This window comes from Schistocerca americana, chromosome 8, assembly GCF_021461395.2.
Source record: "Schistocerca americana isolate TAMUIC-IGC-003095 chromosome 8, iqSchAmer2.1, whole genome shotgun sequence".
Classification (NCBI taxonomy): domain Eukaryota; kingdom Metazoa; phylum Arthropoda; class Insecta; order Orthoptera; family Acrididae; genus Schistocerca; species Schistocerca americana.
This window is the reverse complement of record NC_060126.1, coordinates 207,353,402-207,425,490: the sequence shown is the minus strand read 5'-3', so window position 1 is coordinate 207,425,490 and position 72,089 is coordinate 207,353,402.

The window sequence follows — 72,089 nt, the reverse complement described above, 5'->3', positions numbered from 1 at the left end:
CGGGCCGCGACAAGGGGCCCTAGACCGCGCGGCTACCCCGCGCGGCCTATTAACATTCTACATCTTTATTCTTCAGGTCTTCATATTTGTTTCTCAAAATAATCACCCTATCAACGAACACATTTCTCCGAACGAGAGACCACTTTGTTGATAACGTTACTGTCGAATGTATGACTGTTGACGGAGCCACAACCTCAGTTCTGCCTGCACCACTTCGTCAGTATGAAAGCGAAGTCCTCGAAGAAGTTCTTTAAGTTTTGGAAACAGATGAAAATCTTTTGGGAATGGTCGTTGACAGTGAACCCAAGTGGTCGCACTATTGCAGACGTTGCAGCGCTCGAGTGTGTTCCGGCACTGTCATGCCGAAGTCGAGGGCGCTCCATGTGTGGAGGTACTCTCTGAGGTCGAGACTCGATTATAGCGCGCAGTCTCTCGCGTACCGACGTAGTTGCATTAAGCACCACGATGCTACAAGCTACAATTCGGAGCACTCTAGCAGCAGAGGGCTGCAAACATGTAGCCATGAAGAATAAAGATGTAGAACGTTAATAACGTTTGTTTTATGTAAAAAGCTTTAAGAGTTTACACAAAAAAGTCGGAGGCATTTCTTTTCAGCAATCTCTCTTAGTAACTACGAATCCTAAAAAAAATGAAAAAATATATTGGTCCGCAATTTTGTAAACCACCTGAACGCCAACATGATGTGTCCAAACAACTGCTCCCATTTCACGTTCTCCCACGCACATAACCTTCTTTAATCTCAAACCCATCCCATCCTGTCCAACATTACCAGTGCTACCGCACGCGTTCCCCACGATAAGCACAGTCAAGTCTTGTCGAATTGGTCAGGTCCTGGAGATACTCACATGAAAACACACTTCTCCATTCCACACACCCTCGACAGCTCATCACCTACATTCAAACTTCATATTCCTTGGCACTTATGCCATTCCAGTAATTTGTAACCAAAATTGATTACCAAACCACTGAAGACAATTTCCAGAAAAGTAGATTACCATAACAATACATCATCATTAGAGTCATTCATCACTATAATCAGACTTTAACTAATGAAATCCAGACCCGTACCAGTCCTGATCATGTAAGGTGGCATGATCTATGCCCCTTACATGAAGTCATTAAAGATCACCGAACTCACATTGAGCAAACAGTAGGGCTGAACAAAAATGACTGACAAGGCACAATGCATCTTCTAGAGGATATAGTATGGACATATTGTAATAATTAATATTGGCTGATGATTTTAAAGTAATTCACACGACATGAAAACTTTGTGGAAATGCGTCGATTTACTGGAGGCTAGTTTATCCCAGGGAAGTATTCTGCGTTGACTGCGGCCGGGTGGTGGTGCGCGGTTTGGGGAGCGGCGAAGGGAAGCGACAATAGGCAGCTTAGGGCGGCTCAAGCTCTAAGAAAGTGGTAACGGGGCGCGGCCTTCAGGTGTCTTAAGATGAGTGACAGTGAGGGGGTGGTTGAACCCATGCTGGTGTACTGGGAAGCAGACGGAGAACTTGTATGCCTGTCATTAAATATCCGTCGTCCCATTTTCAGTGAAACATGCGAGAAAGCCGCGCAAAGCTACAGTGGAGCGGTCAACAGAGGCCGAAATATGCATGTTCGTGACTATAGCAACTTCACGCTGAATTCACGGTCCGCAGAGTCTGAAGTAAATCATGTGAAGAGCGACAGAATGAAATACGCCGGCCTCCTATGGGAATGTAGATCCAAGGAATTTGAAGTACTCTCCTGGGAGTCAGAATTTCGGAAAAATTGGTGTTTTATGCAGATTCTAACCTTGATGGGTGGCCTGGGAGGAGCTAAATAGCAGAAGTTGAGAGGAAGGGAAATTTTGTGGGAATTTGTTCACTTCCCAGAGCAGGCACTGGTCGGCGCTGGGAAGCGACACATAATTAACGCGACTTGTGCTGCAATTGGCGTAGGTGATTTTGCTGGAGGGGAAACCGAGGCGAAGACTGGACTGGCAGAAGTCTCCGCATAGGTTTTTTCTGTTCCCAGCTTGCCTAGAGTGTGGACGTCGCGCTCTTTACATCAATGTGCAGCCCTTTTTAATTAAAAGGGATCAATTCTGAATCAATTAATGTCAACATTGCCACCGCAGTTCAATCAGGAGTCACAGGGCCTTATTACTTTCTTTGCGGCAGTTTTGCACTCTCTGTTGATCTATTAGTCAATAAGCTGGGGTGAACACATGCCAAAACCAGATAACTGATGGGTGGGGTGTTTCAATCATATTTAGCTTTTTTCTTACCTTCTAGCTGTTATGATGGAAATGGCGCATCTCTGTTTTGCTAGAGTTTAGTCTTAATTGATTTAACCTGTAGTAATTTGTGAGGATCTCGAGACCATTGCTTAGGCTATTCTAAATTTCATTATGATATTTTGCATGGCATTCGGTTGCCGTATCATCTGTGTAAGTAAAAGTTTTTGTCTTTTTCCCAGCAGGTTAGTTATTCGTGCATACACTAGAGGCTTTCAATAAGTAATGCAACACATTTTTCCTGAAAGCAGGTTGGTTTTATTCAGGATCCCAATACACCATATTTAGTCTTTTGGTCGTAAAACAGTATTTTTCAACATAATCTCCGTTGAATGCGACTGCCTTTCGCCGCCTTACTGGGAGGGTTGGTATGCCCGCATGGAATAATTCTGGTCGACGTCGGAGCCATCCTTCATTGCGCCAAACGGATGCGAGACCCGGGTTGTAAGGTGGATGAGGAAGGACTGTCCAGTAGAGTTTCCTGAGATCCTCTCAGGTGCACAGGCTTGTGTGAGGCCCTGAGTCGTGGCAGAGAACGAGAAGTTCGTTTTCATTTTTGTGGCGGTGAACACGCTGAAGTCGTTTCTTCAGTTTCCTAGGGGGAGCTCAATGCATTTCCGAGTTGATCGTTGCGCCACGAGTGATGACATCAAGCAGAATAACGCCTTCAAAGTATGTGAAGACCGTCGCCATTATTTTATCAGCTGAGGTTGCGACTTTGAACTTTTTCTTCGGATGAAAGGTGATGTGGCGCCAGTCCATTTGTTTCCTGTTCGAAATGTTGAACCCATGTTTCATTGCCGGTGACGATGTTCGACAAAAAATTGTCACGATCAGGGTGCAAGCAGTTCCGCACAGAAGGTCCTTCGGTGTTGTTTACGGCCTTCTGTTAGGCGTCGAGGAACCCAGCAGGCACATAGCTTTGAGTATCCCAACTGGTCGAAGAGTGTGTCAGCACTACCAACAGAGACGTCAAGTTGTGCAGTGAGCTGTTTGTTTGTGATCCGTCGATCACGTTGTATGAGAGTGTCCGCACGTTCCAGCATTGCAGGAGTCACAGCTGAGTGCGACCGGCCGGCACTCGGGAGATCGGACAGGTTTGCGCGACCTTATTGCGTTGATGATAGAAAACTCGCCCACCGACTCACCGTGATTTTGTTCACTACCAAGTCTCCGTAGAGATTCTGCAGAGGGCTATGGATTTCTGCGGTGCTCTGGTTTTCCGCCAAAAGAAACTCAATGACAGATTTCTGCTTGGAACGCACCACCGTTACAAACGCCCCGTTTTGAAGGCTGCGTATAGTACCGTCACCTATCAGAACTTCATAAAACTATACGGACTGAAACCTGAATATTCCACAATGTCTCACATTAAATACCGCATTTTTCAAACAAAATTGGCCAAGAAAAACAGTGTTACATTACTTACTGAATTCCCCTCGTGTTACACAGCAATGGCGACAGCACACTACCTTGCAGCAAGCCCGTCTGGTTTCTCCATTTGTATCTCTTGTGTCTGAAAACCAAAACAAAAATCCGAACTGTGAATTGCATACTAGACAAATTAACATTTGCAAAGTGTTGCCATCAATTCGACGGTCGCCGAATATGGATGTTCGGTTATGGAAAGATCTAAACACGCCAAAAAAATTGATATGGTCCTTAATGATACCTGCAGAAAAGTAACTAGTTGTCAGAAAGCAACTAGAGTACGTGATCTGTATTCACTATCGGATATTGCTCCAACATATATCGGAAGATCATTACTGCTCTCAAATGAGTAGAACATACAGATAAATGCCAAGCGTCACCCGCTATACAATCTCAACACCTGCCGGGACCACTTGAATCAAGGCAAAGTTTTATAATTTCAATGCATCCGGATGAGGTGTTTACAGAGTCACTCTAGCAACAACAACGTCCAAACATCCTTAACAAAATGGACGTTCTAACCTCAAATTCTCATCTGGAGGGAAGACAACGGAGAACCGTGAGCCGATTTCGTACTGGCATAAGGTGGTCAAAACAACTTGCGAGCAAATGGAGTTACGTGGTCAACGATAAGCGTGAACGTAGTGAAATTCAAGACTGTAGAGCACTTACTGAATGCCTGTTCGTGAACGCTACCAGGTTGTGGACTCAGAATGATTTTATGAAATTCAGTGAGATTGTTGCTGAATAAACTCAGATGGCAAAAGCCGTGAAGATACCTCGTAATATCGTGTCGGACCTCCTCTCGCCTCATGCAGTGCAGCAATGTGACGTGGCATGCATGGACTCAGCAGGTCGTTGGAAGTTCCCTGCAGAAACACTGAGACGTGCTGGCCTTACAGCCATATATTATTGCTGGAGTTGTTGCCGTTGTGTGGCCAAATCACGCGCTGTTTTTCGAACGAATCGGGAACAATTTGGCCCAGTGACATGGTGCATTGTCATCCATAAAAATTCCATCGTTGTTTGGGAACATGAAGACCATGAACTGCTGCAAGTGGCTTCCATGTAGCTGAACATATCCATTTCCATTAAATGAACGGTTCAGTTTGACCAGAGGACCAAGTCAATTTTATATAAAAACAGCCCACACCAGCAGTCACCACCAGATTGCACAACGCCTTGCTGACAAATTGGGTCCATGGCTTCGTGGGGTCTGCACCACACCCGAACCTTTTACTAACTGAAATCAGGGACTAATCTGAACATGCCACGGTTTTCCACATGTCTAGGGTCCAACCGGCACATACGAGCCAAGGAGAGGCGCTACAGGCCATGACGTGCCGTTAGTAAAGATCGTCTTACAATGACCTCAGTGGCATTGTAGCGAGAAGTAAGTACTTCTCCGGTCGCGATATCACTAACCTGGTGTGTTGCTGCTTCGGTAGTCCCTCGTCGCACAGTAGTAACGGTCAGGCGCCAGGTTCCATGTAGGTCGTGATCCTGCTGAATTGGTGTGTTTAGGGATGCCAGTTGTTAATTGTTAACAACGTTTGTACTATACTCTTTTTAATAAAGAAAATACTTTGGCACACACGTCACAAAATTGTCAATACGACGGCTCTGGGATACGCCGTTATATTCAACCCTTTACAACACATTAATACAGTTCTCCCTTACCATACTCTTGATATACAGTGCCCACGACACATGGCGTTCTGATAACTAATACCTTCACTTTATATTTTGTTTAACAGCTGAAATATTTACTCGCAACCGGTCTTTTAGAGCCGCCCAGGTTACTCGACCGTGCGTTTTGAGTGGCGCCTTGCTGCTAACTCGCCCTGTCTTCCCGAAGGACATGAAAAACCACCCAACCTTTCTCCCTCAGCCAATAAGGGCACTTCACTAATTTCCTGTATATATATATATATATATATATATATATATATATATATATATATATATATATATATCCAAACTTACAGCCAATGGGCGTTCAAATCGCTGTTACTAGGCGGATCTGACGTCACGATGGCGGACATTGTGACGGACGTTTGTCTCGGAACAGTGTCTCAGATTGTAAGATCCTACTCCCGAATAGTCGGATCTTGTCCATACTAATGTTGCACAACATTGCCTCTTATGATGTTATCATTAATGCTCCAAGCTGACGCATAATTGTCAGATGTACATGTAGCCTGGCTGCTACATAGCATTCCCGATCGCATACATGTACGTAATCTTGGCCCAAACACATAAAGGGAATGCACGTATGCTTTACAATCTGCTATGATAACCCATTAGCTCCAGATTCCGCCTCACGGTCCAAACGGATACGGTCGTTGTACGTCCCACATAGATTTCTGCGGTTATTTCACACGATGTTGTTGTTTGTTAGCACTGACAAATCTACGCAAACGCCGCTGCTCAGGGTCGTTCAGCGGATACCGTCGGCCAGTGCGTTGTTCGTAGGGAGAGGTAGTGCCTGAAATTTAGTACTCTCGGCACACTCTCGCGATTTTGGATAGTGCAATATTGAATTCCCTAACGATTTCAGAAATGAAATGTCCCATGCATTCAGCTCCAACTACAATTCCGCGTTCAAAGTCTGTTAATTCCCGTCCTGCGGCCATACGTCGGACACCTTTTCACATGAATCACCTGGGCACATATAAAGGTTCCACCGATGCGCTGCCCTTTCACGCCTTGCGTTCGCGATACTACCGCCATTTGTGTTTGTGCATCTCGCTATCCCATGACTTTTTGACGCCTCGGGAACACTGATTTCTGATCTGAATAGCATTTTAGTGTCTCTACAAATGTTACATTCATAATTTTGCTATTTGAAGGGTATGTTTTAGATATACATGCAAAAATGAATACAAATCTCTCGGTGTACATGCTGCATCAATTCAGGATGAAACTCCAAGTTTTCAAATGGTTCAAATGGCTCTGAGCACTATGGGACTTAACATCGAAGTTCATCAGTCCCCTAGAACTTACAACTACTTAAACCAAACTAACCTAAGGACATCACACACATCCATGGCCGAGGCAGGATTCGAACCTGCGACCGTAGCGGTCACGCGGTTTCAGGCTGAAGCGCCTTGAACCGCTCTGCCACAACGGCCGGCTCCAAGCTTTCGACCATTACCTCCATGGCCGTCGTCAGGGCTAAAACTGACTATCGTAAACTAGCGAGGCTCCCACTTTTATATGCAAAGGACGGCTTCTGATTGGCTGGAATACGTCACAGCAACAGCGATATAGCCCGTAGTGAAGTGGGGCCCTCTACTTCCATACATGTAGTTTCTATATCCCTCGCTGCTTGCAGCGCCATCCCTTGAATCATACCACTGTTACTATGACATATCCCAGCCAATCAGAAACCGTCCTTTGCATATAAGAGTGGGAGCCTCGCTGGTTTACGACATTCAATTTTAGTCCTGACGATGACCGTGGAAGTAGTGGTCGAAAGCTTGGAGTTTTTATACTGAATTGACGCGGCATGTACACCGAGAGATTTTTATTCAAGAAATACGTCGCGAAAGACTTCGTAGCCATACATGCAAAAATGTTTGTAAGATACGTGTGAGTGCGGAGACGCACACCTTCTGGCCTCCCCCACGAAAGTGGAGGACCCTAGCATCACGTAGGCAGGGTTCATGTCCACGTTGGACTTCTCTCGGTGCTGTGAACTGGAAAGCTGCAGTGTCTGGAGGTAATGTAGGTGGTGCCAGCAGGTGGATGGCAGCCACCGGCCTCACTGTAGGAGGCAATGCATCACTGTAGGAGGCACCTGCAGGCACGTCAATGAAGCTTCGGTGTCCCCTCCAATGAGAGAAGCCACTGCAGCTTGTGGGGACCAGTCCACTGGCGAAGGAGCCAGAGACCACATTGGGAGGGTGGCCAGACATGGTCCGGATGGCATGCTGTCCACAGTGAACCGCGATGATGGCAGGTGAGGCACCCACATGGTGGTTAGCACAGGGGCGTCTGTACCACCCTAGGGCAAAGCCAATCATAGTGGTGCACCACGAGCACTCATCAGCACGCACTGTGTTCACACGGTATGTTACAGATAATTTACATATATACACTTTTTATTTGATACGTTTTGTTCTGTTGTTATATTTTAAGAGGTAGTTTATACACAATTATATCTACCAACAAAATCTACATTGCTTTTTCACTTTAATGTTTATGTTTTTCAGTCTGGTGTATATGAAATCGGTACGACTGAAGAAGGGGGCATTTAGCTGCTGCCAGCTCGCCGCGACAGGGAAAGGAAAACAACAGCCTAGAGGCCCAGACGCTCGCGCCAATGTTCCCCCTGAGTGCGCCGCATCCAGCGTCAGCTCGCGGGTGGCCGGCCGCCTGCTCCTCGTCTGCAAACACCGACACCGGCGCCTCCCGCGTGTTTGCCGTGCCGGCGACCTCGCCGCTTTGTGTGCAGTCACGGATGTTCAACTCTCATTAGCATCACATTACCTGTTGACCACCGCTTTGTGTCCACTTCTCTCCGGTATCTTTTTTGGCAGCGAGAAGAGCGATACGTGAACAGCCTGAGAGCAGGCTGAACGCGGCTCCAACTGAAGTGCAGCGGCGTTTAATTAGTCGTCATTTCTGGAGAATAGCGGCGACTTGGGCTCCGCGTTGACCTGGCTGCGAGGTTCTGACAGCCGCTTTGTGACGCCACTCTGTGTCTGACGCGGCTGGGTGAGTACCATGTGGCACTCCAAAAACGCGGTAGCTGATGCCTGACGAATACAGGGGTCGAACAAAAAAATGGTACACCGCGAGTTACACTGCGGTATTTGACGATGAACGGTAGCTGTGCAATGTCCTGCCGGCCGCTGTGACCGAGCAGTTCTAGGCGCTTCAGTCCGGAACCGCGCTGCTGCTACGGTCACAGGTTCGAATCCTCCCTCGGGCACGGATGTGTGTGTTGTCCTTAGGTTAGTTAGGTTTAAGTAGTTCTAAGTTCTAGGGGACTGCTGACCTCAGATGTTAAGTCCAATAGTGCATAGAGCCATTTGAACCATTTTTTTTGCAATGTCCTCAGTATGTAGCAAGTGTCCGTAACCAAGTTAACCAAAGTGTTTGGTGTTTCAAGAGGCACCGCATCGACGATATATACTGCATAAAGGGAAAACTGTAAAAGATAATCCACTGAGTCACAGTGCGGACGCAATTGTGCGTTGAGTGAACGTGAGAGACATTCATTGAAGAGAATTGCGACGAAAAATAAGAGAACGTCAGCTACAAAAGTCACTGATGAACTCAATGTCGCACTAGCAAATCCTGTCAGCAGCAAAACAACACGAAGAGAGCTCCATAAGCTGGAAATTTCAGGTCGAGATGGAATTCTAAAACCACTCATCAGTGATATAAACACCCATAACTGCAAAACGTGGCGCCGAAGCCATCAAACCTGGACTATAGAGCAATGAAAGAAAGTCATGTTGTCGGATTAGTCTTGTTTCGCACTGTTTCCAACTTCTGGTCGATTTTAAGTCCTAAGATGAAGAACCTAATCACGTGGGAAGACGGGGTCGAGAAACTGAGACAAAGGCATCGACAAATAATCGGGGAAATGAAGAGACTGGGCGAGAGTAGTGGAATGGAGGAGATGGATAGAGCGATGCTACCCCGAAGCTTGAAAGAGTAAGGGTATAATACGTGTCAAACTCTGAACGTTTCGCGACTACTCAGGCACTTGATCATCCGTTCCACCCGTACCAGCCACTACGTGCCCCATTCCATGAGCATGTGCAACGATCGACAAATGACTGTGCGTGTATCTTCGCAATCTTCTCAATCATCCTTGCTTTAATCTGAAGAACCCTAAGCAATAGCCGGCCGGGGTGGCCGTGCGGTTCTAGGCGCTACAGTTCGGAACCGCGCGACCGCTACGGTCGCAGGTTCGAATCCTGCCTCGGGCATGGATGTGTGTGATGTCCTTAGGTTACTTAGGTTTAAGTAGTTCTAAGTTCTAGGGGACTGATGACCTCAGCAGTTAAGTCCCATAGTGCTCAGAGCCATTTTTGCAAGTAAGGGCAAGACGTCGATACCCATTGTGGCAGCAGTAACTGATCTAACAACTGCGCCAGACTCTTGTTGTCTGCCGGCCGGTGTGGCCGTGCGCTTCTAGGCGCTTCAGTCTGGAACCGCGGGACCGCTACGGTCGCAGGTTCGAATCCTGCCTTGGGCATGGATGCGTGTGATGTCCTTAGGTTACTTAGGTTTAAGTAGTTCTAAGTTCTAGGGGGCTGATGACCTCAGATGTTAAGTCCCATAGTGCTCAGAGCCATTTGAACCATTTTGAACCTAAGCGATAATTTACACCTACATCTATATTTATGCTCTGCGAACGACTTTGATAGACATGACGTAGGGCACTTCTAATTGTTATTAGGGTTCCTTTGCGTTCCATTCACGTGTTGCTATATTTAGCCCTATCTTCTTATGTTGTTGCGTTCGTTTAAGATTAGTATGGTTTAAGATTTTACTAATCCTCTTCGTTTTCTTTATTTATTTGCTTTTGGTTTTTGTTATTCAGTATGTTTGTAATTTTGGTGTTTTCAGTCAAAATAATAAAATTTTTGGTTCATATTTCACTTCCAGTGCCTAGCGTAGAGGCACATTGGTAATGTGATTCATGCTGGCGTTTCACTGCAGGCAGGAGAGTGTGTTGTTTTTATGTAATAAACGTTATGCCTTATTCAGCGATAAATTTTAATCATTTCTGATTATTCGTAAGTCTACCAGGAGCTATGTTATATGGTTTCATCAAGTTGATTTAAGTATTCAACTGCTGATTCCTCTGATGCTCGAAGGTTGATTAATAACTATGACCTTATCAAGTTTCATAGGCTCGCTGACTTTAATAACTGCTCGTGGTTAACGTTCTTCTGATTTATCTTATCAAATAGTACTTATGAACGTTCAGGTGAGGAAGATTATTAATTAACAGGTATATAGTTAATATTATAACTACTATAGTTCTTTGACAATTTCTTTTAAGATAATCAAATATGGCAGCTCCTCTTACTTTACACTGTAGTTTTGAATTAAACTTATGTCTAAGACATTGTCCTTGAAAGTTTTAAATTGGCTCTTTCCTTACGAACAGACCCACAAATATACATGGGAGTGTCCTTCCATAAATATTATGTCAATAATAGACAGTATGTTCAAAAAAAAATTCCAACGTAAGATCTAATGATTTTAGAGTCCACATGGGTGCAAAATGTGGCTCAGACCACTTCCTGTTACGTGCAAAGATGATACTAACATCCAAGGGCCAAGGATAAATTAAAGAGGAAAACATTCCCACGAGGTCAGCGGATACTATGAAATACTACTTAGGTAACTTAGAACAAGAGTAAGTACAAATCCTTTATAAATTAATATTGTCACACAAACCAACGCACCTACAAGAAGGAAAGGTGGAACATTTGTACCAAGAATTAAAAATGCACACATGGAACAAACAACATTTGAAGCACTGGGTCAGCAAGAAGAAAAAGAGAGCGGCCCCTACAATGGTATTCTCACAGCACTGAAGAAAAAGTAATCCTAAAGAAGATGTTCTATATTAATTGGTTTAGAACGCGGGACAAACATGATACAGTCTTGTACGTCAGAAAGAATGGAGAAGTAAAAAAGGACGGCTGCAAAAGGAAAAATGAAATCTGGGAGGATAAATGGGAAGAAGTCGGTCAATGGATGGGGGAACAAAAGTGGTGGCAACATGGTAAATGATTGCAGGGCTGAGGAAAGAAATAAAAGAAAATAGCAAGTCTGTCAATTATCGGTCTGGTAGAATGAGAGAAGCATTTTAAAGGCCTATTAACACAAGAAAGGGCAGAGTACAAGGAAATGAATTGGGTGTAGTGCTAGGGAAAATAACTACCAAAGTGCTACAAAAGGCGGCTCCACAAGTGAAAACTATGAAATCATGTGGACCTAGAAATTGACCAGTATAGTTAGTGAGGTACGAGCTAAGCGTCCTGTATGAATATATAAGCAAGCGATTTAATAAATATATGTGGCCTTGGACGACATTCCAGTAGAGTAGAACTTAGCCTATCTAAACCCCATACATGCAATGATGTGACAAAGGTCGTCGCATATCTTCTAATATCGTGTCAGATATCCTCTAATATCGCCGACCCGACGTGGTATGGACTCAACAAGCCGTTGGTTGTACATTGAAGAAATATCGAGCAATGCTGCATCTACAGCTGTCCATAATTGCGAGAGTGCTGCAGGTGCAAGATCTTCTGCGCGAACTAAAATTCTCGATTATGTTCAAAAATGGTTCAAATGGCTCTAAGCACTATGGGACTTAACATCTGAGGTCATCAGTCCCCTAGACTCAGAACTACTTAAACCTAACCTACCTAAGGACATCACACACTTCCATGCCCGAGGCATGATTCGAACCTGCGACCGTATCAGCCGCGTGGTTCCGGACTGAAGCGCCTAGAACCGCTCAGTCACAACGGCCGGTCTCTCGATTCTGTCCCGTAAATGCCCGATGGGATACATGCCACTTGATCTGGGTGGCCAAATCATTCGCTCGAACTGTCCACAATGTTCTTCAAACCAATCACGAACAACTGTGGCCGGTGACATGGCGCAGTATCATCCACAAACAAATACATCATTGTTTGGGAACATGAAGTCCATAAATGGCTGAAAATGGTCTCCGAGTAGCCGAACAGAGCCATTTACAGTCAACGACCGGTTACGTTTTACCAGAGGGCGTAATCCATTGCATGTAAACATGGCCTACACCATTACAGAGACAATAGTAGACTGCACAGTGCCTTTTTGACAACTTGGGTCCATGGCTTCGTGGTGTCTGCGCAATACTTGAACTCTACCATCAGCTTCTACCAACTGAAATCGGCACTTACTGACCAGTCCAGGATTTTCCAATCGTATAGGGTCCAACCGACATGGTCACGAGCCCAGCTGAGGCGGTGTCGTGTTGTTTGCAAAGGCACTCACGTCGGTCGTCTGCTGCCACAGCCCATTAACGACAACTCAAATGGGGATCCCTGGAGGAAAGACAGCATCCTTGTCACAAAACATTTTGAGAAAGAGAACAGGCATTTGGGACAGAATGCAGACCGATTCTGTTGCCATCAACATACATCACGCGTAAGGACCAGAAAGACAGGATAAGACTAAGGAGGACTCATTGCGTTTACGAGTGGAATGGGAAAGGGAATTACATTGTGCGGTACAAGAAACCCTTCGTCAGGCACCGCATGGTGGCTTGCGGAGTATTTACGTAAATGTAAAAAGATAAAAGAGAAAGAGTTATTCTCTTTTGTCCATAGAGCATGTACAGCTTAAGGTCGTTTTAACAACTTGAGCTTATACAAAATGTCTGGGTCTATATGACTCGCTGCTAAACGCAGTGTAGCTGAAATGTAACTAGACTTCCACTGAAGTATACAGATTGATACATGACTGACTGCTGTGTTCGTCCCTGCATCCTGCGTTACCCTTTATCCATTACCTAAAACGGCTAGCTTCTTGATGTATGAAGCTGTGTTTAATTATGAGTGCAAGTGCGATCGTAACTTTCTTGGTTCTGGTGGTAGAAACATTGGAACCTTCATAAATTGTAGCTTTCAGAGCTGGTTCATGGCGTGGCGGGAGAGGAGATAACTTGTCCTGCTCCTTTTATGCCTCGCGATTGGTTGGCCAGACCAAAGCGCGGACAGTGGAATATTCAAACAAACTCTCGTTCGACATTTTGTCCGGTAAACTGGTGGGAGATAGAGTAAGGGACGCTGGCATTTCTAGCATCCACACAACTCGGCATAGTGTTGAGCGTCGCGCAGCCACCCCCATTCTGGACGTTTTAGAAAATACATTGAGATGCCAGAAGTCACGGGATAGCGATATTGGCAAATACATATGGCGATAGCATCGAGTACAGAAGGTATAAAAGGGCAATGCATTGACAGAGCTGTCTCCTGTACTCAGGTGATTCATGTGAAAAGGTTTTCGACGTGATTACGACCACACGACGAGAATTAGCAGACTTCGATCGCGGAATAGTAGTGGGGGGTAGTCGCATGGGAGATTCCATTTCGGAAATTGTTAGGGAATTCAATACTCCGAGATCCGCAGTGTCAAGAGGGTGCAAATTTAAGGCATCACCTCTCACCACGGAAACGCAGTAACCTAGGGCCTTCACTTAACGACCGAGAGCAGCAGCCTTGGCGTAGAGTTGTCAATACTAACGGACAAGCGACATTACGTGAAATATCCGCAGAAATCAATGTGAGATGCACGACGACCGTAGCCCTTATTGGTCTATGGCAGCAGACGACCGACGCTTTGCTAACAGCAGATCGTGGCCTGCGGCGCCTCTCCTGGGAACGTTACTATATCGTGTGAACCCTAGAATACTGGAAAACCGTAACCTGGTTAGTCCCAGCTTAAGTTGGTAAGAGCTGATGGTGGGGTTCGAGAGTGACACAGACCCCACAAAGCAATGCACCCAATACGTCAACAAGGCGCTGTGCAAGCTTGTGGTGGCTCCATAATGGTGTGGGCTGTGTACACGTGAAATGAACTCGGTCCTCTGGTGCAACTGAACCGATCATTAACTGGAAGTGGTTAAGCTGGGCTACTTGGAGACCATTTGCAGCCATTCGTGGGCTTCATGTTCCCATACAACGATGGAATTTTTACGGATGACAGTTTATTAGGCTGGCTACTGAAATGTGAAAAAAAAAAAATTGTCTGAGAATCCCAGGTAGGGGAAGAAGATATCATAAGAAGCCATAATAAGCTGCTGAGAAATTAACGGTGAACCTTGGGGGGGGGGGGGGGGGCGGAGAGTGTTGAGAATCCCAAGTAAAGACTTTTCTTTCCTCTCGGCTATAGTTAAATCGCAGTCTTCATACATCGATAATTTATGTGGACTAACATTAAAATAATTAATACACTTTAAAGTATTTAGTAGTTTAAAATTTGTGATTTATAAAGCCCAATATAATAAAATTCCAATGTTAAGTTAAAAACACAGAATTCTATGGTATTTCACAAAATTCCTTCAGATTTTTCCAGATAAAATGTAATTTTCTGACAATTCCAGAAGCACCACCACCCTGTTAATTGAGAAATCAACTCCTAGCATTAACCATAAAGTTAATGTGAATCTTGCCTATTAAATGATTGGGCCGGCCGCGGTGGTCTAGCGGTTCAGGCGCTCAGTCCGGAACCGTGCGACTGCTACGGTCGCAGGTTCGAATCCTGCCTCGGGCATGGATGTGTGTGATGTCCCTAGGTTGGTTAGGTTTAAGTAGTTCTAAGTTCTAGGGGACTGATGACCAGAGATGTTAAGTCTCATAGTGCTCAGAGCCATTTATTAAATGATTGTTGACGTTCAAGGAGACAATGCCTCGTTTTCGTAAATGTCCTTTTCGTGGAGCGTTGTTCGCTAGCCTTTTCGCCTACATAAAGTCGATTGCTCCTACCCCCTTTCTGTGATTAATGAGAATAACTGTTCTTGACTGAGAAATGTTGTTGTAAATCAGTGAAATTCATCCTCTGATTCGTCGTACTGAAGCCTTTAGTTAGATTTCGTTGCCATTTTCAGAATAAGTCATACGATCGGTTACCATTATGTTTCATTGCTGACTTCATACGACATAGTACTCAGTAGAATGTATCAACAAAGGGGAACTGCCAGCTTTTAATGGGAAGCACAGTAGTTCCACCAAGTTTGATGTTTGGACTGTGGTAGGGAAGATGAATGGTCGACTTTAGTTAATTCTGAGAATTTTGACAAAGTGTGGTTCATCTGTAAGGGAAACACTATGTAGGACGTTAGTGCGACCTGTACTTGAGTACTGCTCGAGTGTTTGGGACCCGCACCAGGTTGGGTAAAGGAACACATCGAAGCAATTCAGAGGCGGGCTGCTACATTTGTTACCGATAGTTTCAAGCAACACACAAATATTGCGGAGATGCTTCGGGAACTCAAATGGGAATCCCTGGAGGGAAAGCGATGTCTTTCCCGAGGAATACTACCGAGAAAATTTAGAGAAGCGGCATTTGGTTCTGATTACAGACCGATTCTACTGCTGCTAACACTGATTTCGCTTAAGCACCACGAGAAATATGGACTCCTACGGAGCCATATTGATATTCGTTTTTCCGTCGCTGTATTTGCGAGTGGAGCAGGAAAGGAAATGACTAGTAGTGTTCAGGGTACCCTCCACCGCGCACCGCAAGCGGACTTGCGAAGTGTCTATGGAGATGTACAAGTTCATTTGACATGACTAAATATGTATCCCGTATTTAGTATACTGGTATACTGGTAAATTGAATCACTTTCATACATTTTATAGAGACGGGTGTACGTGTATATTCCACATGTCATTTGACATGACTAAATATGTATCCCGTATTTAGTATACTGGTATACTGGTAAATTGAATCAGTTAGACCATGCGGCCCTCCGCGCTGTGCTTAAAGCCCATGGTCTCCGGACAAATTTGTCGACTACATCCAGGGCTGCTATGCGGACAGCGCGACGGTAATTGCGGAGGGGTGGCGGCGAGTCCCCGGCCGTGCGGCCAGCGAGAGGTGTTCGGCAGGGGGATCCTTTGTCACCTCTCCTTTTCAACTTTGCCATCGATTATGTTCTAGACCAGCTGCCCTCTCACATAGGTGTCATGGTGCTGGGCCGCCAGGTCAACGCGGCGGCCTTCGCAGACGACATCCTGCTCTTCGCCTCTACGAGGGGGGGCCTACAGTCCCTCACCAACGAGCAGTGGCAGCCCTCGACCAACTGGGGCTGCGGGTGAACCCGCGGAAGTGTCTCACCCTCGCACTCGTGGCGTCCGGCCGCGAGAAGAAAGTGAAGGTTGACGCTAGCGTCACCTTCACTGCCGGCGACACCACCATGCCGGCGCTTGGAGTGGGTGAGACCTTCCGCTACCTCGGACTGCAGTTTTCCTCCTCCGGGCGGTGCCTCTTCCATCCGAGGCGCCACATAGAGGATCAGCTGTCGACCATTACGCGGGCGCGATTCGCTTTCTAATGGGGCCCCCAATAGGTTGTCACCCGCAGCGGATGGTCCTGCAGCTCCGAGTAGGTGCGCTGGCATGCGCGACAGCGGCATCTCCCATCCGTCGTCAAAGTGATGTTGTGCAGCGTCTTCACGTGTCTTGAATTAGTAGCTGTGTTATGTTGGATATCTTGGGCTTGTTGACTACTACTGGTAGCATTTTCATACTGGCTTCTTCTGAATCCCAGAGCGGTACGCAAGTTGTACGCCATCCTGAAATGTCCAACACATAATACAACCTTGCCAATGCTTGCCACCTAAAATGTAAACAATGATCATATTGACAGGTACACTGCCACCGCTCTTTTTCCTTCGACAACTTGTGAACAAGCCTATATTTTGTTCTACCCTGATTGGGAGACCTCACTGACCGTGAGGCCATTTTCCAGGATGGCCTTCGGCTGTGCGTCTGAGCGGGACTTTGAGGTTTGTATTGACTGAGGTTCTAATAATTATACCATAAAGGCTTGTACCGTCCCTGTCGAAAATCGTAGTATCTGTGAGCACACCTTATTCCATTTGGCATAAAAACAAATTCTCTGTATGCTTCCCTGAATTGACGTATTAAATCGTCCATTACGCGCTTCGTTAAGTACTTCTCCCGGGCCTGTACCATGGCCTAGCCCTGAGCCGCACCCGCATCGGTGCGCTGAAGGCCATGGACAACTGCGTTCGGGCTGCGGTGAGGAGATGGTTCCGCCTCGCAGCAGACACTCCCTTGGGCTACTTTCATGCTCCAATAGCCCACGGGGGTCTCGGCATTCCATCTGCCCGCTGGATGGGGCCAACCCTGATTTGGGGCAGGCTCCTCAGCCTGTTGCAGCTCGAGAACTCCACCACCGGCGCGGACCTGGGGGAGGCACGGCACGAAGTGGCGGCGCTGGAACGACACCTCACGTGGGAGGGCCACCTGCTGCAGTCGGCTGCGAAGGTTGGAGAGATGTGGGCGGCGCCCCTGCACGTTACCTTCGAGGGGGCAGCCCTTTCGTCGTCAGCCAGGACATCGGGACAACACAGCTGGGTTGAGGACACCAGTCGTTTCCTGTCAGGCCGCGACTATGTGGCGTGCATCCGCACGAGGATCAACGCGCTACCATCTAAAGCGCGTAGGAGTCGTGGCCGTGACAAGAAGAAGATGTGTCGTGCGAGGTGCAACGCCGTCGAGACCGCGAACCACGTCGTCCAGGGTTGCGGGCTCACCAGCCGAGCCCGGGTGCGGCGTCACGACGCGGTAGTGAAATACGTCTCGCGCGGGCTGGCTCGACGAGGGTTCGACGTGTCTGTCGAGCCGCACCTCCGAACGCCAGAGGGAGTCCGCAAGCCCGACATCCCAGCGTCGAAGGACGGCGTGGCGCAGGTCATCGATGCGCAAATCGTCGGCGACCACCTCGACACCGACTGGTGTCACCGGCAGAAGGCGGCGAAATATGATGTCCCGTCGGCGCGGCGTGCTATCGGCGCTCTCCGACCGGCAGCCGGCAGCGTGCAATTCAAGAGAGTGACGTTGAATTGGAGGGGCACCTGGGCACCTACATCTGCCCGCCAGCTCCTACAACTGGGTTTCCGCAGACGGGAGCTAAGCGTCATAAGCACGCGGGTGCTGGGTGGAACTGCATGGACCGTCGGCGTATTCGAAAAAATGACGTCTGTTAGGCCGAAGTAGAGGGAGGGCGTGGGCTAGTGAGTCGCATTTCCTTAGGCTAGTTTGCCCTGACTCCTGGGGCTTCAACATCGGGAGCAATACCGTCTTTTATTCTTTAATTTGTAAATTATATTTGTTTGTTTGTACTTGTGTAATAATTTAAGGTATTGGCGGTTACACGACCACCTGTAACCGGCGCCCCTGTATGCTCCTCTCGGGGAGTACGGCGCACTAGTAATAAGAGTGTGTACCTTGTGTTATTCACATGTATCTGGTGAATAAAGACGGCTTCATATGTATCCCGTATTTAGTATACTGGTATACTGGTAAATTGAATCAGTTTCATACATTTTATAGAAACGGGTGTACGTGTATATTCCACATGTCTTCCTAAACCACTGGACCGACAGCAACTAAACATGGTACAAATATCACTTTCTTTCTGGGGATCATCATTGTGGGCGTAAGGACCACTTACCTATCAAAAGGGTGGGGGGTAAAAAATCAGTGAAGCCCATGACAGACGAATAACCGTAGTGTAGTCGTTCACTATTTGAGAATGTGAGGACTTCTTGACTTGGAACAAACTTTACACATAATTTCACATATTTGTGAAACTTTTTCTCTCTGACAGCCCTCCAAAAATGAAGAAAGGATAAAAGTTTATCGCTTACCACATTTTCGCTGTTCACGCAGTGAAACTTCCGAGTGCAGATTTACGTTTTAATTCGTTACTTCGTTACTAATAACTGTATTCATTGTACAGCACACCGTTCAGGAGATACGTCATAAACATTAAGCTGCGTGAAAGTGGAACTGCAGGACGAAATACGCTGGAAATTCGGGGTGAAATACGTGCACAATTAAAGGTGAAATATGTTAAATATATGTGGAACATGTTTGACCTGTGTATATTTGAGGTAAAAAGCCGCAGGTAAAAAGCTCAGTCTAGATCCCCGGTACACATATCAGTTACGATCTGTAAGGAAATAGGGTGGGAGTAAGAGAGAAGACGGATTGGGGGGGGGGGGGGAGGGAGTGAAGGTGGAGATGGACAGGTTGTGAGGGGGAAGAAGAAAATGGTCGCAGATAGGCGGTAGGTGGAGACGGACAGGGAGAAGGGAAGCAGAAAACGGACAGGTAGAGGGGAGAGGAGGAAACGGGTTGAGAAAGGAATGACAAATAAAGGAGAGAGACAGGAGGAAGAAGTGATAGGCAAGAAGAGGGGCTAGGAGGAGATGAACAGGGAGAGATGGAGGAGGAAATGGACAGAGAAACTGGACAGAGAAGAGAAGATGAAAGGAAAGAGGAGGAGATGAAGAGAAAGAGGGGGGAAGAGGATACAGAGTGAGAGAATGGGAAGAGGAGATGGGCTGATAGAAGATTGGAGTAAATACATACTGGAGCAACGACGGGTACTCAGGTAGCGATTAATAAAAACACGAGAGGTCATGTTTTACTGTATTCCTAATCTTACAGTGATCACACTGCAGCGCAGAGTCTAGTGTATTTGGGAAGTCTCGCTGAGTGCCCTGTGGCAGCGTGGGGGGCGATCACGGCGGAAGCTGTGGGGAGGCCGGACCGGCGCTCAGCTGACTCACGGACCTCAGCCAGTGAGATGGGTCCGCCCCCGCAATTAATCTGTGCTCTGCACAAATAAGCCGCTTCCGCGGCAGCGCCGGTGGGAGAGGACCAGCCGCCCCCACTGTGCCGGCAGGCGTTCCGTCAGAATCCAGGAAGCGGCAGCCCTCGTCTCGTGTGCTCTGGGCTGGTTTTGGTGAGGCTGCTGCCGCCGTCTGGATGAAACGGATTTCCGACTTCTCTACCGCCTACCTTGTTATCTTCATCCGCCACTAAAGTCGCTCTTCATCGTCTGTGGCCGTAGATGGGGACTCTAGCATCTCTCTCTTCATTTCGCAACCGGGCTTCGGACCAACTGTCGGTTGACACCTGACGTTAAAATGGAAAGAATCGAAATTTTAAAAAAATTAATGAAAATTATTATTTACGCAGCTCAATCACAGAAGAAAACCGATGTTGCTTGGAAACCATAAAAAGAATTGCAAAAGCAAAAGCGCTTTCATTTGAAGAGGACAATTGTTAGTGAACAAGTTGTTTAATGTAGACAAGAGAAACAAAAAAAAAAAAAAAAAAAAAACAGAGTGTGCTTCTCTGGGCGCTGCTGATGACAGACAGAAAAACATTAATTGTGATAGTAATCTTGCTTCGCAGAGCGATAACTGGGTCCAGCTGGACAGAAAGAAAGTTCAATAGCAATGTTTTGAGAGAAATCTGTAGCCGAATTAGCGTCATTGATACTATTCCAAAAAGGAAAACTAAACTTTTTGGATTCTTATTAGAGACAACAAATACGCTGCAAAAAACATTTTGAGAAAGTAAACGAAGGTGGGGTCAAGAAATAAAATAATATTCGAGAGAATAAAATTTCAAAATCATCAAGAAACGAAGACGACTGCTTTAAACAGATTGTTGAGTTTATGTTGCTTATTTGAAAGTATTAATCGTACAACAGTTTACGTTCAGAGTATGTATCCTTGTGTTGACCTTTATTGTTAAAATCCTCTGCCTTGTGCAGCTGCTGTTGTTAACTTTCTATTTCGACTTTCTCTATTTACTGGAGTGAGTATATCTTGATTTTGCGAAATTTAAAAGGCTAAAATATTCAGTTGTTTCTCTTTCAATTCTTAGTTTGCACTTGTTTAGCCAGTACAAAATGATACACGCAGCTTCTGTTTATACTCACTGTAACGTACAGGGTGTTTCAAGAGATTGATGTTTTACAAGAATGAAAATAGGAACTTGAAGTGAATTTTAACTTATGCATTCGATTACAAAATTTTAGAAAGAACTATCGATCTTACAAAGATGAATCTTTTGCATGCAAGCAAATGCAGCAGTGACAAAATACTTATAATCATGTTCAGAATGAAAATTTTGCTTTCTTTTCACCGGGCTCTATTTTGCCTCCACCGGACGCTGACCAACATCTAGACGATGTTCAAACTCGTCCCACGTTTTTGAAAACATGTCTGGAATTGCTGATTACAAAGTTGGTCTACGGTTTCGCGGTTCACCCAATGTTTTGGGAAGGGAAGGCAGATGAACTCACAGCGTCTTTCGAGTCACCAATCCCCCAAGAACAAGAAATCACATACCATGCGATTAGGCCACCTAGGAGGGCAATAGCGCAAAAGGCGATTCGTCTACCCCATATCCTGTAGGACATGCAGTGCCGTAGTTTCGACGAATATCACGCCGTACCGCTGCAACGTAATTGTGACTTTTGAACGGAGAACGCACAATGCTTTTTATTGCTGTTTTGTTGCCATTTCTATTCGGCTGACATTGGGCAATGACTGAGCGAGTCAGCTAGCTGCACCAGCTGGACTCTCTCCTCGATCGCATGAACCTGCAACTCACAACTGGCTCCAAGCTGAACTTGTACTTTCTATGGGACCCCTCTTGCAAAGTCCTGGAGTCCATAGCTTCCTTCACGTCTGTCACCCATATTCTACGCCAGGAGAGTAAAAAACCGCGGCCCGCGGCCACATGAGGCCCAAATCCAAGTATTAATGCCGCCCAGGACGAAAACACGTATCACACGAGCTGTTAAAAGAGCCATATAATTCCGTTTATGTAAACTGAATACTTTCAATTTGAAACTCCAGCCATACGACGGTATTATCTCATTGGTCCGTCCTCCCCTTTTCTCCTTTTTGTTCTTCACTTATTGTTACTGATAAGTATATTACGTGCGACCCAGAAATACTCCTATGCTCCTATCAGTGTGGCCCAGATAAGATAAAAGGTTAGTCATCCCCATTCTAGGCAATGGTATTTACTTTTTTCTCTCTTGGGTCCATCTAAATATCTTCTTTCGCCATTCATTCATTACGAACAGCCATACCATAGCAACATTCTTTTCAGTAGGTTGCTTTACTGTTCCATTCTACTTCCATAATTTTCTTCATTTCTTCATTTCTGACGTGGTCTAATCCTGAGACTCCAGTACTTCGTCTCCAGTAACCCACTTTCATGGACGCCAGTTGATATTTTTCTCTCTTTATTTTCCTAACTACAGATCCTGTGCTTTCTACTACTGCTTTTGTATATAATCGGTTTGGTCTAATTTGTGGTCTTACTACTCCAAAGGATTGAGTTTAATCGTCAAATATCTCGTTCTATATTTTCTACTGCATTGTTCCCAAATTTTGTGAGACCATTATCCCTGGGTGCAATTAGATATTAGGTACTACTCACCACCCCCACACCGTTATCAACATGAGTTCCTAACTAAACTTTAGAATGAAAAACAGTTTTCTTTAAACGCTTCCATTTTTAAAATCAACGAAATTAAAACGTGTGAATTATACCTACCCCTACCGTTTATGAATCACTTGATTGTAGGCCCTTACTTCTGAAATGGCAGAAGTTGGAAGAAATGGCTCTGAGCACTATGGGACTCAACTGCTGAGGTCACCAGTCCCCTAGAACTTAGAACTACTTAAACCTAACTAACCTATGGACATCACAAACATCCATGCCCGAGGCAGGACTGGAACCTGCGACCGTAGCGGACTTGCGGTTCCAGACTGCAGCGCCTTTAAACGCGCGGCCACTTCGGCCGGCAAATTGGAAGAGTTCAGGCTGACAATGTTTAGTGTTTGACCTGTGCCACTAATAATAATAATAATGACAATAACAATAATAATACTGTGTAGAGCATACAGCAATGTCGTAGCCATTACACAGTTACCGTTGTATTCTCACGTTGTTGCAAAAAAAATAATGGAGCAATTTATGGTCTGTTGCTGGAACTAACTACAATCGTAGCATGCATTTTCGTGGGGTATTTAAGCATCTATGATGCGTACTCGTGTGTCTCAATTTTACTGTCTTTCAACAGGACCGCGCCTACTACTCATCATCAATTTCGTCCAGATACGTGGTAAATGCAGGGAGTGGGTGGAAATGAAAGTGACAGCAGTAGGAACTCCAGATGGTCAACTGTATCGAAAAAGTAGCACTTTTGGCACGGGTCGGGTAATGCATGGGCCGTTTATGTTAGTACAGCTTTCAGACAGCGGCTGACGCATTAGAAAGATTACACAACGGTAATCCGAGGGTCTTGGAGTCCAGTACTTACACGGAAAGATTTTTACTTTTTTGTACTCAATTTTTACTGTTCATCCACTCAAAATAAACCGAAATAATGTTGAATATTGTGTATTTACACAGGAAAAGGAAAGGCAAAGGAAAACTTGGGACCGCAAATACATTTCCACAAAGAGATTATAATGAGCAGATAAGAAATTCGTTTGTAAAACTAAATAATTTTATTATTTTAGAGTTGATAATTTACACGTGCTAGGGTGATATTCATTGTAAAAACAGGAGAAGGCGTAATAACGATCTCGGCATCTTGCACACGTTATAAACGCCGCATTTTTACAATTACATGTTTTTTTAAAAGTTTCTGCATAAAAACAAGCCTGTTCTACATTCAAAAAATGTTCTCTCTCATCACACAGTTTTGGAGGCAGCTACGCAAAATATATCATTTCAGCAGTTATTGGCCAGGTAAGCCGGTGATGTATAATGGAATGTATTTTGACGCATTATTCTTCAAGATCAAAACGGAATTACCGAAATACAAGGTGCTGTAAGCTTCAATTATAATCGCTACTTGAAATGTTATTTGCAGAGCCCTCGCGAACTCTGTAAGTTCTTGGAAATTTATTTGCAGTCCCAAATTTTCCTGTATCTTTCCTTTACATGCCTTTTATGAAAATGCTAATAAGCACAACAGATTCAGCATTACTTCGGTTTATTTGCAGTGTAATTGAAGTAAAAATTGAAAAAGATATTAAAATATTTTCGCTGAAGGACTCGACCCCACGACGCTCGAATTGCCGTTTCGTATTATTCCCGGTGAGCCAAACGCTCTCTGGAAATTATGCTCACCTGAATGGCTGATGCCCCCTCGCCCTAGTCCCGCCAACAATGTTACTTTTTATAAATACTTTGGTATCTGGAAGTGTCACTTCTATCACTTTCATTTCTGGCCAGGCCCTGCATAAGCCACAAATTTGGACGACGTGTTGATGAGTGAGCGCCATCACCTTCTTAGATGCACAATACAAACCACGGAGTCTATTTGTAGTATGTGGTCTATAGGAGGAAGATGATGTTCATACTCTTGTTTCACAAGCTGTAACCTTCACCTAGTGTCACGCGTTAATGCTAGTATATGAAATAAAAAATAATGGGAATATTGGTAACATTTATAACTACTGTTACAGTCTTACGAAATACTAAATATCAAATAAAAATTGTCTCTATCGCGTTTTCAGACTTTTTATTTGTTAGCAACCAGTTTCGGCCCTTTCCTCAGACCATCTTCAGCCTTTTGACCGCCCTTATGGCTGCCGGTGGTGGCAGACGGAGCGAGATCCATAGAAGTTCGCTTGTCACTGCTGAGCGCGCTTGCTAACAAATAAAAATTTGAAAACGCGATCGAGACTGTTTTTATTTGATTTTTAGCTTTTTATACCGATAGTTCTGTTCCAATCACAAAACGCTTTCTCAAATTTTACGAAATGGTGATAATAGTAAAGCTTTTTTAAAAATACTGGTAATTTAGTTTCGCGACCGAAACAAAATTGAATCGTTTTGCTTTTATCTCCCAGAATATTACATTTTACCCCTAACGAGGTAATTACCCCAATCTGAGAACCACTGTTCTACAGTCCTTACATTCGCAGGCGTATTTGCACCCAGGTATTTGAAAGAAGTAATATGGTTCGCATTTTCACGACAGGCCAAGTAACCTTTATTGAATGCTGTACTACGCTTCAGAGTGACACAGGTACATGCCATTATTCTTTCATTGTAGTTAATGAGTCTCCGTAAACAACGATCGTGCCTTCCATCAGTGGCTCGGTTTGTCGAGGGTAGAAAGCCGCTCCTTGGTCAGAGAGTCATTACAGAACAGCTGAATGAGCGTACATAGTTGGAAAATCTTTCCCCCAGATGTTCTTCCAGCTTACCGGAAAGATGGAAATCCCCTGGTGCAAGATCTGGAATTCTCGGCGGATTGATATCATACACTTCTGTGCGGTCTTGGTCAAATAGTTGGCACCATTTCACCACAGCTGGAGGCGACAATGCATTTGGTCCACATACCGCCAGAATTTCACTGTGAATCTGCATGAAATTTGGATGTTTTGCCCATAAGAATCGTAGTGTCCCGCGTTCTTCAGCTTCCTGTTGCCGCGCCATTTCGCTCTCACGCTGTGGTGTAGGGTAGGTGAGAGTAAAGCCCTGTAATTTTCAGTTTTTCTAGTACTGTGATCAATGAGGGGTAGATTTTCCCACGATTTCAAATTGAAAGCTGCGTTGTCATCTCTAACACAATCATATTTCAGCTCAGAATATCGTATCAAAATACCTGATCAGCTGTCTAAATTTCCAGATTATTATTTTATTGAGAAGCCAGATTCAGCGATATACTACGCCATCTTCAGGCCTGCTGGCCGACGTGTAAGGAGATTCTCACCTCGTGTCCAGTCAAAATAGGAGCCAGAATTCAGTGACTAGGTTGAAATGATGATAGAAGGTTCAAATGGCTCTGAGCACTATGGGACTTAACTTCTGAGGTCATCAGACCCCTAGAACTAGTTAAACCTAACTAACCTAAGGACATCACACACATCTATGTCCGAGGCAGGATATGATCGAAGGGATCGCTGTGCAAAAACGTACGCTTACCAGTCACTAAAAACTGGCGCCTGTTTTGACTGATCCGGAGGTGCAAATCTTTCTACACATCGGTCGGGGGACCTCAAGATGGCGTAATATATCGCCGAAATTGGCTGCCCAATAAAATAACAATTTGATAATTTTGATGGCTGAAATGTGTTTTGACTCGAGATTCTGTATTGAACAACCGAGGTCCTGCAACCATTAGTATAAAGATGAAGATGCAGAGATATTCCAGCTCTGTCTGACTACTAATTATACAGAGAAATTTACAATTTAGGTAAAACAAAAATTGGGGAGCATACCTCATTTGTCATAAACGTGGAGAAAATGGGTGACTGCATAATAAAAACACTTGAAACAATCCTTTCTAACATGGTTGTATTGCAGCCAATTTACCCGACACGTAATTGTCCTGAGACGCTTCGTAAATTTGAACATAATACTTAAAAATTTGTGTACGAAAATAATACTTCTTTTCACGAAAGGGAGATTAGTAGGGCAACGAGAAACAATCCAAAAAAATGGTTCAAATGACTCTAAGCACTATGGGACTTAACAGCTGAAGTCATCAGCCCCTTAAACTTAGAACTAATTAAACCTAACTAAGGTAAGAACATCACAGACATCGATGCACGGGGCAGGACTCGAACCTGCGACCGTAGCAGCCACGTGGTTCTGTACTGAAGCGCCTAGAACCGCTCGGTCACAACGACCAGCAGAAACAGTTCAGTTACTGAGGCTAAGCACCTAGCAAGTAGTCTACTTTCTTAGGTTCTCTGGTTATTTTGTCAAGTTCCAGACTCCCAAGCTCTTCTTCTTCTTCTTCTTCGGCTACGAAATAGTAAGTCCATGTCTGCATCTGCGTTACTGTCATCGTACGAGAAATCTGAACCTGGCTCTAATGACTAATAAACTGACTGTTTCATCTGTTTTGTACCTTTTTGTGGCAGTGATGTAATGAAATGTAGCTTACGTTTTTCATCTACAGAACACCTTTTTCTTTTTTTGGTACGTCTTTCCTTATCAGCAGCAAGCTTTTATTTTCCTATGAATTCTCATCCCATTCGTTCTTTATTAGGTGTAGACATTAGAAGCACAAGTTTCAACGCTTTGCCAGAGTTTCCTCTAAATCTTTATTTTAGACAGCGGAATTATATCTTCAGTGGAGATAATGTGACGCATTGTGTTTTGAATGTCACCTTTCACGTTGATTGTCATTGAAAACTTGTCGTCACTTATTTGGACTCCGAGATTTTACCCCAAAACACTAGAGGTGATTTGCCCCATTTCACGATTTTCTGACAAATGCGTCGTTGGTTTTGGGGACCAACTGGAGCAATTATTTCTACATGAAAGTGAAACTTAAATGTGTATCATCGAGTAATTCGTTGAGTCTTCTTTTCAAACCCAATATTATATAATGTTGAAGTAAGACATCAGAAAAATTACATACCAGTATTAAAAAACGCACCTCTGAAGCCTTGAAAAAAATGTCATGGAACAGTAATTTTCAATAAGACAGAGTTGCTACCTGGTAGTCAGCTTCCGAATCGATGACAGTCAGTTCAAAAACTCGGTGCGGTTTTTTACCTAGCGCGGGACTTTACCCCCACTTATCTGTACTGCAATCATAAATGTGTCGGCATGAAACCGGGAACATGAACTCTCTGCTGACAATACGCCACTCTTGCTACGTAATGACGTTGAACATGGGAAGACATGTGTGGCTTAACTTTCTGAAGTTCCATCGAAATACAAAAATTCCCAGCTTTTAGATACGCTGTCGTCACAACCCGCTGTCATGTACTCAGTCCGGGAAAAACGGGTGAAACTTAAGCTCCTATTGGATTTTCTAACTAGTGACTCGTTAATTGTGACACGAGCCTGTGATTAATGAAGTCGGCTTCTTCTCGGACGCTGAAGCACTCGCCCGCTGTTGGCCCGGCTGGGTTCTGATTTGATAGGACGGCAAATGAGTCTCGCTGCGGCCGCCTCGTCAGCTCGCGGGTCTCGGTGTTTAATTAGCGCCGCTGCCCGGGCAGCCACCGAGCCCCGCCGACGTAGACCCCAGCAGCGGAACCAGGGGTTGGCCTCGGCGGGGGGTGCGCTAAATGGCGGCCATTGTTTCGCGGCAGTGGGCCGCAGCCGGAGGACTCGCATTGTAGTCGTGGCTGGATGAGGGGGGGGGGGGGGGCAGGGGAGGGGGCGCAACCAGCCACCTGGCGCCAGCACTCGCCACGAGGAGCACGCGACAAACACAGCATCCAGTCCAGCCACCGGCCGCTTACCGCCGGCAGTTCGCTCAATTCCGCCAGCGTCCATCGCGTCTCCCAACCACATCCACGTACTCCTGGTACGACTGTTGTCATTTTCAAAAACATCGGGAATCCGATATATCGATACTTAAAAAGTATCTCTAAATGGTCTCAATATATCGAAAAAAGAACAGATAAATCGATACATCAACGGAAAAAATAGCGATGTACCCGGCTATAAGAACATCGAGTGCACATTGTAAGTATACTGCCGTTTTTAGAGCTGTCCTACTGCCCATAAAAATTGTCACACAACGAATATGACGTGCTACAGATGCGAAATTTAGCCGAGAGAAGAAGATGCTGTGATATGCAAATGATTAGCTTTTCAGAGCATTCACACAAGGTTGACGCCTGTGGCGACACCTACAACGTGCTGACATGAGGAAAGTTTCCAACCGATTTCTCATACACAAACAGCAGTTGACCGGCGTTGCCTGCTGAAACGTTGTTGTGGTGCCTCGTGTAAGGAGGAGAAATTCGTACCATCACGTTTCCGACTTTGATAAATGTTTGATTGAAGCCTATCGCGAATGTGGTTTATCGTATCGCGACATTGCTGCTCGCGTTGCTCGAGATGCAATGACTGTTAGCAGAATATGGAATCGGTGGATTCAGGATGGTAATACGGAACGCCGTGCTGGATCCCAACGGCCTCGTATCACTATGAGTCGAGATGACAGGCATCTTATCCGCATGGCTGTTACGGATCGTGCAGCCACGTCACGATCCCTGAGTCAAGAGATGGGGACGTTTGCAAGACGACAACCATCTGCACGAACAGTTCGACGACGTTTGCAGCAGCATGGACTATCAGCTCGGAGACTATGGCTGCGGTTACCCTTGACGCTGCATCGCAGACAGGAGCGCCTGCGATGGTGTACTCAACGACGAACCTGGGTGCACGAATGGCAAAACGTCATTTTTTCGGATTAATCCAGGTTCTGTTTACAGCATCGTGATGGTCGCATCCGTGTTTGGCAATAAATTAAGAATTGTTTAAGAACTCGCTGCAATTTACAACTTACAGGTATTGAAATATTTTAAGGCTAAGTCGCCACAAACACAGCACAACGCATGGACTGAAGGCGCATTACACTGAAGCATTGGCCATCAGACCTCCTTTATAACACACATGTCTTACAAGAACCAAGGGGCCACAGATGGTGCTCCAGGAATCGACTTCTGAGAAGGTCCAGCAACAAACACTTTCGCGGGCAATGAGATAGGCAGCCAAGAGTTGCATTCACTTCACAAGATGTTAACTCAGAGTAGCGTCAGTCTAACGAATGACTCATGATGATCTTGCTGAAGCTACCTGACGTCCTATAAACCAAATGCAACGATGGAACAACAGAAGCTAATCACATCTGCCTTACCCAAGCACTCCACTCGCTGCTCTTCGCCTCGGCCACACTACGAGCAGCAACACGAACCCAAGTCACTGGAGAATCGCGAGATATCACAATGGCGGAGGTTTCTCTACTTGGATTGAAATGCACTCATCTTAAAGCTTCCTGGATCCGGTTTACGACTAGGTCGTGCATCCTCGTGACCATAGCCCTTCCATCCGGCAGTCCATGCGTACTGCCAGCGGTCCCGGCGTCTTCTGGCACTGAGCGGACCTGCTCCTCCTAACCTAACTTGCCCACTCACACGACCCGGAAAAACAACGACGTCGCCCCAAAGATAGGGGAACAGTACTTTACATCGATAACCGCCGCTGCTGCCACTAGCGGATAGGCAACGCTTGAAAAACCGAGTGGAGCCAGTCAGCACGAGACGAAGACCAGGAACCGCAACCATGCCAACTAAACGATACCGTCTGGCCTGCAACAAAGGGTGGAAACCTACAAACAGCACCAAAGCGAGCCGCAGCACGGCTCAGACTCCTTCACACATTCATAGTGAAATTATACTCTACTACAATTTCAGAAGAACAATTTCAAATATTTACCGAAAATTGCGAAAAAATATAAAAGAAAATAAAAATATCGTCCCTCGGAATAGCCCTTTCAATGTCGATATGTCCTGGTAAAAAAACTGGCCGATATATATTATGGAAAAAGATCGGTATATAGATTTTTTATCAACAGCCATAACTGCTAGGACACCTGTTGAAGTTAATCTCGCGTTATAACTGTCTAACACCTGCGATTAATGAGGACTGCTGTAATTACCGTTAGAAGATTGGTGTTTGAGGGGACCAAGACAACGCCGTGATCAGCGTTCGATCTGCTCTCTTCACTACCCCCTACCGCCCCCCCCCCCCCCGCCCCTCCTTCCTTTTTCGTATTTGCGTTTCGTGTATGTAACTAAGCAGCCAGCTCCGTACTATGTAACTGGCAGTATGACGACTAACACAAACTCATCTATCAAGGGAAGTCCGTGATTTCGGTCAGAACCGCACGAAAATATGTTTAGATACGAGTATAAATCGCTCATCCCTAAAACAATGGAATGAGCCATTCGCGTGCAAAAGTGTGTCACCAGAGACGTTAAAATGATCACCTATTCAGAGAGAAGCTTTGGAAACCCGAAGAAACCGAATATTGATATAATAGGACAAAAAAACACACACAAAAGATGAAAATTGCCATCCTCTCCATTCGCACTTCCTTAGGTAATACACTGTGCAGTCCTCTGAAAGGCCTGAATGACCACCTTTTTCAGCGCGGACCGCTACCAGAGAGTTATTGAGGCTCTGGAAGGTACCGGGAGGAATGTGGAGCTATCCCCACTCCAGCTCCGCGGCCAGCTGTGCTAGGTTTCCTCGTTGAGATCCGTGGTGCGAACAGTTCGATCGAGATGGTGCCGCAGATTCTCGACTCGGTTTAAATACGGGGAGTTTGTTGGTCAGGGGAGTACAGTAAACTCATCCCGCTGCTCTTAGAACCACGCACGCACACTGCGATCTGCGTGACATGTTGCACTGTGCTGTTAGTACATGCCATAGTGCCCAGGAAAAACAAACTGCATGTTAGGGTAGATATGGTCCCCAAAGATATATGCATACTTGTGTTGATCCATCGTGCCTTCCGAAACGATGAGATGTTCCACAGAATGGCACAAAAACATTCCGCAGGTCATAACGCTCCCATAACCGTCCTGGAGCCTTTGCTTTCAGATGGTTCAGATCGTACACGCCAGCGGCCATCTGTACGGTGAACCATAAAACGTGATGCGTCCGGAAAGGCACGCAGTGGACATACAGTTGCTGTACTGGAGTGGAAATTCCAGCCTTCGCCGCCGATTAACAGCAGTCGTCACGGGTGCATGAAGCAGACGACTGTTACGGAGCCCCATATGAAGCAATGTTAGCTGAATGGTCGTTGAGCAGACACTATTGACAGTCCGTTGGTTCATCTGGGCGGTCAGTTGCTCAACAGTTGCACGTCTATTCGCTAGTAGTGTTTCCGCAGCCGCCGTTCACCCGTGTCATTCACGGTCCGTGGTGCTCCACAGTTGCCTTGGCGCGCGTTTTCGGTAACACTATACCCCGTTGTCTAGGGGTAGCGTCTTTGATTCATTATGAAAACGTCTTCGGTCCCGGGTTCGATCCTCGCCACTGCCTAAATTTTGATAAATAATCAGCATTGGCGGCCGAAGACTTCCGGCATAAGACGTCAGCCTCATTCAGCCAACGGCCTTGTCAAAGAGGGCGGAGGAGCGGATAGAGGTTCAGGGTACTCTCTAGTCCTAGGGGTGGAAAATTGCCCCTAAAGGCGAAAGAATCAGCAATGATCAACGACATGAGGATGCAGAAGGCAATGGAAACCACTGCATTAAACACACGTAGCGTGTATCCACAGGACATGTGGCCTGTATTTGAAGAATTGTCATGATGATCTCTCCATTGGCAAAAGATTCCGGAATAGTCACCCATTCGGATCTCCGGGAGGGGACTGCCAAGGGGGTGGTTACCATGAGAAAAAGATTGAATAATCAACGAAAGGATAACGTTCTACGAGTCGGGGCGTGGAATGTCAGAAGCTTAAACGTGGTAGGGAAACTAGAATATCTGAAAAGGGAAATGCAAAGGCTCAATCTAGATATAGTAGGGGTCAGTGAAGTGAAATGGAAGGAAGACAAGGATTTCTGGTCAGATGAGTATCGGGTAATATCAACAGCAGCAGAAAATGGTATAACAGGTGTAGGATTCGTTATGAATAGGAAGGTAGGGCAGAGGGTGTGTTACTGTGAACAGTTCAGTGACCGGGTTGTTCTAATCAGAATCGACAGCAGACCAACACCGACAACGATAGTTCAGGCATACATGCCGACGTCGCAAGCTGAAGATGAACAGATAGAGAAAGTGTATGAGGATATTGAAAGGCTAATGCAGTATGTAAAGGGGGACGAAAATCTAATAGTCATGGGCGACTGGAATGCAGTTGTAGGGGAAGGAGTAGAAGAAAAGGTTACAGGAGAATATGGGCTTGGGACAAGGAATGAAAGAGGAGAAAGACTAATTGAGTTCTGTAACAAGTTTCAGCTAGTAGCAGCGAATACCCAGTTCAAGAATCGCAAGAGGAGGAGGTATACTTGAAAACGGCCGGGAGATACGGGAAGATTTCAATTAGATTACATCATGGTCAGACAGAGATTCCGAAATCAGATACTGGATTGTAAGGCGTACCCAGGAGCAGATATAGACTCAGATCACAATATAGTAGTGATGAAGAGTAGGCTGAAGTTCAAGACATTAGTCAGGAAGAATCAATACGCAAAGAAGTGGGATACGGAAGTACTAAGGAATGACGAGATACGTTTGAAGTTCTCTAACGCTGTAGATACAGCATTAAGGAATAGCGCAGTAGGCAGTACAGTTGAAGAGGAATGGACATCTCTAAAAAGGGCCATCACAGAAGTTGGGAAGGAAAACATAGGTACAAAGAAGGTAGCTGCGAAGAAACCATGGGTAACAGAGGAAATACTTCAGTTGATTGATGAAAGGAGGAAGTACAAACATGTTCCGGGAAAATGAGGAATACAGAAATACAAGTCGCTGAGGAATGAAATAAATAGGAAGTGCAGGGAAGCTAAATCGAAATGGCTGCAGGAAAAATGTGAAGACATCGAAAAAGATATGATTGTCGGAAGGACAGGCTCAGCACACAGGAAAGTCAAAACAACCTTTGGTGACATTAAAAGCAACGGTGGTAACATTAAGAGTGCAATGGGAATTCCACTGTTAAATGCAGAGGAGAGAGCAGATAGGTGGAAAGAATACATTGAAAGCCTCTATGAGGGTGAAGATTTGTCTGATGTGATAGAAGAAGAAACAGGAGTCGATTTAGAAGAGATAGGGGATCCAGTATTAGAATCGGAATTTAAAAGAGCTTTGGAGGACTTACGGTCAAATAAGGCAGAAGGGATAGATAACATTCCATCAGAATTCCTAAAATCATTGGGGGAAGTGGCAACAAAACGACTATTCACGTTGGTGTGTAGAATATATGAGTCTGGTGATATACCATCTGACTTTCGGAAAAGCATCATCCACACAATTCCGAAGACGACAAGAGCTGACAAGTGCGAGAATTATCGCACAGTCAGCTTAACAGCTCACGCATCGAAGCTGCTTACAAGAATAATATACAGAAGAATGAAAAAGAAAATTGAGAATGCGCTAGGTGACGATCAGTTTGGCTTTAGGAAAAGTAAAGGGACGAGAGAGGCAATTCTGACGTCACGGCTAATAATGGAAGCAAGGCTAAAGAAAAATCAAGACACTTTCATAGGATTTGTCGACCTGGAAAAAGCGTTCGACAATATAAAATGGTGCAAGCTGTTCCAGATTCTGAAAAAAGTAGGGGTAAGCTATAGGGAGAGACGGGTCATATACAATATGTACAACAACCAAGAGGGAATAATGAGAGTGGACGATCAAGAACGAAGTGCTCGTATTAAGAAGGGTGTAAGACAAGGCTGTAGCCTTTCGCCCCTACTCTTCAATCTGTACATCGAGGAAGCAATGATGGAAATAAAAGAAAGGTTCAGGAGTGGAATTAAAATACAAGGTGAAAGGATATCAATGATACGATTCGCTGATGACATTGCTCTCCTGAGTGAAAGTGAAGAAGAATTAAATGATCTGCTGAACGGAATGAACAGTCTAATGAGTACACAGTATGGTTTGAGAGTAAATCGGAGAAAGACGAAGGTAATAAGAAGTAGTAGAAATGAGAACAGCGAGAAACTTAACATCAGGAATGATGGTCACGAAGTCAATGAAGTTAAGGAATTCTGCTACCTAGGTAGTAAAATAACCAATGACGGACGGAGCAAGGAGGACATCAAAAGCAGACTGGCTATGGCAAGAAAGGCATTTCTGGCCAAGAGAAGTCTACTAATATCAAATATCGGCCTTAATTTGAGGAAGAAATTTCTGAGGATGTACTTCTGGAGTACAGCGTTGTATGGTAGTGAAACATGGACTGTGGGAAAACCGGAACAGAAGAGAATCGAAGCATTTGAGATGTGGTGTTATAGACGAATGTTGAAAATTAGGTGGACCGATAAGGAATGAGGAGGTTCTACGCAGAATCGGAGAGGAAAGGAATATGTGGAAAACACTGATAAGGAGAAGGGGCAGGATGATAGGTCATCTGCTAAGACATGAGGGAATGACTTCCATGGTACTAGAGGGAGCTGTAGAGGGCAAAAACTGTAGAGGAAGACAGATATTGGAATACGTCAAGCAAATAATTGAGGACGTAGGTTGCAAGTGCTACTCTGAGATGAAGAGGTTAGCACAGGAAATGAATTCGTGGCGGGCCGCATCAAACCAGTCAGTAGACTGATGACCAAAAAAAAAAAAAAAAAAAATACTGCCAAGCGTGGTTCACTTTACCCATGGCGGCAAGCGAAGGGTTTGCAAACTTAGACATTTCAGAAATGCTTCCACTCTTGGCCAGAAAGCGAATGATCATGCCCTTTTTGACGTCAGATAAATCGCTCCATTTCCGCATTATGACAACGGCTGTACTGGTTTCCTCGTCCATATAAGTGATAATCTGATGATTAACACAAATTCATCTAAGTCAACGTGCACTTACATCTACATGATGAATGAACAAAATGAACATACAATGTAAGCTTTCACGGCCGGTATTGTCTTCACTTAAAACTTCCGGGCATTATTCCGACACTGCCTCACCACAACCTACTTTCAATACAATAATAACTTTTATGAAAAGATTGACGGGGTGGCTATGGGCAGTCCTCTCAGTCCTGCTGTGGCTAACTTATTTATGGAGACTTTTGAACAACGGGCGTTGCAGACTGCCAGTAAGAGACCAGCCAGATGGTATCGCTACGTCGATGACACGTTCGTAGTTATGGACACACGGAGCAGAGGAGTTGGATGCCTTCCTATCACATTTAAACAGCATTAATCCGAAAATCCAATTCACTATGGAGACGGAAAGGAATTGGATATTGAATTTCCTGGATGTGTCTGTGATTAAACGACGGGACGGAACGTTGGGCCATAAGGTGCATAGAAAGCCCACACATACTGATCGTTATCTACACAAAGAATCAAACCAGCACCCTAGACAAAAAAGATGTGTAATGAAAACTTTGGTAGACAGGGCGTACAAACTTTGTGAACCTGTTTATTTAAAAGATGAGAGTGAACATCTACGGTCAACGTTCGTGAAGAATCGCTATTCTAGCAAGGATAGAGATCGAGCACTTCGCTCTAGGCAGAGAATCAGGAGTAACGACGAACTACAGTCGTCCAAGGGCAAAGTTTTTCTTCCGTTCATTAGTAAGGTCACAGACCGCATTTGGAAAGTTTTAGGCAAGTATGGGGTGGAAACTATTTTCAGACCCACCAGAAAAATAAAAGAATTTTTAAGGTCGGCAAAAGATGCACGAGACCCTTTGGCTACACCGGGGGTATATAAAATGCCTTGTAGTTGTGGACAGGTTTACATCGGCACCACAAAGAGAAGTGTGAACACCTGTCTTGTTGAACATAAGAGGAATTGCCACCTCGGTCACACGGATAAATCGGCCGTAGCGGAACATGTTTACCAGGAAGGTGATCATGAAATAAAATTCAGCGAGACGAGCGTCATATCAAAAACCTCACATTATTATGCACGCTTGTATAGAGAGGCTATCGAGATTGATAAACATCGTAATAATTTTAACAGGTGTTAAACTGGATAAAATTTGGATGTCAGCGTTGCACCGCAAGCGTGACGATCGATTACTTTCAATCGAGAATGTTGGCACTACCAGAGACAATCTCATAGCCGACGCCACGTGATCGACTGTGGCGCCCTCTGTACTGCCTATATAATCAGCGCTTCGTCGAGTTCTCTTCGCAGTTCGCCGCTTTACCTCCGAGGATGTCTCCCGCAGTCGGAGACGAAACGTCAGGAGAGAGTTTTATACTTCGACCACGGCCTATCAGCCCGGAAGTTTTAAGTGAAGAACAAAATGAAATTCAGGAGCAAATCTCTACACCCACGGAACGAGTCAGTACATAAAATTAACATCAGAAACGTTAATAAGTCCGTTGTCGGCAGAACACTTAGAAGATGCGACAAACCCACTAGAGAGACAGCCTACATTACACTTGTCTGTCCTCTGCTGGAATACTGCTGTGCGGAGTAGGATCCTTACCAGGTAGGATTGACGGAGGACATCGAAACAGTGCAAAGAAGGGCAGCTTGTTTCGTGTTATCGCGCAATAGGGGTGAGAGTGTCACTGAAACAAAAGTCGGCTTTCTTTGCGGCGAGTTATATTTACGAAATTTCAATCACCAACTTTCTCTTCCGAATGCGAAAATATTTTGTTGACACCCATCTACGTAGGGAGAAATGGTCATCATAATAAAATAAGAGAAATCAGAGCTCGAATGGAAAGATTTAGGTGTTCCTTTTTCCCACGCGCCATTCGAGAGTTGAATGGTAGAGAAGTAGTATGAACCCTTCACCAGGCACTTAAGTGTGAATTGCAGAGTGATGATGTAGATGTAGATGAAGAATAACGAATAACATTTACACGAACTGTGTGCAAATGACAAGCTGCTAAGTAAAAATCAGCATAATTAATACGAGCGTACGGAACACCAGACCAACTGTACGATTGATTTGAAGAGTTTCCAGCAAACACAACAGGCTAGCCGCAGATGACGCTTTTGTATACAGAGAAATCACAACGCTAGAAGACTCTAGCGAAATCCAGTAAAAAGGTGCAGAGGATCCTCGCTTGGTGAAGGGAGTGACAATTGACCCTCAGTGTAAACGAGTGTGACGCATAAACAAGTAGAAATACCCATTACGGTATGATTATACGATTGCAAAACAATCGCTGGTGCGAATAGCTTAAAACTACTGGTAGGTAAGGCAGATATAAGACTGAGATTCATTGGAAGGATCCTCAGGAAATGTTGTCCACCCGCAAAGGAAGTAGCTTGCAAAACGCTCGTTCGGTCGTTAATTCAATATTGCATATCAGTCTGTGATCCGTACTTAGAAAAAACTGATTGAGGAGACAGAGAACAATCAAAGAAGAGCAGCACGTTTCGTTAGGGGTTCATTTATCAAGAGCGAAATCTCCGTGATGGCGCTCAGTCAAGTCCAGTGGCATACGCTACAAGAGAGGCGTTCCGTATCACGTTTTACTTTAATGTTAAAGTTTTGAGAGCATTCGTTTCTAGAAGAGTCAATCACTACATTGATTCCTCCTACATATATCCTGCGAAAAGATCATGAAGTAAATATAGGGCAATTCGAGTCGACAGGGAGGCTTTAGAGTAGTCTTCTTCCCGCAAGTCATTCGCCAGTGGGACAGGAGAAAGGGAAATGACACTGGTATACTATATACTAAGTACTCTACACCAGATGGCTTACAAAGTATGGATGTGACTGGAGATCTCCGCAACTCATCTTATGGCATGTGGGGGAGAGCAATTTCTATACCTCTGTTACTTTCCCCTTCTAATATTCCACTCCTGAATGGTTCGCTGGAAGAACGATTGTCGATTAACCTCTGTATGAGTTCTGAGTTCTCTGACTGTCTCGTCGCTCACATTTCGCCAGGTGTATCTGGGAGGATAAATAATGTCTTACTTTAAATGAACTCGTAATCGCGAATAAGGACAACCATCAGCTGTAGAATGGAACGACGACAGTGAAAATTTGTGCCCCGCCATGCGTCTACGACCTGTACGATACCGGGCAAGCGACTTTCATATATAACGTCTGACCTGTGCGGGAGTATTGGATGTTCGAGTACAGGTCGCAGACACGTGGACGACGACACATGGGAGTTTGAGTCTGGTCTGAGTCGTACACGGATAGCCAAATGGTAAGGCGACCGCTCGCGATAAGCGGGAAATCCGGGTTCTGGCCCCGGCGCTGCACAAATTTTCACTGTCGTCATTCCATTCCACAGCTGATGATTGTCCATATTGACAACTGCGAATGTATTTCATAACGATTGTAATCACCGCAGTGCCTGTTCAAAGAACTTTGCATCGTAATCAGAATAACCCAGGCACTGCTATATCGTAAATAATATTATGTCCGACTCTCCCTGCAACGCACGCTCTCGGTATTTGAACACCAAACCTCTGTGTCTCTTGCAGCGCACCGAGCGGGGATTCGCATTCGAGAGGGCGATGGTTCAAACACGCGTCCGACCATCCTGATTTAGGTTTACCGTGATTTGCCTAAATCACTTAAGGTAAATTCCGGGATGGTCCATCCGAAAGGCCACGACCGCTTTCTTTCTCCATCCTTCCCTAATCCGAGCTTACGCTCCGTCTGTAATGACCTCCTTGTCGATGGGACACTAAACAGTAATCTGCTCCTCCTCCTGTAGCGTCTACCACTGAAGTTTGTTCAGCATCTCTGCGATGCTCTCGCTCTTGCTTCCTCTCGCGGAAACAGCTAATATACAGCCTGAATACATATCATCAATGTTCAATCGAAGTTTATAATAATTTTCATCATGATTCTTATACTATATTTTAAAATACGGAAATGGAATCTGACTCAGAAATTAGTTGCCAACGAGAGAGTACTTTCGCAGTAGGGTTTTTTTTGTGCTGCATTTCTAATTAGCACAGATTGAGTTTTATATGTTATAAGATAAAAAATGGAAATGACGCACTGCGAAGGCATTATCCGAATGCGACAGAAATCGGTAGATATGATGCGTATGTACAGACAACAAAAGATCACAATTTCAGAAAAACTGGGTGGTTTATTGAAGAGAAAGACCTTCAGAAATTGAGCAAGTAAATAACGCGTTGACCCACCTCTGACCCTTATGCAAGCAGTTATTCACCTTGGCATTGACAGACAGAGTTGTTTGATGTACTCCTGACGGGCTTTTTTTGTTATCAGTCTTCTGACTGGTTTGATGTGGCCCGCCACGAATTCCTCCCCTGTGCTAACCTCTTCATCTTAGAGTAGCACTTGTAACCCACGTCCTCAATTATTTGGTGGATGTATTCCAGTCTCTGTCTTCCTCTACAGTTTTTTCCCTCTACGGCTCCCTCTAGTACCATGGAAGTCATTCCCTCACGTCTTATGTCCTATCATATTGTCCCTTATTAGTGTTTTCCACATATTCTTTTCTTCTTCGACTCTGCGCAGAACCTTCTCTTTCCTTACCCTACCAGCCCACCTAATTTTCAACATTCGTCTGTAGCACCAAATCTCAAATGCTTCGATTCACTTCTATTCCGGGTTTTCTCACGGTCCATGTTTCATTACCATACAATGCTGTGCTCCAGACGTACAAATTTGGAAATTAGTGGTAAGGTCTTATGGGACCAAACTGCTGAGGTCATCGATCCCTAAGCCTACACACTACTTGATCTAACTTAAACTAACTTACGCTAAGGACAACACACACCCATGCCCGAGGGAGGACTCAAACCTCCGACGGGGGGAGCCGCGCGAACCGTGACAAGACGCCTGAGACCGCGCGGCACCAGACTTACATTTCCAGAAATTTCTTCCTCTAGTAGACCTCTTGGCGAGGAATGCTATTTTTGCCATTGCTAGTCTGCTTTTATGTCCTCCTTACTCCGTCCGTCATTGGTTATTTTACTGCCTAGGTAGCACAATTCCTTAACTTTATCTAATTGGTGACCATCAGTCCTGATGTTAAGTTTCTCGCTGTTCTCATTTCTGCTACTTCTCATACAATCAATCCATATTCTGTAGTCATTAGATTGTCCATTCCATTCACCAGATCATATAATTCTTCTTCGCTTTCATTCTCTATAGCAATGTCATCAGCGAATCCTATCATTGATATCCTTTCACCTCGAATTTTAATTCCACTGTTGAACCTTTCTTTTATTTACATCACTGCTTCTTCGATGTACAGATTGAACAGTAGGGGTGAAAGACTACGTCCCTGTCTTACACTCTCTGTAATCCGAGCACTTCGTTCTTGGTCGCGCACTCTTATTATTCCCTCTTGGCTCTTATATATATTGCAAATTACCCATCTCTCCCTATAGCTTACCCCTATTTTTTTCAGAATATCGAACATCTTGCTCCATTTTGTGCACATATCGTGCTAAATTCTGTCCAATTGGCGAGTTAGATCGTCTAAATCCCGAATTTGTTGGAGGGCCGGGTCCATAATGCTCTAAACGTTCTCAGTGGGGAAGAGGTCTGGCGAACTTTTTGGCGAAGGAATGGTTGAAATCGCAGGATGGCTTGCCGTGGAAGGCAGCAAAATGAAGCATAGAGTATTGTTGACGCACTGCTGTGCTATAAGGGTGTCGGAGATGAGAACCAAAGCGGTTCTGCTATGAAAAGAGACGGTACCCCAGACCATCACTCCTGCTTGTCGGACCGTATGCCGGGCGGCAGTCAGGTTGGCATCCCACTTTTGTCCGAAGCGTCTCCAGACACGTCTTCGCTGGTCGTCGGGGCTCAGTTCAGTTCTACTCCAGTCAATGAGTTTTTAAGCCGAAAGTGAGCTACACTGTTGCAAATGGGCTTGTTGATGTACAGACGGCAATGGTAGTCGGCGTAAGGGGCACCGTGAGCTCAGCTTCCCATCTGTGAACCGTCTGGTAATGGTCCTTGTGCTCACTGAAGCTCCAGTTGCACATCGGATTGACGATACTGACGAATCAGGAGCTGTCAGTGTCTCTCTGACGACTGCTCGGTCCTCACGTTGTGTCTTCTCTCCAGGTCGACCGCTTCCTTCCCGACGGTGTGTTCGTCACGGTTCACCCATCCCTGCCAGCATAGTCGAATAGTGGCGTCGCTCTATTCAATCGCACAGTGATTCCCCGATTGCTCTAACCGGCTTCTTTGACTATTATCAAGCTACTACTACTCTCTGTTTCTCAGGAAATGCAGCACTGCATCCTTAGCCGATTTCTGGAAAAAGGACTACGCAGTATAGCTGGAGCATTCAGTACAAAGTGAATAGTTGCTTTTCGTTCAAAACAAACCACGAGGAAAATGGAGCTAGGCTATATGAGACCACATAGTATCAATATAAATGGACAAAGCCACGTGTTTACATATACTCGTATATTCCATTGAAATAAATATGTGAGCCTCAATTTCAGTAACGAATATCAGCCGTGTACGGCTCGCGGTTATCCCATTTATTGTTTGTCATCTTCTATTACGGTACTGCCACCTCGTTTTCTTATTCCATTTACTTGCCTTACTTGCCCGTGAGCGGCAGCAGCAGCACGTATCGATAAGTGCACTGTCGTACCATCTCTGGAGCGACTGATAGTATTTCCGGGTCATCGTCTGTCTGACTAGTTAATTCGGGACGGACCAGCAGTGTAATTGGGACGCAGCAGCAATGAAGTCGGGGGACGGAGTGCCGGTGAGGCGCCGACAGCCAGTGCTCGCCGACCGCTGGCGACACACATGAACTGTCCGACGGAGGGAGATTGGAGCGGGACGACCGTTGGTTGGTCGTCTCATCGGCCGACGTATACTTGGTCCTTTCACCGTTTCCGGGCCTGGGCAGTTCGTCAGTTGGCGTGGAGCAGCGAGGAAATCTCCGCAGCGCGTAGTTTAGCCGGGCCCACTGTCGGCCTCTATGCTGTGTCGGAGTGTCTGGTGCTGCTCCCATCGCTACGAGGTTCGTGGCTCACCGATCCTGGACATGAAAGTTGGGTTTTGACTTAATCTACCAGCAAGTCACGACTGTTCACATTGTGTCGGTTGGTGTTCATTGTCGGCTGTTGGGATATTCTCGTGAGCAACAACGTGTGATTTCAAGCTGTCAAATTTTAGCCACCCTCCTGTGGAGTTTAACTGTACTTGGCTATTTGAATTGAAGTGCACCAGAGGAATCTTCTGCCTTGTGGCCGTTAACGTTCTGGTAACCTGCCCTGGCCGTTGACGTAAATTAATGCACTGATTTTCCTCATCGTGTTGTCGCTGTCCAGCACGGCGTGTAGTTTGACAGCTCAATGTATAATTGGTTATGGGCGCCAATAACTTGTACGTTGTTCCACTGAACTCCGTTGGGTGCTGGCCGGGTGAAGTGGAGGTTATCCTGTCGGTGAGTCCGTTGACCGTCTGTCGATTAGGTTGTCGTCGGATCGACAATGGTTGGGCCGACGGCCATTCTCACCTAAGCGAGCGTTAGTGTTCAAATTCCAGGCCAATCTTCGGAGCTTCTGTGCGCCCTTGGGTGTACCGCCTTTTCTTGTTGGTTCTTGTTGTTTGTACTTCTAGCCGATTTTTAAATTAATTTTTTGCTCTTAAAGTGTCAGATTCTTTGAGCCTTCAGCCTAATTCAGGAACTGTTTTAAGATAAGGCTTTGCCTTTTAAATTTTTGATTTTGGTTGAACTTTAAGCTACTGGCTTCCAGCCGTTTTTAAATTAAAGTGGTCTTGCCTTTAAGGCATGAGACTGTACTGCGCATTCAGCCGCTAATTAATTTCCAAAACTAAATCTGTGTGTTTTTTTTTATTTTTTCTTGGGTCTTGTAATATTTGATCAAATAAAAGGTTGTATGTTCGAGTGTAACTGACAGCCGCTTATTTTGGCCCCTTTCCACAACTTAAACTACCTGTCTTGTCCTGCAGGTTTAGCAGGGCGTCTCAGAGTATCACAGTGATCGAAATAATAGTACAGAAATGGTAGTACCACATAGAAAAAAAATCAATCATGAGTACAAGTGACTCACAAGTTCGCAGATCACACAGTCAGTAGATGAAGCCGATAATGAAAGCTACAAAATGTTTCCCTTGCTTTTTGAGACAGATAGAGAGAGAGAGAGAGAGAGAGAGAGACTGCAAGCCATTTATATGCACAGGCGGATTAATTATAAATGGATAATGAATTATGCACGTGGGTTTGAATGGGTCACAAAGAAGTAACCCTACTGAAGTCCCGCTGCAGATCGACAGATACACAGTACGACAAGTTATTCTAAATAAACATTACTTGAAAATTTATTTGAAACACTAAAACCATGAAGGGAACGAAAATGAACTCTACGTTTAGAATTTACATGAGGCAACAATGTCAACCGGTTGTACCACAGACGCTCAACAACTAAAACGCCACAATCTTCCGCCAGAACTTTTAAACTACACCCAACCAAGGCTCAGAAGCTGCATGTTGCTTCAACCAAAATTTAGCGGTCTGCACTCTCACTGGCTCGCGCCTGTCAAAGTTTCTGAACTGACCGAGATATGACACACAAAGCGGAGCAAATGTATCTCCATCTGGCCGGGCAAACGGTCGGAGCACGAGAAACTTTGCAAACAAGCGACTCGCGCTGGACGCGCTTGCTTGAAGTATATGAAATTATGAAACAGGATGGAGCGCATGGCGCCGGTGTATGTCAAGTCAGTGTGTGTAAGCTCGTAAATTGGAATGTAAAAATTAAAGAAAAGGTTTATAAATTGAATAGTAAACTGGGACCTCAAAATGTCGAAGACATCCATAATAGGATGATTAAATTAACCTGAAGAAAGCGTTATATTTAACTTCCCAACGTTCTGTATCACCCTGGAGTAATTTTGAAGCTAGGAATCTGAAACGATCGTTGAGGAAACGATAGCATAGCAAGTCAGTCAGTGAGTATTGGTGCACTGGTGCTCATTATGCCCCAACTCTCGCATATCTCCGTTGTGCGAACTTCCTGCCTTACCGAAGAAAGCAGTTCTTAAAATACAGATCGCCCCCATCTGGCGTACTAACTCAGTCAGTAATCTGGAGGAAGGTTTAGAGCTAGATTTAAAACGCAATTATAAATGCGCTGAAGTCTTCCTGTATGACCCAATATGACGTCTGCATAATGTCTATGGATGGTCAGCCCAATGTCCATTTCAGTGTTGACCGCGGATTAAGACCGTGTAGAGGTGGTACAGACGCCCCATTGCCATGCAGCGGACATCCTCAATGTAGAGGCACCACACCAGTCGCGTATCGAACGTGATGCCCAAGTATTTCTCGTGCTTCATCCACAGGGCTGGTATGCCTTGGACCCCGACATGTGAGACGATGTTTGGGAGAGGTCGCCGAGCGAGAATGGAAACTGGAGTCTTCTGAGGGTTGTAGGCACATTGACAAGCGTTGGCCCAGGTTGAAGTTGGCATTGTGGCATATGTGGGTTCCTATACCTGCTTAGTAGCGCATTGTCGTCCGAATATAACGCCAATGCCTCATCCTCAGTAAATTAGACACAAAGCGGGCCCCAGAACAGATCCTTGTGGGACTCTGGCGACGAGATGGTTGGCCCTGTCCGGCACGGACATGGAGTGTCTTTCCTTGCAGACAGCAGCTTGATGTGTACCACGCAGATTTTAAGCACCAGGTGTTTGAGGAGGAGATGACCATGCTAACAATAGGTGATAGTTCATTTACTCAAAGGTTGGCGCAATTTAAATTCCATGCAAAAGACTAGGTAGATGAACAAATATTTAAGCGGCTTTTGCTCTCTATGAGTCGTTACTTGAAGTGAAAAGCAAGTATCTGTCCAGAGTGTTTACTGCTTTGTCATGTACAAACTAGGAACGTTCGTCTAAAATAAGGCAGGTAATCGTACTTTGCAAACACAAAGCCACGCGGAGTGGTCGCGCGGTTAGAGGCGCCAAGTCACTGACTGCTCGGCCCCTCCCATCGGAGGTTCGAGTCCTCCCTCGGGCATGGGTGTGTGTGTTGTTCTTAGCATAAGTTAGTTTAAATAGTGTATAAGTCTAGGGGCCGATGACCTCAGCAGTTTTGTCCCTTAGAAATTCACACACACTCGAACATTTTTTTTACGAACATAGAACACGAATTGTTCCTCTCGCTGGAGCAAGAAACTGTTTATCTAGTTGCAGTGTCCAGTCTGGAGGAGAATGAGAAGCATCATTTCGTCTTTGTGTCTGGAAAGAGAAACGATAGTGGAGTTCACTGGTCACAGTTTATCCTTCTTCAGTTCTGGTCAGTCACCGTCCATGGGGTGCACACACGCGGGTTAATACGCTTAACTCCCATTCGACAGGGCAGCTGCACGGTGCCGATTTGGATGCATGAGCTCTGCTTTCCGCTGACTTTCAGATATAGTGTTCGCGGTGACATATTGACCATCATAAGATGTACGAACCCCGATGATTTCAGTTAAACACGCAGACAAGAATTACTAAACTGACGGAAAGGAAGTGAAACAGTATTTTGATGGAACATATGCTTGGTGGGGACAACAGCGTTTCTGACTAAGCACCGTTATACTGTTCTGCCCGATTAATTATATCCAAGAACAGGCTAGTTGGCTTAGGCTTTACTATAATTGGCGCAGGAAACTAGATAGCAGGATTGTAGCAAGTGCGTTCGGAGACTCGGGAACGAAATATCAGCGTTATATTGAGACCTATGACAAAATCTACAGTGGCTACATATAGTCACCATAGCTAAACTAAGATGAAAGTCAACACTAAATCTTCTATCCGCATTCCGAAGCGAGCGCAACAGGTAGACGCGACAGAATGATACTACTGGCAGATACGTCACATGGTACACTTGTTTCTTGCAAAGTCTCACCACCCGCTTTCTTAAGCCTAGCCTACACCGGAGCGAACGGAAGTGAAGACAAAAAAATAAACATTTGCAGAAAATTTGCCAGTATTCAGTGCCAGTCACATGTACCAGCCAACAAGCGTTTAGTGTAGAGGAAACGGAAGACAACGTGAGGGGACGAACTTAGCCTATGAACGATGTGTTACTGTTTTTGGCCGGCCGGAGTGGCCGTGAGGTTCTGGGCGCTAGTCTGGAACCGAGCGACCGCTACGGTCGCAGGTTCGAATCCTGCCTCGGGCATGGATGTGTGTGATGTCCTTAGGTTAGTTAGGTTTAATTAATTCTAAGTTCTAGGCGACTGATGACCTCAGAAGTTAAGTCGTATAGTGCTCAGAGCCATTACTGTTTTTTCGACGCTAGTAACCGGTACACACGATGCAACACTGTGTAGTTCGAACTGCAGTGCAAATCTTCGACGTTCAGAGAGGATATTTTACATGGCGAGAGCTTGTTTTTGGAAGAAGTAAGCAAAGTGGGGTAGGAATGGAAGAATTTTGGTATCTGAATTTCTACGTAAGAGTGAAATATGTGGAGGTAACATTGAACTGCAGCTGTAGATTTATACAGTTCTGCACATATGTCGACTGTCTCTTTTCGCTGACTTCTCGTTACAACTAAGGAGGAAATTTAAAATCTGGACGTTAATTACCGAATACCAATACAACTTGAAAAAAGGTTGACTTTTATGTTGTGGCTATTGGCAATTGGAGGCAATTTCTTTAATGATGGTTTCGCATATTTAATAATTGCTGTGCACCAGATGATTTCTGATGTCTGTGGTGACATATGCGAAGCACTTCAAGGATTTTATTGAAGTATGTGTAAGCATAATGTCTATAAAACATGATTATTGAAAAGTGAAATATACAGGGTGGCGCACGAAATGTGTTACCATTTTGTTTTTGAATATAAACTTAATTGTCCATACAATCTGAAAGGAACATATACTACAATGAAGAGCCGTCCATGGAGATTTGTTCTAACTCAGCACATGATCAATATGTCCACCATTTCGTTTCCTAACTTCCTTCAAACGGACACTGAAGTTAGTGATTACCCTACGGCACATGTCTTCCGTAATTTCACTGCAAGCTTGAAGAATGTCTTCTGAGCTCCATTGAATCACGTGGACGTTTCGGGAAAATTTTTTCCTTAAGGTACCCCCAAAGAAAAAAGTCACATGGATTGAGGTCTGGACTATTGGGGGGCCAATTTTGTCCGTCATCTAAGCGACCTGGAAACCTGAGCGAAATGATACGCATGTCGAAATGCTCGTGTAAAAACTCCAACACAGTGTTTGCAGAATGTGGCCTTGCTCCATCTTGCATGAACCACTGCGTGTTGAAGGGCAAGGCAGTAGCAAGAAGCTGTGGAATGAAGCTATTGCGAAGCATGCTCAAATAACGCTCGCTGTTAACAGTTTCTTCAAAGAAAGAGAGTCCAATAAGTCCGTGACTGGAAATTGCTGCCCACGCTGTAGTCCTCGGAGCATAATGTTGTCGTTCATGAAGCACTTGTGGGTTTTCAGTGGCCCAAAAGCGTACATTTTGATTGTTAACCACACCGTCTAAATGAAAATGCGCCTCGCCTGAAAACCAAACGTTGTTGGGAGTTTCTTCCCCATCCTCCGCCCACTGAGAAAACAGTAGTCTCTGCTGCTTGTGTTCCTCAGTTAGCTTCTGTGCACAGGTCATCTTGGATGGGTACATATGGAGGTCACTTTTAAGAATGCGTTGAACGGAGCCTTTGGATATTCCCAGTTGCACTGCTGCCTTTATACACGATTTCCCGGGACTTCTCTGTGCAGCAACTCGTACCGCTTCAATATTCTCCGGCGAACAAACAGGCTTAGGCCGAGGTCGCTTCGCTTCCAATATTGTTCCTTCCTGTACAAATTTATAGTACAATCTATGGATGGTCTTCTTGCAAGGGACCCATCGCATGTTAAACTGTTGTCGAAAACGCCTCTGAGTCACAACAAGGCTTTTCGTTTCTTGAAAAAGTAACAGAATTGCCGATCGCTGCTATGTCGTCAGTCTTCCATTGTCAGCCATTGCTGCTTACTAGTCTCCTAGCGGCAGTATCGTGACTTACACGTCATTTCGTAACTCATTTGCTTTTCCAAGCTCTGCTGGTACTGCTGTAGAGATCCCAGCGGGATATCTAATGTGCGTCGTAAATTGTGAAAGAAACAATTGGTAACACATTTCGTGCGGCGCCCTGTACTTAAGACCTCTCCGTCAAGTCGACTGTGTGGCATAAATCTATTATACACGGTGTCTCAAGAGGATATAACAGGAACGTTCATTCGGAGCAAAAAACCTAGCAAACATTGGTTTCTAAAATGCACTCCTTAAGAGCTATAAACACTTCTTCACCTTCGATACTATGAAACATATCTCTTCTACTGCAAGCTCTTTGATTTCCACATTTTAAGAGATGCTAGTTGGATCAAAACAAGGAGAAAAAGTTCATGAGCTCTAAAGTGCATACCTTAAGAACTATGAGCACTTGTGAATCTTCGGTACTGTGAAACACATCTCTCCTACTGAACAACTGCTCACAACTCTTACGGTTTGTATTTGAGAGCTCATGATTATTGGACAATTTTCTCATGTTTTGGCCCATACTAACTGATCTCAGAATATAAAAAGCAAAGAAGAGATTAACTGTCAGAGGTATCAGAACGATTATCGCTTATAGCTTTCGATTCGATCGTTTCCGGACATAGGACCAGTTAGCTGAAATCGATACATTTACCCTTCTCCATCATCCCTGAAAGTCTATAACATCATCATGGAATCACCCTATACTTACGATCTGTCACACAGGCTAGTTGGTAAAAATCTGCTACATAGTTATTAGAGAGCACCTAGCGTGTTTCCGGGTAAACCATGCTTGTTAATTTACCGTGAAGGTAAGCAATCACAATTATTCGGTCTATTGTATATTTTCAGTTTTTAGCAGTGTATTAGATTCATATTCATACAACGAAGGCTTCCACGACCAAATGAGCCTTCCGGGCTGTATGGCGGTGGTCGTAGAAAATTTACGTTTCCTAAAGTTTCAGCCAGGATTGCGCTGGACATGTCCAGAGGCACTCCGGTCGAAGCTGTCTTGCCAACTGACGAGTCGGACGTCGGAAAACCACATAAATACTATGTAGAATGGGCGTGGTCATGTTAACACCTAATTAGACGATATAATCTTTGTCGATGATAAAATTTAACTGTCGATTGTCGCCCGTCAAGGATAAAACCTCATCTATCGATTCTGCAGAGCCACTGTCCATACATCATTGAGTTTCATGGCTGCATGTCTGAATTCCGATCTGTAACAGACAAACGCCTTCTTCTGTCAGCAAGTGGAGTATATAAGGTTTCGCGTAGTTGTGGGTAGGACAACATTGGAACTAGCAAAACAAGCGTGAATAAAAGACTGAAAGAACGTAGAGGATTTTGCCGACCAGCGAAAACAGAAAAATCACTTGTAGCAAAGCATGCTCTTCAGTCAGGAAATCATGAAGTTTTCCAAACAAAAATTTTATCTACTATGTCTATTATCCACGGCTATGTAGAGGAGCCATCGAACTATACTAGCACAGCGATAATTTTAACAGACAAGAAGAAGCTATGAAACTCAATGATACGTGGGGCATTGACTCTGAAGAATCGACAGATAAGTTTTGGCCTTGACAAACGACAATCAACAGCTTTGTCTCAGACATACGTAGATCATCTCTGCCGATCACGAGTAAACGCCATCACGCGCACATGATACAGTGTTTATGTCGTTTTCCGCGTCCGACTCGTCAGTCGGCAAGACTCAACATCTCCAGGGGGGCCTCCGAAGACGTCCAGCGCAGCTCTGGACGAATCGTCAGAAGCCGAAATGTTTCTTCGATCACTGCCATACAACTCGGAAGGCTCGTCAGCGACTAAGATACATATCCGTTCATATTCCTTTTCCGTTGGCGTTTGTGCTGGGAATCTTTGGATTCCAGGAGCACCAATCATATTTACATTCTTTTAGCAGAAACACTGCATTTTCTTCACATCACCCATAAAACGGGTTCAGTAAATTAAAACGATAGAAAACTTGCCTAAAAAGAAACAGTCATAAAGCTCGGTGACTCCTGAAACATCTAAGTAATGATCCATCTTCGACCGTTGTGCACCGTTACATTACAGCCAATAAAATAGCACATCATCTACTGCTGAACGGGAAGGCAACTCAAATCGAAAAAGTCAAAATTGCAAAGAGAAGATCAAGAGGAGAACAATTTGCATGGAAGAATTAGGTAAGGGTATTAAAAAAAAGAAAGAATGGAAAATCAGCTGGCTTATATGATTACGAACAGAGAAAATTAAGCACTTTTGCATAACAACAATGAAATGGATTCTGCAACTCCTTAATAATTGTGTGAGCAGATGTCAAATCCAAAAAAATATGACGGAAGAGCCGAGTGACTGCTTTGCTGAAACCTGGTAAAAAAGGGAACAATCCAAAGAATTTAGAACAATTTCATTATTCTGTCATCTATACAAACTACTGTAACGAATGATCTTAAATCGCCTCCTACCTGTAGCTGACACCCTGCTAATATCTCAACAAGCTGAACTTCGTCCTGGAAAAAGCTGCGCTAGACAACTGCTGAATCTTGTGCAGTTCATAAAAGATGGGTTTGAAGCTCGTAAGGCCGGCTGCTGTGACCGAGCGGTTCTAGGCGCTTCAGTCTGGAACAGTGCTGCTGCTACGGTCGCAGGTTTGAATTCTGCCTCGGGCACGGATGTGTGTGATGTCCTTAGGTTAGTTAGGTTTAAGTAGTTTGTAACCTCCCCACAAAAATTTGAAAGAATGGCCAATATTATTTAGGGATGCTAATGGACATTGCTCTAAGCGTAACCTGCCCACAATGAAATGTACTGACAATGGCAACAAAAATGTGAAATTCGCAATCTGACTCAAATATAAATCCTTTAAAAAATTAAAGTCCATTCAGTGACAAGAAAATTCAATTAAACCGAAATATCCGTCTTTGGCCCTGTGCAAAACAATCAGAATTAAAGTCTTACCTCAGAATAAATGGATGTCACATATCTGCTCTTGTTGTTGCGCACCGCTTGGAGGAACTGCATTGCAAATAATAATATTCTCTCTTTTTGTGATTTTAGTGGAATTTTTCTTCAAAAGAAGTGGAATGAAATGGGAAGTGCAACGAAATCTTTAGTTCAATAAAAAATTAAATTTTTTGAGAAAATGCTTTTGAAATAAATTATTATTGGGGGGACTTGTTGGAGAATAATTACAATGAATAAATTTTTACATTATTTAATGATTATATTAATTAATAGTATACCTTATTCACCATCTTGACCAGTGTTGCCGACCGCCTACATCAGACAACCGCACTGGGCTGCTACTACTGACCGACCGCTCTGCATGATGACTATTAGCGTACAGCACTGCACGACTACTAACAGAGTACTGCTCTCAACTAGACAGAGCTACAGACTCGCAACGACTACTGTACTGCACTGGCCTACAGCTACTAACAGACTGAGCACCGCTCGCAACACTCGCGCGGTCAAGCGCATACTCTCTGGTCACAGATGCTACAATGCCTCGCCATCGCTGCTGCGTTACATACGTGTTTCATAACCCTCCACTGGGGGGGCAAAAATTTGGCAGCGATGGTGAGTCATTTGGACTTGCCAATCGCGGCAAAATTTTTCTTTAATTAACAAAATCCTACAACTTACAGAATATTTAAATGTTGTGCACACGCACTAAGTACAAAATATATCAGACAAAGACAAAATGTGAATACTAAACATAGTAGCAAATCAGAAAAAAAAGTATATACAAATGTTTTGACAGATAAAGTGCACAGGCACTGAAAAAATTCTTTAGCATATTCAGAACAAATAAACAGACTGGCAAAAAATATTATGTTGACAAGTGTACATGCACTGAAAAATGTCTTTAGCATTTTCACAACAAATAAACATAATGGCAAAAAAAAAAAAAAATCATGTCCAAAGTGCACATGCACTGAAAAATGTCTTTAGTATTTTCACAACAAATAAACATAATGGCAAACATCATGTCGACCAGTGACATAAGTGTACTCACACTGGAGTTTAGCGAATCGAAAAATGTATAACCTATGAACATAAATGATGTTACCAAAAAATTTTTTCTTTATGTGACAAGAATCAGGATAGGGAAGGGAAGGATTGCATCATGGTTGTAGCACTTTAGATTGCACACAGCTGCTCTGAAAGTCCATATCTTTCCACAGAAGTACAACACCAAGTGACACAACTTGAAGTTCTTTTCCCATCAGAATTTATCAGTGTAGCCAAGACACTGAACTGTCGTAGTAATGTTCCATGTTTTCATTTTGGCAGTACATTAGGTACACCAAACAGTGGGACCATAATAATGTCTTCATCGCTCATGGTGGTGGACAGCATGTCGTGTCAACACCACACTCTTACAAGGCACACCAACGTAGAATTAGTGCAAAACCAAAGATAGTGCTCCATGATCACTAGGATAAACAGGACAAATGGACATTGCAGTAATTCAGGGTAGTCAGCTTATGAGGTGAAGGACATCAAGTCACATAATATTGACAATTACAGACTTAATTAGTAGTTTGTGGCATTCATAGCCCAGTTATTGAACATTTCTGTACCAAGTATGTAGTATTACAGAAAAATGTTCATTGATTGTTTTACATAGAATCAGTAGCCTTCTTTTCCTGGTTACAAAGCATTATGAAATAATCGCATTCTTTTCAGTTACAGAGTATAATTAAGAATCATTAACCTTCTCCTAATTACAGTTAATTAATTATTCGTCATTAATTAATCATTTGTCTAATTACAGTTAATTAATCATTTGTATAATTACAATTAATTAATCATTTGTCGTTAATTAATCATTTGTCTAATTACAGTTAATTAATTAATCATTTGTCATTTCAATATAGTAAGAATTATTAGCCTTAATTAATTACAAAGCATTATTAAACAGTCACATTCTTTTCTGGTTACAAAGTATCAACATTGGAAACAAGAGCTAATCAATGGCATAATTAATCACAATTCGTGGAGTGACATTAATTATTGGCACTCAGTGGCCAGCAAGTATTGAATAGAATCATCATTCAGTATTATTCAGATTATTACGAAGTCATTATTAAAAATCAGTTAATTACAGTCAAATCATTAATAATCACAGGCATTATAAGTGGTATCATTACAATAAACAGTGGCAGTTATTAGCTAGTGACAAAGCATCATTTTGAATATAGTCTCATTAAGAGGTCATTAATCAAGTGACATGCTATTCAGAGTTGATCAGTATTATTCAGAATTATCATAAACTAGTGACATTATGTGGGACTGGTAATACATGTTTTTTGTTAGCAATGCATTGCGTTGGGATCGATAATTAATTGCTGAGGCATAATACTTTTTGCTTTTGACCTATTGCTGCAAATGAGGATAGGTAACGTCATTCGTCATGAGTCAGCTGTAGCAAGATTATGTAACAAGGCAGTACATGTGATCACATTTATAAATGATAAACACAAATGGGTAAAAAATATAAAAATGCAAGTACTAGAACAGGTATAATAAGTAACAGGTTTAGTAAGTGTCATGAAAAACTTCTCCTGGAAAAAATACAAAAACGGATTATTGACCTGAAAGAAGAAACGCACACTATGCTGAAAAGTAGTGAACTTCGAATTAACAAGTAGTGAAATGTGTATAAAATGTGTTCCATAGCTGTCCTTTCCAAAACTTTCCGTCATCCTACTATGCAATGTAACACCTGCTGTCAAAGCAAACTGCAACAAATACTTAAATAACTACGTAGCATAAATACATAACTTCAACATTATCCTCATCTGTCACCTGTAAAGAAAAACTTCATTATTCATAACATCATATCCTTCATCATTATTCATCAGTATTCATTATCATCTGCAAAAAATCACTTCATTACTCATTATACAACTATTCCTTATCTCTAGCATATTTCATCGCTAAAACTAAGATGTGTAGTTCTCTCTGACAGCCTGCATCAATCACCTTGTATTCTGAAAGAAAAAATTAGTTAAGACTGCTATTCTGTGATGAGTATTGTATATTCTTGTTAATGCTTGTTAATCCTGATCCATTTACTCTTCCTCATAAAGTCATTACATCTCCTTTCGTTTATTCCGTAGGTGAAATTCCCATTTTTGTTAAATTTATTTCTTAGAATCATCATTCCTTTCTGAAATTGATGAACAAAGATTAATGTCTTGCATTTAAATCATATACCCACTAGATAATGACTGGTTTATGGTGACATAATTAACCATACAGCATAACATGACAGAAAACGTAATATGTTAAAGACGTTGACAGTGTTCAGATGCAAAAATGTACACAGAATAATACAATGCAGCAGCAAAAAAAATGTGAAACAGTCACGATGTTGAGATGTCATAAGGCAAAAAAAAAATGTCAAAGTCGACTGGTGTGTGTTATATCTTAACTATTTCATAGTGCATACAAACAAACTGGAGTACAATCATATACACAAAAAAGTAGAAAATGTGCACGGTCTGATGTGTAACGACAAGAAAAGCGACCTGCTAACCTTACCTTGCCGGGCACTTGCCAAGAAAAAATACGATAATCATCAGTAATTAGTCAGGTGAATTAATTGCATTAGTAAATGGCATCATAGTGTGTTGAATCATACAGTGGTTTCACTCAATAAACGGTTTAATGTTTGAGATATGGTGATTGCCTTTCGATTTTCTGGTTCTCAAAGTTTCGACGTGTACAACATTGGTGTGAGGGATACTGCGAATCCGATATGGACCTGCGTATAGAAGTTCAAATTTACTGCACTTACCTTTTAATTTGCTGGATAAATAGTGTGTACGTACTAGTATCTTCTGTCCAACGTGAAAGACGCGGCGTGTACAAACCTGTTTTTGCTGTCTTCTCCGGCGCTCTGCGGCACGTTTGATGTTCTTCAGCGCAATGTCAATTATTTCGTGGTGTCGTAGGCGACGACTTTTGGGAAATTCTATTAATTCTTTAATTTTGTTCGGTGGTTCAACGTTTTTCAGTATAACAGTCGGAGATAGCATAGTGGATTCATTTGGAATGGAATTAATTACATCTTAGAATGAGAGTATGTGTGTATCCCAATCAATATGTCTTTTGTGGCAGTATATTCTACACAGTTTACCAATTTCCTTCATTAATCTTTCACAGGGGTTCGAAGAAGCGTGGTACTTGGATATATAAATCGGAGAAATGTTTCTGGCTCGTAACATGCGTGTCCATACGCTACTACGAAATTGAGATCCATTGTCAGAAATTACTTTCATTACATGCCCTACATGAGATAGAAAATGTTTTACAAATGCATTTGAAACAGTTTTAGCAGTAGCTTTGCGTAACGGAGTGAAAGTAACAAATTTTGAAGTGAGCTCAACAGCGACAAAAATGTAGCAAAAACCTCTGTTAGTTCTGGGAATCGGACCAAAAATATCTACTGCGGCCATATGTCTTAATTTAACAGGTATAATGGGATATAAAGGAGGAATATGTGAAGTGGTGTCTGATTTAGCTTTCTGGCAAATTTTACAAGACGCTAAAACTCGTCGTATACGTTTTTCCATGTTAGTAAAATAACAGTTCTGTCTCAGTATAAGAAAACATTTTCGTGCTCCGTAATGTGCGTAGCTTAAATGAGTGTACCAAATTAATTTGTTGACCAATTCGTCAGGAATGCATAATAACCAATTGTTGCTGTCAGGATGAGAGCGGCGAAACAGAACGTCATTGCGTACAGTGTAGTGGTTCCTAATCGTAACATTATTCTTATCTTGCCAAAGCTATTTAATTTCTTTCCACACGTTGTCTTTGTTTTGTTCTTGTGCTATGTCCTGTAATGACGATGAAATAAAATTTTCAAATGCAACTTGCTGAATGTACATGACACTGAAATTTGTTTTGCAGAAGTTGGTTGCTACGTCTTGCTGATTGTTGCCGAGAGAACGCGATAGTGCGTCTGCTATAACATTTTGTGTGCCGGGAATGTGAACAATCGTAAAATTAAATTCTTGCAAATAAAGTTTCCATCTGCTTAATCTGTCGTGAGTGAATTTAGCCGAGAGTAAAAATTGTATCGCTCTGTGGTCTGTGTAAACGGTGGTACGTCTGCCATAAATAAAGTGCCGAAATCTCGTAAAAGCCCATACAACACATAATGTTTCAAGTTCTGTAACGGAGTAATTTCATTCAGCAGGTGACAAAATGCGGCTTGCAAATGCGACGTTTTTAATTACTGTAGAGCCATCTTCTTCGATTTCCTGGAAAATGTGTACGCCTAAAGCGGTGTTGGAACTGTCGGTAGCAATGGAAAAATTTCTGGTGAGATCTGGGTGCGATAAAAGTGGAGCATTCAACAGAGCATGTTTCAGGTTCATGAATTCAGAGTGTGCTTGCTTATCCCAAGACCAAATACTGTTTTTACCCGTTAATTGGCATAGTCTTGGCGTGTCTAAAGCAGAATGGTGAATAAATTTACGAAAAAAGTTAATTAATCCCAAAAAACTGTGTAATTGCTTCTTTGTCGTCGGAACAGTAATATCACGTAGAGCTTGAAGTTTTTCTGGATCAGGTGCAATGCCTTCTGCTGAAATTACGTGTCCAAGAAATTTTATAGAAGTTTTGCCAAAGTGCGATTTACTAAGATTAACTGTAAGTCCTTGTGCATGGAAAGTTTGTAACAGACGTTCTAAAATCACATTGTGTTCAGACCAGTTAGCATCTGCAATAAGAATATCGTCTACATACGTCGTAATTCTGTCCTTAATGCAAACGTGTGTCGGATGGCGTCAAAATTAATAACATTTTCGTGAACAAAATTCTGCGTGTCTAAATTATTGCTTACGTTACTGGAATATGCAGTCTGTGCTGTATCTGGTTAAAATCTATCGTACGTGTTATTATTTACTGGAGAATGTTGTGGCATATCCACTATATGAACTGTTCTGTTATTTCTTACTGACGTGTTACGCTATAGATGACACCTATTGTCTGTTTCATTCATGATTATTCGTTGTTGCTGATGTTGTTGCTGCTGAAAAGATCGACTGTTATTAAATGTACGCTGAAAATTGTGCTCATCATTTTTACGTCTGTCATGATAGTAATTTCTATACAGCGCATTGCGATAGGAATTGAAATGGTGTGTTATCTGTACGTAGTTATTTCTTTGCTGCCGTACGTTACTATTTGTTGGACCGGGGACTATACGTGCACGCGGCGAAACATTAAAGCCTGGTTGACCTTGTAGACTTCATTGTTGGTTAGGTATGCTAAGCGGTTGGCTTTCATGCTGTTGTGGTGGAAAACGTCTATTGTTACCAAAAAAATGCATTTGCTGTTAATTTTACACATACTGATGATTACGATTTTATCTGTTATTAAAAATTACGGCGGTAATTGTCATTACGGGAGTGCCTACTGAAAATTGTCACATTCGGTAAAATATTTCTCATATCCGGTTTTCGTTACTTGTTTCTTAATACTAGGTAGAGCAATAGTTAAAGAGCAGTTTGGATAGATATAAAGGATAGTAGAAGAGAAGGCAGTAGTGCAGAAAACTAAAGATGAAACAGCACTACTACAGCTCGGGGCCCTATGCTCGCTACGGCACATATTCATTAAAGCGTAATGAATCCCCTGAGGTCATTTATGCGCTGCAAATAAATTTTGGCTTTTGCGTTACAGGCAATGGCGGTAAAATTGCAAAAGTAAATCGCTGTATTCTTGCTAATTCCAGTTTCTGCATAATACGTAATGCTGATGAAAATACAAAAATAAATTGTCGCATCTGGTTCAAAGCTAGTTTCTCCATTACAGATAATAGCGGTGAATGTACAAAGATAAATTGTCGTATACAGTGCAAATCGTGTATCTGTGTTCTGTCATTATTAAATTCTTTACATTTGCTTACAAATGCAAATTGCTCGAAATCTACGTTCTCGTCACTCAGTTTGATAACACGTTCAGGTTTGTGTGTGAATCTGTTCGTCTGTGTCATTTCGGATTTCAAGTTGCGTAGCTTTTCAGATTTTAAGTCGCGTGGCTTTTCGGATTTTGAGTCGCGTAGTTGCTGTAAATTGCTCACATTATACGCGCTGCGTGACTCTGACACATGTTCATAAAGTGGCGTCTGTTGTGGCATGTTATTAACTGAAATGTTTTTCATCTCTGTTACTTCTTGTTGTATATTTGACAACTTCCTACGTAACGTATTGTGAGATGAATCGATCTCATTAATTGTCTGCTGTAAATTTTGAAATTCAGGTGTTTGGATAAATGAAACCGGTGCAGTATCGTCTGATTTATTGTCATTAGTATTTTCGATAACATCAATACGACTGGCCAATTCATCACATTTTTCAGTCAGTATTTTAACCTGATCATCGGTTTTAGAATCAGACGCATTAATCTGTTTTTGCAACTTGCGCGTAGTTTCGCTCAGTTTTTTAACATCAGCTTTGATGACATCGCAATCCTGTGTTATATCTAGTTGTTCGAATCTATCTGTCACTGTTTGAATATTTACTGTGTGTGTATCTGTTTTTGCTTTAAGATCAGAAATTTCATCCCGTAATTCCGCGTTCAATTGTTCTATGGTATTAATTTTGTCGGACACTGTAGTAATATTATTGTCTACATACGTTTTTGCTTTCGCGAATATTTTACGTTTGTCCTCTTGTCTTTGTGCAGTGATTGTTTCCATGACTTGTCGTTTTACTTTGTTTTGATCTTGAATAAATTTGCGGAAACGCGTATCACTGTTCTGTATGTGCTGATTAAAGCGCTCGTTAATCTGAGTGTTCTGCTGTTCGAATTTCGCGTCTATCTTTGCGTCCATAGTGCGCGAAAGTTCTATCGTCATTGCTTTAAACTCATCCCGTAATTGTGTAGCTTTCTCAGAGCATTGTTTAGCGACTCCGCTAATTTCGTCTCTGAGTGTTTCTGTTCCGGCTGTTTGCATTTCCCTTAATTCCTGTGCAACAGACTTAATTTCTTCGCTATTTTTTTTGTGAACAAGCCTCAATTTCCACGCGCAACTGTTCCTTAGTGTCATGGCACTGCGCGGCAACGGCTCTAATTTGTTCACTAAGCTGTCTCGAATTGTCGTCTAATTTTTCATTTAAGTGTTGTTTGAGATTTTCATTATCTTGTTTGTTCTGTTCCCTAAGTTGTTTAAAATCTTCACTCTGTTGTCTGAAATTGTTGTCTGTTTTCTCACTCTGTTGTTTGACTTGTTCATTAAGTTGTTTGAGATCTTTACTACTGTTGTCTTGGTTTTCCATCATTTGGTTAATTCGTTGCAGCAATAGTGTCATAATTTGATCCGAACCAAAATTAGCATTTCTATTCTCAGTACTGTTTAATGATGTACCTGCAGTTGTCGCACTTTGTGTGACCATTTGGTCATTTTGCAACTTACAAAAAGGATTATCAGTCCGATGTACACTGTCACTCACTATTTCGGAATTAAATAAATCCGTCTTACTTTGTGTATCCTGTTCATTTTCATTAGACAAATTCGTCTGTTCGTCACTTAAATTTTCCAAATCGGGTGTGTTAAGCTCGGCAGCGCTCATTACAATAGAGCGTTCCGCGTCATCAATTGTCGTCAAATGAACAGAAGAGACAATTGAGTTCGCTTGTTCATCATTAAGATAAAAGTCATCATTAATGGTTGTATTGCACTGATTGTTAGTGAACGCAGGATTGTCATCATTACACTGCGTGTCACAAGTACTATTGGTCACGTTGTTTAAGTCGGTAATTTCGTTCATAATACCTCGCGATACACTATTCACAGTCTTTCGCGGCATTTTAACAATAGTCAAAAATATTCACAAAACAATAAGCACAAATGCAAAAGCAACACACAAATACAATAGAGCAACGAATTGCCGTTGACCTGTAGAGAGAAAGTCACAATATTATTAAAAGCGTGGCGCTAAATCCTAATTATATCTAAGCAAACAAGAGCAGATATCTGACTGTTGTTCAAAAGACTCTCAACGAAATACGATCCTGGACTGGGTGTCGCCAAGTGTAACCTCCCCACAAAAATTTGAAAGAATGGCCAATATTATTTAGGGATGCTAATGGACATTGCTCTAAGCGTAACCTGCCCACAATGAAATGTACTGACAATGGCAACAAAAATGTGAAATTCGCAATCTGACTCAAATATAAATCCTTTAAAAAATTAAAGTCCATTCAGTGACAAGAAAATTCAATTAAACCGAAATATCCGTCTTTGGCCCTGTGCAAAACAATCAGAATTAAAGTCTTACCTCAGAATAAATGGATGTCACATATCTGCTCTTGTTGTTGCGCACCGCTTGGAGGAACTGCATTGCAAATAATAATATTCTCTCTTTTTGTGATTTTAGTGGAATTTTTCTTCAAAAGAAGTGGAATGAAATGGGAAGTGCAACGAAATCTTTAGTTCAATAAAAAATTAAATTTTTTGAGAAAATGCTTTTGAAATAAATTATTATTGGGGGGACTTGTTGGAGAATAATTACAATGAATAAATTTTTACATTATTTAATGATTATATTAATTAATAGTATACCTTATTCACCATCTTGACCAGTGTTGCCGACCGCCTACATCAGACAACCGCACTGGGCTGCTACTACTGACCGACCGCTCTGCATGATGACTATTAGCGTACAGCACTGCACGACTACTAACAGAGTACTGCTCTCAACTAGACAGAGCTACAGACTCGCAACGACTACTGTACTGCACTGGCCTACAGCTACTAACAGACTGAGCACCGCTCGCAACACTCGCGCGGTCAAGCGCATACTCTCTGGTCACAGATGCTACAATGCCTCGCCATCGCTGCTGCGTTACATACGTGTTTCAAGTTCTACGTCTAGGGGACTGATGACATCAGATGTTAAGCCCCATAGTACTTACAGCCATTTGAACCGTTTGAAGCTCGTAATGTGACATGGGTGGTATTTGTCGATTTATCAGCGGCCTATGATACTGTCAACCACCATACGCCAAACACGTACACGTAGCTATCAACGATACCAGCTGAATTATAACAAGTTGTTTGAAATCTACTCCTGTCGAATGGATTTACCACCCTGCAGGAATAGCACCACCTCCCATTCTAAGAGAAACTGCAGCTAATAAGGAACGAAAGAAAAGTGGAACAAGAACAGACGCATCTCCTGTATGGGCATCGAATTCGCAGCGATTGAAGTCAAGGAAGAGTTTCCTTACAACATCAAAGGTATTTACTACCACTGCTGAAAATGCCAAAGTGCAGCTTTAGAGGGATAAGACATCCCTTCCCTTTGGTTGGAAAAGAGTCTTTGAAACTCTGCCTCCAGGGCATGGCGGGGAATGGATGACTGGAAGTCTTTGAATACGCTGACCTCGGGAGTGGCTGGATCAAAGATTAATCTGGCAAGATGGAGCTGTAGTACAGAAAACAATATTAAGTGTGATCGTGGAGAGGTCCAGACTATCCAGCTCACGCTTCACTGTCGACTGTGTTGAGCCTCCCATACTGCAGAAGATCTCCATCAAGCGACAGAAAATGGGCTGGAAGTGGCCAAATTTTGATTAAGGACTATATGGCGTGATAACTGTGCACCAGTGAATGTTTCTGTCACTTAACGCTACTCGTGTCGAAGACACAAGCAGACAAAATAACAGACGAAAGCTTTGTGTGTTGCTAGAGCCGAGGTAGAGGAGAAGCGAATTTCGTTTAGTGGTTCGGTGAAAGATCGACAGCGACTGGACCATGAGCGAAGACAAGTGGATACGAACCGAAGATTAACGAATACAGTTTGCTCGCGCTCGTCTTCCGCTTACACCAGAGAGAAATTTCGTTCGTCGATAATCGTTCGCTTGTGTTCACTTTGGTGTACGTGCATCATAGCAGAGGAGAGCTAAAGGTAGGAAGAATTGCTAACAAGGAAGCCCTTGAGTGCGAAGTCGCAATGGGCCAGTCATATTTACGGCATTGGCTGCCCCACATAGTCTACCATGTAACCACAATATTGGCTGCTAATGGCAACAGGGGGCGGGTATGGAGAGTACAGCATTGAGGTTATGGAGCTTAGTTGAATTACTTGGTCGACGAGTAACTCACAACAGTGCTACAGTGTTAGTAGTGGTGATACAAAGCAGGGAATTGGTAAGAATAAACAAAGCAAACCTTGAATTATATCTACAGCAACAGTTGCCGAAGTTGGTATTTCGTCAGAAAGGAACCGAAGGAATTTTGCAGAGTGAGAAAGAAGTGGCAGATGAAATATTAGTGTTTCTACAAGATGAGCCAGTGGAATGTGTAGTATCAACTATGCGGACAATGAACATAAGGAGTACAACGATGACGATACGTGCTTAATAAGTGAAAGTTATACTGAAACAGGTGTCTAGCCACGTAGTTCGTCATCCTTATGGAAGAGGGAGCCACAAACCCCGTCTCCAGTGAAACACAGTAAAGGACAATCTGTGTCCAAGCAGCGGGCACTAAACATAATTACGTACGTGGAAGATCATAGGCAACATAGTAAAAAACAATTATGAACGGATTTGGTATACGTCCATAGCAATATGACTGTGTAGGGCATAAGAAAAACTACGAATATTCAAGGGAGGACAAGGCGCACTTATATAAAAACTGATATTTGCGCGTTTCAACGATGCTCGATATAATTTACAGGATGTGCGTTCTACGTTACGCACAACAAGTTGCCCACGATATAGATTACAATGATTTCAACGGAAGCAGTGGATGGTTGCATATCTTCAAAGAGTGCTGCAGAATTCGAAGACATAAGATATCGAAATTTCAAACAAAGCATCAACTTTACGATGCACAGCAAACTGCAGAATCGGCCCTAAGATTAGTTAAAAATGGCTCTAAGTACTATGGGACTTAACATCTGAGGTCATCAGTCCCCTAGACTTAGAACTACTTAAGCCTAACTAACCTTAGGACATTACACACATCCATGCCCGAGGCAGGATTCGAACCTGCAACCGTAGCAGCAGCGCTGTTCCGGACTGAAGAGCCTAGAACCGCTCGGCCACAGCGGCCGGCTCCGAAGATCAGTAGATGAGATAAACAAACTTATCGTTCAGTAAGAAATTTGTTTTCAGCTCCAACTAATCTGGATTTGAAGAAGAAATCCATATCAAAAAAACCGTGGAAATTACAAGTACCAAGAGAGCTGTATCAGGATTAACTAACGTCAGGCCCTTAAAGCATTCTTATACAGTTATGCCGATTGTTAATCTGGATGGCAAAATGGTTGGAACATTATTTATTGTGCTGCGAGAAGTTGCAGGTGCTCTGTCTCCCAACGATTCTTTCTCCCGTGGATAACCTTGCAAGGACAGTATTTAATATTTACGTCACAGCAAGCAAGAGTGGGAAAATGGGCGTAGGATAACTAGAACTATGGTGTGAGCTCTGCTTTTGGCGAATAGCTGGTCAAAATAACTTGCTTTTGCTTTCTGGGTCTGCGTATAAAAATCATACTACTTTGGAACAAACTATCCCTCCTCAAAAGTGTGTGACGTTACAGTTCATACCACTTGGAAATACTAGACAAATTCAGCCTCTGAATGGTTTATTTTTCTGTGCCTATGAAACATATTATCACACTATCTGCAGCTACGTTTTAAAGGATACACAGTTTCACAATAAGCCCACGACAAACTATGTGAAATTCGGCGGCGTGTCATCACATTCGATAAGTTCTCATTACCTTGTTGCAGTCTTTAAGAGTGGATACCTAACTGAAAGTACTGCGCGGCTTTTAAGTTCCAAGAAGTTCGCCTTCGATTTTGATGGTGGTGGTGGTGGTTAGTGTTTAACGTCCCGTCGACAGCGAGGTCATTAGAGACGGAGCTCATGCTCGGGTTAGGGAAGGATTGGGAAGGAAATCGGCCGTGCCCTTTCAAAGGAACCATCCCGGCATTTGCCTGAAGCGATTTAGGGAAATCACGGAAAACCTAAATCAGGATGGCTGGAGACGGGATTGAACCGTCGTCCTTCCGAATGCGAGTCCAGTGTGCTAACCACTGCGCCACCTCGCTCGGTGATTTTGATGGTGCGAATCTTTGAGATCACTGTGGCGCAGCGTTCACGGTGCGGGTTAATGGTTTGTTTTGAACATTTCTTGAATTTCGACGATGCCTGTTTTGAGAAGTGTAATACATACATCCCACAGAAGATTGATCTCTGCACCTTCCGGACACTCATTTTCTGCCGTCCTCCTGATGCACATGGTAAGTCATTAGCAGCTAATACAGGGTGTTTATAAATGAATATCGGGATTTTAACGCTTTATAATAGTTATTATATTAAACATACAGCTATAAAAGATATTTCAAATGAAAGAGAAACTCAAACAGTTTTACCGAACCTAATAAATGTGCAATGTGAGCACCATTTGTCACACATCACACATCAAGTCTATAGCCGAGTTCTTCCCAAACGTTGATAAGTGTGTCTTCAGTGATTGTAGCAACAGCTGCTTCAATCCGGTTTCTTAATTCAATGAGGTCTGCTGGTAGTGGAGGCACGTACACACGATCCTTGATGAAGCCCCAAAGGAAAAAATCGCATGGCGTTAGGTCGGGTGCACGTGGAGGCCATGAAAGGAAGACCTGTCCTTGGGCCCCTTGCAGCCTATCCAGCGATTGGGTACAGTGAAGTTCAACCAATCATGACAGTGAGGTGGCGCACCATCTTGCTGGAAAATGAAGTTCTCTGGCTCATCTTCTTATAACTGAGGCAAGAGCCATTGCTCTAGTGTATCAAGGTAAGAAGTTACAGTTACAGTAGGTTGACCAAAAAAGAAAGGCCCATAAACTTTCCGCCGGGATACGGCACAAAAAACAGTCACTTTAGGGGAACCTCGTTGCATTTGTACCACCTTGTGAGGATGTTCTGAGCCTCAGATGCGCACATTGTGAGTGTTAACATGTCCACTAAGGTGAAAGGTCGATTCATCACTGAAGACAACATGATCCAGAAAATCTTCATCGTCATGAAACAACATTTCGTTTGCGAAGTTGGCGCGTAATCCATGCCGGCTTTAGAGCCTATAATAACTGTAAACGGTAAGGTTCTACGCGTTTTCTTAAAACTTTCCAAACAGTCGACAAAGGAACTTGTAATTCAAGACTAGCCTTCCGGACTGATTTCTTTGGGCTACGAGTGAACGATTCTCTCATTCGCTCAACATTCACTAACTCTTGTTCGTCCTGTGCCCTTCCCTTTTCAAATTGGTGATACCATCAACGAACTTTATTATCACTTGGAGGATCAGAACCGAACTTCAGCCGGAACGCATGTTGCACAGTGACTACAGATTCGGTCTTTGCAAACTGCAAAACACAAAACGCTTTCTGCTCACTAGTCGCCATCTTCGCTACTACCGCTGTCTAGCGGATTGCGGCAAAAACATTGCGCGCTGCGCATGCACACTGGTGCCAAACACAACTGTTTGAGTTGCTCTTTCATTTGACGTATCATTTATAACTGTAACTTTAATGTAATAAATATTATAAAGCGTTAAAACCCCGATATTCATTTATAAACACCCTGTATTTTACCTGACGTACTTGTTAACACAAGCCGGACGCTGTGGCCGAACGGTTCTAAGCACTTCAGTCCGTCACCGCGCTGCTGCTACGGTCGCAGGTTCGAATCCTGCCTCGGGCATGGACGTGTCTGATGTCCTTAGGCTAGTTAGAAAAATGTGTTTGAAATCTTATGGGACTTAACTGCTAAGGTCACCAGTCCCTAAGCTTAGACGCTACTTAACCTAAATCATCCGAAGGACAAACACGCCCACCCATGTCCGAGGGAGGACTCGAACCTCCGCCGAGACCAGCCGCACAGCCCGTGACTGCAGGGCCTTAGACCGTTCGGCTAATCCCGATCGGGAGGCTAGTTAGGTTTAAGTAGTTGTAAATCTAGGGGACTGATGACCTCAGATGTTGTCCCGTAGTGCTTAGAGCTATTTGAACCATTTGTTAACACAACACTTCCAAATGTGTCTTACTAAAGACTGAAGTTGCCACCTCGCACCGCAGGGGTTCCTTGTACAAGGCTGGCGTGTAGCGTGGCGTACCAGCCGAAGCCACAGGGCAAACAAGCTGCAGACGCAGCCTCCGCTGTTGGGGGCTGTGGCGGCTCTAATCCGGTCCCCCCGTCTATATGGAGCGTGAAATCCCATCCGGCGAGCAGCGCGGCTTCCCAGCCCGGCTTTCCCGCGCGCTCTCAAATCTAATTTTGTACTTTGCGCGTAATCCGCGCGCACCGCGGCCGCCGCTGGGGCGCGTTATGATTATGTTACACGGGCCGCGTGTCGCGTCGCGCACGGTGAGTGACACGTACCGGTTATGGTTATGGTAAATAAGAGCGGGGGGACGGCGCGTCCGCCGTGGTGCCCCTAACTAAGCTCTCGTGTCGGCCGCTGTCACTCCAGTCATGACGCGCTTTCATACCCAGGATTACAAACCAGGGCACAAAAAGAACTGTCTCGCCAGCTTGTTCTACAACATAATCAGTTGCAGCACACTCCACGTAGTCGTCGAAGGAGGCACTGCAGTCTCGACATTGTCCAGTCGACGAGTGACGCAAGCGTCATTATTGGCCTCTGTCCATGAAGGAACCCTTTTATCAGTGGACTCGGATCAATATTGTCATTGTTTGCCGCTGGGCAGAACAGGTAATAGGAGTGTGGAAAGGGCCAAATAGGTTAAGGTCAGTTTCACCTTCTAATTGTGATTTATTGTAATTTAATAACTTTTACAACCAAAGCGGCACATAGCCGCACCTTTACCGAATGCAAGTCTTTCACGGCCGAAGGCCTCCAAACAAGAAATCTTAACAAATCAACAAGATAGAATCCAATTAAGATAGCAATAAAATAAGTTTAAAAAAATCACAGCACAGTAGATAGAACAAACATATGCAAGGTGCAATACAAATGGCTGAGAGCCAGAATTAAATTTCAGAATTTTAGAATATATTACCATAGACTTTTAAAGGCAGAAGGCCAGAATGTTTAAAAACAAAAAATCTTAAAAATCAACAAGATTAAAATGCAATTAAAGAGGCAAATCAAATAAATATAATAACATATCATGGCTACGTGGAAAGCCTTAAGGCTCAGCAAATAGAACAGACATATGCAAGGTGCAATACCAATGGCTGAAGGCCACAATTAAGTTTCAAAATTTTAAAATATATTACCATAATCTTTTAAAGGCAGAAGGCCGCAGTGTTTAAGCTTGAAAGATAAATTTAAAAATTAATTTTGCAAAATTTTTAAGAAAAAAGAAAAAATAACCATAAGTCTTAAATTTAAAGTAGCTGAAAACAGATAATTAAACACCGGTGGCACTCAGAAGCCTCCAGGGAAGTCGGCCTGCCCTCGTTCACTTAGGCGAGACAGGTGGTGAGCCCAACTACACTTTATCCGTCGCAACAACCAGGGGACAGCGACAACGACTTGCTTCCCGTCAATCAGTACGTGAGAACTCAAACAGAAAAGGTTACAAACGTGATAATCCACAATGGAGTATGTATTAGTTGTCAAAATTACACTTCATGTTGGACAGCGACAACAGGTGAGGAACGGACGCTGCCTGAAATTATGTTTGTGGCCAGGGCAGGTAACCGGAACACTAACGGCCACAAGGCAGAAAATTCCGCTGGTGCACTCGAATTGTAGTCAGCCAGAATAGTTAATTGCACCTCATCGCGGCTAAATTTCAGCAGTAGGAAACCTCCCGAACAGGAAACCACAGAAACGAATGCACGTGGCTTGGGTAGCTGAAACTACTACTCAACTTTGACGTCCTTGGTCGTTAAACCACGAATCTCGTAGCGATCGGACAGCTCCACACACGCTCCGACACTGCGCAGGGGCTTCCAGCGGGTCCAACCGAATGCACCGCGCGAAGATAACTTCCCACGTCCGCATCAACCGACCGACTGACCGCTGCTCCGCCCGCGACTGCTGCTCCGTCGCACCTGCACTGCTGGTGCGTCTCCCACTCACTTCCACACGACGGCGGAAATACTGGCTCGGACCCAACCATGCAGAGCAGACACGCCCACTGGCTACCCGACACCCCTGCCCCAGGAAGAGACCGACCCAAGTTCCACAAGATGGTAACTGAAGAGGCCCAGAAGCGCTCGGAGAACCAGTTACACGTCCCCCGATGAGACGACCGACCTGTCAGATGCAGTATGACAACGACATTTAAAATAACTTGCCAATCAAAATCACAGAAACTACACCACAACCTGACAAACACTTGCACGAAGACCTGACCTAAGCACGCACGAAGACAAGTCGGGAGTCGATGTACACACACACACACACACACAGATGACTCATGAACGATCGGCGAGTCAAAAAGCGTCGTCCGGTTGGACGACCGACCGACGATGCACCAAGATCGTGGCCCGGCTCAACTGATGCGTGGCGGCAATGGTCGGGCTAGCCATGTCGACGCAGACCTCACTGCTTGTCCAACCCGACTGCACTAGTGCCTCATTGCAACTCAGCGACTGGCAGGTCTGGACTGCGCTCCACACGCATTCCAACTGACTGGCAGACACGAACGCGCAACGCTGAACTCCCTTACGACAGACAACGACCGGGAAGTAATAGCAATCGGGCAAAGATACTACGAGAGGGAATACACCGATACGCGCTGCTAGCGCCGCTGATGGTCAGCCGAAGCAGCAACTCAGTGACAGTAGTAATTTAAACTAACGTAGTGAGGTGGTTCAAATGGCTCTGAGCACTATGGGACTTAACATCTGAGGTCATCAGTCCCCTAGAACTTAGAACTACTTAAACCTAACTAACATAAGGACATCACACACATCCATGCCCGAGGCAGGATTCGAACCTGCGACCGTAGCGGTCGCGCGGTCCCAGACTGAAGCGCCTAGACCCGCTCGGCCACTCCGGCCGGCCTAGTGAGGTGGAAGTACGTTGAAAACTGGGTGTAAAATACATGATGGCGGGAACACTACCTTTATCGGTTACGTTCCATGTTTTGGGGCATAATGTAATATCTTTTTGGATCTCAACTCGGCAGACGAGTAATGCGGAATTTTTGATTTATGAGGACCGTACTACAAAGATCTGTTGAAGTGACTGGGGATACTAACTACTTGTTCCCAATAAATTTTTAATGGTATTCATGAAATTAGTAGGAGATGTAATTATCTTCATAGAGATTTAAAGACATTTAATTTTTCCCAGAGAGGAGTCAAATAATTGCCCATCAGCTGCGAAATTTCAGTGCTAACAACTTTCAATTTAAGAGACTGTACTACTGGCCAACTCCTCCAATCCTATTCATTATTTTTTTAGTAGAAGCCTATTAATAATATCAAATAATGTGAGTGTTACATAAACTCTGGATGCTACACATATTCAGTGCAGTAATTTGATCAATGTATTAAGCTTTGTGAACTGATTTTTTAATGTATGGCAACAGTTGCCAAATACAGTGTGACCACCTGCTTAATACCGTTTTGGTTCACTTCTTGAATGACCTTGCGTGGCATGGACTCGACAAGTCCTTCGCAAGTTTCCGAAGGTATGTCGCAGCCGAAGTTTACGTTCAAAAATGAAAGTGTGTGAATTCGTAAAGGACCAAACCGCTGAGGTCATCGGTCCCTAGGTTTACACACTACTTAAAGTAACTTATGCTATGAGCAACACACATACTCCATGCCCGAGGGAGAACTCCAACCTCCGGCAGACGGGCCGTGCAATCAACGGCATGGCGCCTCAAACTGCGCGACTACCTCACGCGGCAGTCTGCCCAGAGATCAAGCAATTCCAGTAAGCTGAGGCCCGGTGCTTCGTGGGAGCGGAGCTGGGGCGCGAAAGGCCCAAGACGAGGGTATGCTTCGTTGAAGTGCGATAGAACCGCACTCATTATGTATGTACATACAGGGTGTTTCAAAAATGACCGGTATATTTGAAACGGCAATAAAAACTAAACGAGCAGCGATAGAAATACACCGTTTGTTGCAGTATGCGTGGGACAACAGTACATTTTCAGGCAGACAAACTTTCGAAATTACAGTAGTTACAATTTTCAACAACAGATGGCGCTGCGGTCTGGGAAACTCTATAGTACGATATTTTCCACATATCCACCATGCGTAGCAATAATATGGCGTAGTATCTGAATGAAATTACCCGAAACCTTTGACAACGTGTCTGGCGGAATGGCTTCACATGTAGATGAGATGTACTGCTTCAGCTGTTCAATTGTTTCTGGATTTTGGCGGTACACCTGGTCTTTCAAGTGTCCCCACAGAAAGAAGTCACAGGGGTTCATGTCTGGCGAATAGGGAGGCCAATCCACGCCGCCTCCTGTATGTTTCGGATAGCCCAAAGCAATCACACGATCATCGAAATATTCATTCAGGAAATTAAAGACGTCGGCCGTGCGATGTGGCCGGGCACCATCTTGCATAAACCACGAGGTGTTCGCAGTGTCGTCTAAGGCAGTTTGTACCTCCACAAATTCACGAAGAATGTCCAGATAGCGTGATGCAGTAATCGTTTCGGATCTGAAAAATGGGCCAATGATTCCTTTGGAAGAAATGGCGGCCCAGACCAGTACTTTTTGAGGATGCAGGGACGATGGGACTGCAACATGCGGCTTTTCGGTTCCCCATATGCGCCAGTTCTGTTTATTGACGAAGCCGTCAGCTTCGTCAGTAAACCAAATGCTGCCCACTTGCATATCACCGTCATCAATCCTGTGCACTATATCGTTAGCGAATGTCTCTCGTGCAGCAATGGTAGCGGCGCTGAGGGGTTGCCGCGTTTGAATTTTGTATGGATAGAGGTGTAAACTCTGGCGCATGAGACGATACGTGGACGTTGGCGTCATTTGGACCGCAGCTGCAACACGGCGAACGGAAACCCGAGGCCGCTGTTGGATCACCTGCTGCACTAGCTGCGCGTTGCCCTCTGTGGTTGCCGTACGCGGTCGCCCTACCTTTCCAGCACGTTCATCCGTCACGTTCCCAGTCCGTTGAAATGTTTCAAACAGATCGTTTATTGTATCGCTTTTCGGTCCTTTGGTTACATTAAACCTCCGTTGAAAACTTCGTCTTGTTGCAACAACACTGTGTTCTAGGCGGTGGAATTCCAACACCAGAAAAATCCTCTGTTCTAAGGAATAAACCGTGTTGTCCACAGCACACTTGCACGTTGTGAACAGCACACGCTTACAGCAGAAAGACGACGTACAGAATGGCGCACCCACAGACTGCGT